The following is a 60657-nucleotide window of genomic DNA, read 5'->3' as shown; positions in this document are numbered from 1 at the left end:
CTGAGTACAGGTTTTTTACCTCCTTGGTTAGGTTTATTCCTAGGTATTTCATTCTCTTTGTTGCAATGGTGAATGGCATTGTTTCCTTCATTTCTCTTTCTGATCTTTCATTGTTAGTGTATAGAAATGCAAGAGATTTCTGTGTGTTAATTTTGTATCCTGCAACTTTACCAAATTCATTGATTAGCTCAAGTAGTTTTCTGGTGGCATCTTTAGGATTTTCTATGTAGAGTATCATGTCATCTGTGAACAGTTACAGTTTGACTTCTTTTCCAATCTGGATTCCATTTATTTCTTTTTCTTCTCTGATTGCTGTGGCAAGGACTTCCAAAACTATGTTGAATAGGAGTGGTGAGAGTGGACATCCTTGTCCTATTCCTGATCTTAGAGGGAATGCTTCCAGTTTTTCACCATTGAGAATGATGTTTGCTGTGGGTTTGTCATATATGGCCTTTATTATGTTGAGGTAGGTTCCCTCTACGCCCACCTTCTGGAGAGTTTTTATCATAAATGGGTGTTGAATTTTGTCAAAAGCTTTTTCTGCATCTCTTGAGATGATCATGTGGTTTTTATCCTACAGTTTGTTAATATGGTGTATCACATTGATTGATTTGTGTATATTGAAGAACTCTTGCATTCCAGGGATAAACCCCACTTGATCATGGTGTATGATCCTTTGAATGTGTTGTTGGATTCTGTTGGCTAGTATTTTGTTGAGGATTTTTGCATCTAAATTCATCAGTGATATTGGTCTGTAGTTTTCTTTTTTTGTAGTATCTTTGTCTGGTTTTGGTATCAGGGTGATGGTGGCTTCATAAAATGAGTTTGGGAGTGTTCCTTCCTCTGCAATGTTTTGGAAGAGTTTGAGAAGGATGGGTGTTAGCTCTTCTCTAAATATTTGATAAAATTCACCTGTGAATCCATCTGGTCCCAGACTTTTGTTTGTTGGGAGATTTTTAATCATGGTTTCAATTTCATTACTCATGATTGGTCTGTTCATATTTTCTATGTCTTCCTGATTCAGTCTTGGAAGGTTATACCTTTCTAAGAATTTGTCCATTTCATCCAGGTTGTCCATTTTATTGGCATATAGTTGCTTGTAGTAATCTCTTATGGTGCTTTTTATTTCTGTGTGTCTGTTGTAACTTCTCCTGCTTCATTTCTATTTTATTGGTTTGAGTCCTCTCCCTCTTTTTCTTGATGAAAAGTCTTGCTAGAGATTTATTGATTTTATTTATCTTCTCAAAGAAACAGCTTTTAGTTTTATTGATTTTTGCTATTGTTTTCTTTGTCTCTATTTCATTTATTTCTGCTCTGATCTTTATGATTTCTCTCCGTCTACTCACTTTGGGTTTTGTTTGCTCTTCTTTCTCTAGTTTCTTTAGGTGTAAGGTTAGGTTGTTTATTTGGGATTTTTCTTGTGTCTTGAGGTAGGATTGTATTGCTATCAACTTCCCTCTTAGAACTGCCTTTGCTGCATCCCATAGGTTTTGGATCATTGTGTTTTCATTGTCATTTGTCTCTAGGTATTTTTGGATTTCCTCTTTGATTTCTTCAGTGACCTCTTGGTTATGTGGTAGTGTATTGTTTAGCCTCCACGTGTTTGCGCTTTTACAGGTTTTTTTCCTGTAATTGATTTCTAATCTCATAGCATTGTGGTCAGAAAAGATGCTTGATATGATTTCAATTTTCTTGAATTTACCAAGGCTTGATTTATGACCCAAAATGTGATCTATCCTGGAAAATGTTCCATGTGCACCTGAGAAGAGTGTGTAATCTGCTGTTTTTGGATGTAATGTCCTATAGATATCTATTAAATCAAGCTGATTTATTGTGTCATTTAAAGCTTGTGTTTCCTTATTAATTTTCTGTCTGGAGGATCTGTCCATTGGTGTAAGTGGGGTGTTAAAGTCCCCCACTATGCTTGTGTTACTGTCGATTTCCTCTTTCATAGTTGTTAGCATTTGCCTTATGTATTGAGGTGCTCCTATAATGGGTGCATATATATTTATAATTGTTATCTCTCCTTCTTGGATTGATCCCTTGATCTTTATGCAATGTCCTTTCTTGTCTCTTGTAACATTTTTTATTTTAAATTCTATTTTATCTGATATGAGTATTGCTACTCCAGCTTTCTTTTGATTTCCATTTGCATGGAATATCTTTTTCCATCCCCTCACTTTCCATCTGTATGTGTCCCTAGGTCTGAAGTGGGTCTCTTGGAGACAGCATATATATGGCTCTTGTTTTTGTATCCATTCAGCCAGTCTGTGTCTTTTGGTTGGTGCATTTAGTCCATTTACATTCAAGGTAATTATCGATATGTATGTTCCTATTACCCTTTTCTTAATTGTTTTATTTTTGTTTCTGTAGGTCCTTTTCTTCTCTTATGTTTCCCGCTTAGAGAAGTTCCTTTAGCATTTGTTGTAGGGCTGGTCTGGTGGTGCTGAATTCTCTTAGCTGTTGCTTGTCTGTAAAGCATTTGATTTCTCCATCAAATCTGAATGAGATCCTTGCTGGGTAGAGTATTCTTGGTTGTAGGTTCTTCCCTGTCATCACTTTAAATATATCATGCCACTCCCCTCTGGCTTGCAGAGTTTCTGCTGAGAAATCAGCTGTTACCCTTATGGGAGTTCCCTTGTATGTTATTTGTCATTTTTCCCTTGTTGCTTTTAATAACTTTTCTCTGTCTTTAATTTTTGTCAGTTTGACTACTATATGTCTTGGCATGTTTCTCCTTGGGTTTATCCTGCCTGGGACTCTCTGTGCTTCCTGGACTTGGGTAGCTATTTCCTTTCCCCTGTTAGGGAAGTTTTCAACTATAATCTCTTCCAATATTTTCTCAGGTCCTTTCTCTCTCTTTTCTCCTTCTGGGACCCCTATAATGAGAATGTTGGTGTGTTTAATGTTGTCCCAGAGGTCTCTTAGGCTGTCTTCAGTTCTTTTCATTCTTTTTCCTTTATTCTTTTCTGCATCAGTGATTATCACCATTCTGTCTTCCAGGTCACTTATTCGCCCTTCTGCCTCAGTTAATCTGCTATTGGTTCCTTCTAGTGTATTTTTCATTTCAGTTATTGTGTTGCAGATCTCTGTTTGTTTGTTCTTTAATTCTTCTAGGTCTTTGATAAACTTTTCTTGCAACTTTTCAATCTTTGCATCCAATCTTTTTTCAAAGTCCTGGATCATCTTCACCATCATTATTCGGAATTCTTTTTCCAGAAGAGTGCCTATCTCCTCTTCATTTAGTTGTTTTTCTGGTGTTTTATCTTGGCCCTTCATCTGGTACAAAGTCTTTTGCCTTTTCATTTTCTCTGTCTTTCTGTGGCTGTGATTTTCATTTCCACAAGATGAAATACTGCTGATACTGCTTGATTCTGCTGTCTGCCCTCTTGTGGAGGAAGCTGTCTAGGAGGCTCCTGGGTGCTTCCTGATGGGAGGGACTGATGGTGGGTTGGGCTGGTGGGTGGAGCTCAGTAAAACTTTAATCCGACTTGGTGGGTGGAGTTCAGTGACACTGTAATCTGCTTGTCTGCCAATGGGTGGGGCTGTGTTCCCACCCTGGTGGTCATTTGGCCTGAGGTGACCCAGCACTGGAGCTTACAGGCTCTTTGTTGGAGCTAATGGTGGACTCTGGAAGGGCTCACGCCAATGAGCACTTCTCAGAACCCCTGCCACCAGTGCCCCATCTCCTCGGTGAGCCACAGCTGCCCCCCACCTCTGCAGGCAACCCTCCAACACCAGCAGGTAGGTCTGATTCAGTCTCCTATGGGGTCACTGCTCCTTCCCCCTGGGTCCTGGTGAGCACACTTTTTTGTGTGTCCTCCAAGAGTGGAGTCTCCGTTTCTCCCAGTCCTGTGGAGGTCCTGCAATCAAATCCCACTGGGTTTTGAAGTCTGATTCTCTGGGGATTCCTCCTCCCGTTGCTGGACTCCCAGGTTAGGAAGCCTGACGTGGGGCTCAGAACCCTCAGGACTTCTGCAGTATAACTGTTCTCCAGCTTGTGAGTCACTCACCAAGCACTTATGAGATTTGATTTTAACGCGATTGCGTCCCTCCTACCATCTCATTGCGGCTTCTCCTTTGTCTCTGGGTGTGGGGTGGTTTTTTTGGTGAATTCCAGTGTCTTTCTGTCAATGGTTGTTCAGCAGTTAGTTGTAATTCTTGTGCTCTTGCAAGAGGGAGTGAGCGCACATCCTCCTACTCCGCCATCTTGCGGTGGCCTTTCTTGTTGCAGTGCACGGGCTCTAGGCGCATGGGCTCAACAGTTGTGGCTCATGGGCTCTAGAGCACGGGCTCAATAGTTGTGGCACACGGGCTTAGTTGTTCCGTGGCATGTGATATATTCCTGGGGAAGGGCTCGAACCCGTGTCCCCTGCATTGGCAGGCGGAGTCTTACCCACTGCGCTACCTAGGAATTCCCCCCAAAGACTCTTAATGGTCATTTTCCCACACCTCATCTACCTTCAGTACCGGAGATGGGCCTCCCCTGTACTGCACCCAGAGAATTATCCCTCTGCACATAAATCTCTGCTTTCTTGGGATTTAAATATATTCTCTTTTCTCCTCCTTTATTGTGACATCTGCTGACCTTCCAGATACCTTCCCTCATTCATTACAGACTTTGGTTTCCTACAGTCCTGCCATTATCCTGGGTGATATCAATGTCATACGAATGAATGACTCATCCAACACCCCAGCCTCACAAGACTGTCATTGGCACCTTAACATCGAAGAATTTCACCTCCATAACACTTCAACCACTCACTTTGTGCCATACCTGGGACTTGCCCTTACCTAGGATTATACCAGACAGCTAAGGCTGAGTCACAGTGTGGTAACAAACCCCCAGATCTTGGTGGCTTCCAATAAAATGTTTGTCTCTCTGCCCACTGCAGGACAGCTGCAGCTCTGCTCCCTGTTCTCACCAATCTTGGGGCCAGGCTGAAGGAGCAGCCCCATTCTGGGGTGCACTAGCCTTGTGCTGAGAGAAAGGAGCAGACTGGCCCCCACAATAGTCCCCAAATCTCTGCTCAGAGGTAACATGCTTCCTTTCCACTCACATTTGACAAGCCTGCTGTGAGAGGGCAGGAAGCAAGTCCTCTCCAAGGCCTGGTGGAGAGAAGAGGCAGCCATCTTTGAAGTCTTACTAGGACATCAGTCTCTCTCAGAACGTGGCGACCTGTCCCTTCTGCTCTCGGTGCACTCCTACTATGCCATTCTTCCAATTTCATTAAGGCCTTCCATTTTGGCCTCCTCCTGAAAATAGTGAGAGTAGATACCCTGAACACTTAGTAAGTGGTGACTTGACATCTGTTATCCTGTGAGATATTTGGGGCTTAAAGAAGTTGCATAACTTATCTTCCATTTCTTCCCATTATTGTCCTCTAGATTAGAACCATCACTTCGACTATTAGGGAAACCGAAGGACCAGGTAGAATTGCACGCCCAGGTCAGGCACATGAAGGTGTAGTAATAGCAGTCTGCAAGTTGTGTGAATTTCTTCCTGAAGCACGCAGCAGCTAGACCTACTTGTTCTCGACTAGGGGTGATTCTCTCAAGTTACATTTGCCAATGTCTGGAGACATTTTTGATTATCATTATTGGGCAGGGAGTGCTACTCGCTGCTGGCATCTAGTGAGTAGAGGCCAAGGATGCTGTTCAACATCCTACAGTGCACAGGATACCGCTCCCCGCAACAACAAATTTTTCAACCCAAAATGTCAACAGTGCTGAGGTTGAGAAACCCAGGTCTAGAGATGGGGTAGTCTCAGGCAACTGTCTTGCAAAAGTTTTCTACCTGTCTTCTCTCCTGTTCTCCAGAGTATCAGTTTCAGACTTTCTCCATTCTCTTCAAACTCTTACCCCAGCTACCTCCTCTGTTATAGTCAACTCTCTCCTTCCATGCTTTCAACTACAGTCCTCCCAGATGCCATTGTTTCCTCACCTAAAGGCCTTTGCATGTCTCCTTTTATCTGTGGCATTCTTCCCCACCTCTTCAAACTCCTAACCTGCCTTTAGATCTGTTTCTCATTTCTTCAAGGAGGTTGTTCCTAAATCCTTGACTAAATGAGGCCCCTCATTTATATTTCTCATAGCAGCATGTATTCTCCTAACATAATTCTCTGCACTAACAGTGTGTGCTTAACTAGTTAGTTTCCCTAAGCCATGAGAGTGGGGTCCACTTCACCACTGTATCCCCAGTACCTAGAAAGTATAAGATACATAACAGAAAATTAATATTTACAGCCCAGGGCTTTCCTGAGCTCCATTTCCATTTGAATATCCTCATATGCACAAAATTAACACATCCACATCCAACTCATGATTTTTTCCTACCTCATCACCACCACCAAAAACCTACACTTTTACCCATATTCTTTTTTTTTTTTTTTTGGCTGCATTGGGTCTTTGTTGCTGCATGCAGGCTTTCCCTAGTTGTGGCGAGTGGAGGCTACTCTTTGTTGTGGTGCATGGGCTTTTCATTGAGTGGCTTCTCTCGTTGCAGAGCACGGGCTCTAGGCTCATGGGCTTCAGTAATTGCAGCATGCAGGCTTAGTAGTTGTGGCTCACGGGCTTTAGAGCACAGGCTCAGTAGTTGTGGCGCATGGGCTTAGTTGCTCTGCAGCATGTGTGATCTTCCCGGACCAGGGACTGAACCCGTGTCCCCTGCATTGGCAGGTGGATTCTTAACCACTGTGCCACCAGGGAAGTCCCTTACCCATATTCTTTATCTCAATGAATGGCACCACCATCCACCAACTGTCCAAGTCATCCTTGACACCTCCCTTTCCCTCACATCCACATTCATTCATGAAGTCTGTCACTTCCACCTTGATTTCTCTTGAATCCATGCACTGCTTTTGGGCTTTTGTCTTAGACACAATGATTTTAACTGCTGACTCTTCAATTCTTAGTTGCCTTGGACAGATTAATTTTGCTAAGCCTTAAATACCTCATGGGATAATAGATGCCAAATCAGCACATAGTAAGTGTTCAGTAAATGTTACCTATTATTATTCTTTCCAGGTCCACTGCCGTTAGCTTAGGAGTGTCATCATTTCCAGCCCAGATTGCTGCCACGTGCTAATTGTTCTCCCTGCCTCTGATTTAGCCAGCACTCCAGTCTTGTATCAACAATGCAGCCAGAATGATCTTTCAAAAATGCAAATGAGATCATGTCATACTCCTGCTTAAAATCCTTTGATGGCTCTCCACTGCTTTCAGGATAAGGTTCAAATTTGTTAGCTTGGCTTATCACACCTTCTTTACCCAGCCCCTCCAACACTCCAGTCCCATCTCGTGTTAACTTCTCCAGTCACATCCTTTGCTCCAGGTAGGTGGAACAACTTTATGTTCCCCAAACAAGCCATTCTCTTACCTGCAGTTCTTTCATTACTACTTCCTTAGCCATGTGGAAACTGTCTATGTCCCTAACTTGACTGGTAGACTGTTAGACAACTTGAGAGAATTTCCTTATTCACTGTGGTATCCCCCATACCAAGCAGGTTCTGGCTTATATTAACACTTAATAATTGTTTATTGAACAAATTTAACACTTATCCTTTATTTTGAAGAGAAGAGAAAGCAAAAGAAAAACATTAATCAAATGAATTTGGGGTTGGGGGTGCACATAGCAATATTATCCCTGTATCCCCAAACCTGAAATCTTTCTAATAGCACTAATACTTTTTATACTTTTAGAGGTTGGATGTGTGCAAATTCTAGCAAACACTTGCTAGGTATTTGTCTCCTAATGACATATTAGCTCAGTTACTAGTTTCAGCTTGCCTTCTTCTAGCCTCAAGACTACATTCAATAAGGATGATAAATTTGCATTACCAGGAATCAAGGTGAGTAGGATGCAAAACCCAGGAAACAAAACATGGTAGGCAATTATTATTAAAAAATAACTTTTCTAAGAGGTCACAAAACATGGGAGTGGTCGTGTGGACACAGAGCTGGTCTCATCCTTGTCTCTAATGCTCCTCTTGCTTTTTTTGTTTTCATTTTTAAAATGCCATTTCCAGTATCTCTCCCACCCCACTCCCAGGGCCTCCTCATACAGGTCTATATTACCTGTCTCTAGGGAATATCATTTGTATGGCAGCCTATGAAAGGTGCTCCCAAAAGCTGTGCAGTGAGCACCAATCTGTGCCAACTATGTGACAGCCATAAGCTCAGGACAACTGACCAGATGCTTTACCTACCTTAATGGTCTAAGCTATCAGGGAATGATCTTTCAAAAAGCGTGTGGGCTCCCTTTTCTTTGATATCCCTCCAAAGAACAGAACCTGGGGGTCACACACCAGCTTCAATGAAGCTCCTGAAAGTGAATGTAAAATGTACTTTTTTAAATAAGAGATTTCATAATTTTCCTTAGCTTTTCAAGGAGGGCTGTAATTCCCAAAAGTTTAGGGTCCACGGCTAGAGACCATAGCACATGCTAGGCATACAAGTGATCGATGTGTACTCTGTGACAAGTCCTCAGTACCTTTCACACTAGCCCCAATTCAAAAACAGAACAAAACAGAACCCTGCACTTGGCATCTCTTCATAAACTCAATAAAGAGGCAAATCCATTATCTCACCATTTGAAATCTCTTCAGTAGCAAAGAGGGTGGTGGACAGGTTGATATATTTGTAGGCTCAGAAGAGTTTGGTAGTCTTGGGCCAAGAAGAGGGCTTGCCTTAAATCGCTCTAGACATGCAGGTGCTATATGTGCTCTAATTCTCAAGGGCTCTAGTGGGGGAAACTCCACAACTCACTACCTTAGCTTGATGTTAAAAAAATACTTCACAAAATTTTGAGGTTTCCCTCAAGATTGGGAGACAAAAAATGAAATACAACAGTTACTCTAATAGTTAACTGTGTGTATGCTGATTACAGGTGGGGGGGGGTTAAAGTTGTAGTTGTTGTTTTTAAGTACAATAACTTCTATTGTAAAAGCTATTCTCTTCATTCCTATCAGACCAAGATTGTATTAAAGACAGAAGATATGATTTTGCTATGTACAAAAACAATTACTTGGGGCTTCCTAGGTGGCGCAGTGGTTAAGAATCTGCCTGCCAATGCAGGGGACACGGGTTCGATCCCTGCTCCAGGAAGATCCCACATGCCACAGAGCAACTAGGCCCGTGTGCCACAACTATTGAGCCCATGTGCTGCAATTACTGAAGCCCACATGCCTAGAGCTTGTGCTCCACAACAAGAGAAGCCACGGCAATGAGGAGCCCATGCACCGCAACGGAGAGTAGCTCCCACTCACTGCAACTAAAAGAAAGCCCATGCACAGCAAAAAAAAAAAAAAAAAAAAAAAAAACAATTACTTATTTCCTCAATAATGACACCACAAAATGGCAAAATGAAAAATCTTTAATACACAAAAAAGCACAACAGAATTGACAGGTATTAAAAGCATTACATAGTGCAAACATCAAAAAGATACAGAGCTACTAACTCAGTGTGGGGCTTATAAAGATTAGGCAAAACTCCATGAAAATATTTCTTTTCCTCATCTGGTGGGCTAGTCACCATTCAAAATTATTTTAAATTATCTTTTTCTTCCCATTTTATGAAACAACATTTGCTACTCCTGTTAATTATGACTACCTAATCAGATACGTTATTGGGAAAATTGTATGTTTTCTGTATACTGACTGCATTTTATGCCACCTACTCAAGTGCCTGTAAGACAGAATTTTTTTTACTATCAAGACCATAGCAAGGCAGTTGTAGCTACTACCCAAATTTACACACACACTTCTCTCAGAACCTAGAGGCAGAACTCTTCTTGACAAGAGCTCATGTCAAGCAAAGAATATCTGAGCTAGAGGCATGGGTAAAAGGAAGCGACATAGGCTCTGCTGGGCAGGCACAAAGGGGAGCTTGTGCTCAGCTTCCAGGATGTGAGGTATTCTGAATATATACCCCAGAGCTTGGTCTACCAAAAGCATAACAACTTCTTTTATTCAAGGCAATTAGAGGCTCTATTGCGCCCTTACACTTAATCCCCGCAACAAACTATGAGGTAGAAAGAGTAGTATGTGAACTGATTTTACAGATGAGAAAAACTGAAGCTTTAAGAAGGTCAAGACGGGGACTCACGATGGTGGAATCATCTTACTCATTTTCTATAACTTCCTAAAGGGGGAAAGAAAAAATCCAAAGGACACATTTTGATTCTTTATGAAAAAGGAAGTGGAAAAAAATGAGGCAAACTGTAGGGGAAAAAATGTACACATTGCTATATTTAAAATGGATAACCAACAAGGATCTACTGTACAGCACAGGGATGTGGCAGCCTGGATGGGAGGGGACTTCGAGGGAGAGTGGGTACATGTATATGTATGACTGAGTCTGCTGTGCACCTGAAACTATCACAATGTTTACTGGCTATACTCCAATATAAAATAAAAAGTTAAAAAAAAATAAAATGGATAACCAACAAGGACCTACTATACAGCACAAGGAACTCTGCTCAATATTATGTAACAACCTAAATGGGAAAAAGACTGAAAAAGAACAGATACATGTATAACTGAATTACTTCGCTGTACACCTGAAACTAACACATTGTTAATCATCTATATACTCCAAAATAAAATACAGTTAAAAAATAACAATAATCTTCCTGTAGGAAGAGGACAGGCTGACCTCAATTTCTAAATGCTGAGACAATAGGGGAACTAAATCCCCCGCTGCCCCACACAAATCCTCAACTACAGTTGTTTTGTACTAGATAGTAGCTCTGATATCACATCTTTCCTTCTTATTGCTAAAATCCACCAACTAATTCTGCAAGAGAAACATTCCCCAGGACTGACTGGAAAAGAGGAACCTTATCTAAAGATACTGTTGTTACAACCATCCACGGGGTGATAGAGAAGGCCTTTGGTATAAAAGCAATATCCAGAAGTAGATAATAACTTTGAACTCCAAGAAAAAAGAGCAACAGAAAGGAAGGGGAAATGTCTGACATCAAAGTACTTACTGTTTAAAAAAAAGAAAAACAGAAACCAAAAACGCTTTGGGACAAGAAATCAGATGCTCTGATAAACTGTTATAATATTGTCAATTTCCAATAAAGCATTTGCCAAATTATAGCAACTCTTCTGAGAAAGGAATTGCTCTGACAGCACTACTTGGCCCTTTTTAGGATCCTAGATACATCCTGCCCCAAGAAATGAGGAGCTGTACTTGCTGTGCTATGCTCCCAGAAGACATTTAATAAAGATCCTGGATGAAGGAAAACAGTCTGTGGAAGCAGCATCTTGGATTTCAGATAAGAAACCAAGAAATACTACCTCCTTCTGCAAATACACTTCTTTCTTTGTAACATTTCAGTCATTTAAAAGGCTCTTGATAGTATAATAAACCCAAGTGTAGGTTTGCTATAATATTTTCTTTAACAATGCCATATTCACCAAAAGTGGCATTATTTGGGATTGCACGTTCATTGCATTAAACTATCTCAAAATGCTAATAGGACATTCTCCCACAGGAGAGAAGAGATCTGGGTGGCTCCTGAAGAAAGAATATAGCAATGGTAAACAAGGAAAACTCAAGGGATATCTCAAGGATCTGGGAAAACTGTCCCAGATTAGGTCTGGGGAACCACTTGAACCACTACCTCAGATAATTCTCATTTCCAGTTTAGCTTTCGGGTCCTGTATTTCTCCTCATACGCTAAACTGCAACTCAGCTAATCACAAATCTGGGAAATTCCAGCAAAGTACCCTCGGCATACCCTGTGGCAGTGCAAAATTCCAGACATTTGTAAACACTGTACATGTTACTTTTGGCACAGGGGAGAGTTCGCCGGTTCCTTTATCTTTGAAGTGCAGATTCTAAACACAACCGGTATATTGCCATTTTTAGCAAAAGCATTAACAGTCTTGATAGTATGTGTGCATACGTGTACACCCATGAACGGGAGAGCCGTCAAAGTGAATTCTTCTCTAGGACGTGAGTCTAAACAATTTAAGCAGATATTTGGCTAAATGGAAAACAACAGATTCACAGTATCTAAAATCATATACTTTCAGAAGTTCATATAACTCTCTGTGGGGGAAAAAAGTCACATAGCTAGTTAACAAGTTTCCTCCTTTCTAAAGAAAACCAAGAGGTAACACTACAATAGCTTTGTAGAATGCAAGATCTAACATTCACCAATTTCTCATTAGTGACTATCAAAGGAGCCAACGTTGCATCGAACTGACATTAAAAAGTTTACAAATGATCCTGACCTTTAAAAATAAATTCTTACAAACAATGTCCCACAAAGCATTACATACACCTAAATATACATAAATTATTATTAAAACACAACTGAATATTTCAAATGCTTGGCAGTGATTCAATCTTATATTAGATAAGTTCATGGCAGTTTGGAAGCTGGCCTGGCTGGACATTGATCCACTGTTCAAGCCTAGGATTGGGAACCTATGATATTCCATTGACAGGCTGTGAAGAAATTCTAATATCAGCTTAAAGTCTTGATCTAAGATTTTCATAAAGTCTGATTTAAGTATAAACACAAAAGCATACGAAATATTGTAAGTACAGTGCAAGTAGAATGAGTTAACAATAAGAGACCGAAGACATTTTTAGCTATCATCTAGAAATTCACTGCTTTTCTAAGGACTTGTCATTTCTGCTCTGAACATTTTGTCTGGGATAACATGGTCATAAATATTAATTTAAATAACTAAAATAAGAAATTTGATGCTAATGTGGGATGATTTCATTAATCACAAGTCTATGGTGGATGCAGCAGAAACAATAAACTCCACTGACACCTACTTTAACAGATTCTTTCCTCGCAATCAAGATTTCAACCCAAGCATGGCTTACCTATAACTAATAACATAATGATTTAATGTCCAAAAGAAGACATTTGAGAGTGAAAGGGGAGAGACAGAGACAAACTGGATAGGATGCTGAAAAATAGGGGTAAACAGGCACTGTCTCCAGAAAACCAGAGCATATAATCACCCTAACTACAAAATAAATGACAGTGTTTGGAAGTCAACAGTTTCATCATCATATAGCAGTAAACTATACAAACCATGTCTTGCTTATCTGTACCTCAGTGACATTGAAAAAAGAACAAAATCAAAAACAGATCAAGAATATGCCTTAAAAGATTCCTGCAGGTAAAGAATTGCTCTGATAGCTCTATTTGGTCCTTTTTAGGATCCCTGACCCATCCTACCCCAAGAAACAAGTAGTTCTACTTGCTGTGCTATGCTCCCAGAGGACATTTAATAAAGATTCTGAATGACAGAAAACAATCTGCAGAAGCAGCATCTTGGATTTTAGATAAGCGACCAAGAAATACTAACTACCTCTTTCTGCAAATACACTTCTTTCTCTTTAATCTTGCGGTCATTCAAAATATTCTTGATAGAAGTACAGTAAACTCAAGTGCACATGTAGTGTAATACTTTCAGCTCAAATGCTCACCTTAAAATCTAAGCAATTGATTGATAATGGGGACAGTAAAAACCCAGGTGACCCAAGGGGAAAAGAAAGTAAGTGGAGTAACATAAAAGGACTCCCTGCTACACAAGGATGCACCAAATTAGCATCAAATATCTACACATACAAATAAAAATTTTAAACTTTTTCTTATTTACGTTTTCTAAAAAATTGCATCTTTATATAAGAGGGATCAGACGGTACAAGTGCAGCTCTCCCTGCTCCTCCTTTGAGTTATCACTTGCAAAAGCAATTAACTGGCAAAAATAAAACAAAATCAAGGGCTATCAAACTATTATCAGGGACTTCTCTGGTGGTCCAGTGGTTAAGATTTCGCCTTCCAATGCAGGGGGCGAGGGTTATATCGCTGGATAGAGGGCTAAAAAAAACCAAACCTCTCATCCAAAAAAACCCAAAGCATAAAACAGAAGCAATACTGTAACAAGTTCAACAAAGACTTTAAAAATGGTCCACTTAAATTTTTTTTTAAAAACTTAAAAACAAAAAAGCCTCATTTCTTTAAAAAAAAACTGTTATGAAAAGAGTAATGGTGGGGGGAAAATGGGGGGGAGAAAGTTATTTAACTTTCTAATTTATAACGCATTTACCATATTCTAACAAAACACTGAACTAGAAGAACTGGTTCTACTTATTGGGGTGGGGCGAGGGTAGCCCTTGTCCCTAATGCCTGGAGAGAGCCAGAGACCTGAGCTTCATTCCCCAAGAAGGAAAAATACTGAAGAAAAGAGTTCAAGTTCCTCTGCCACCTTTACTTTTCTTCCCAGTGTGGAGTAACTTACCTGATCATGTAAGACAACCTGATACTTACTGCGCCTTTTCTCTTTGGGGAGAAAGGGTTAAAAGTCTCTACTATCTCTGAAGTCCTATTTTGGCTGCAACTCATATTCTCCAATAATATTTGAAGATTATTAGTTGTTCCAAATTCAAAAAGCACCATCATTTAAATTTTTACCAAATAATGAGAAGGAAGAAAGTATGGTTTAAAGATTTAGTATGAGAGACTTGGATTCTAGTAATAACTCTATCACTAGCTGTGACTTTCAGCAGCCATTTATCCTTTTAGCCCTCATGTACAAAATATAAGGCACTGAGTACATTAGCACAATCTAGTTTTAAAGCTCTGTGAGTTTGACAACGCATCGCTGGAAATTAAGTATAATGCTAAACAAAGGGATCTTGTTCCACTTACTGTACCTGACAAAACCCTTCCTTCTAGGGCATGGCAGGGCTTCCAAAATTGTGGTCTGTGATCCACCTCCATCAGCTTCCAGAAATACTTGTTCAAATGGAAATGCCTGGCCCAGACATCAGGGATCAGAGTCTGCATGTGCATGCTCCTGTGAGCGTACGCATGTGTCTGTTTGTGGCGGGGGTTGAGTTGGGCTTATAACAAGCAACCCAGCGGATTCTTATGATCCTTAAATTTGATAATTCTAGGCCCTTGGTCTTCAAAATGACTACATTCACACCCCTGGGAATACACCAAGATTTTCTCCATAGGGGAAGCGTACAGGAATATCTATAAGAAAAACAACTTAAAGATCTTCAGTTTTCATATGTATTATCCTAAGATTTATGTGCTCAGATAAGGCCTCTTCAGAGCTGTCATTTCTCTTTACTTTCCTTTTCACACCTGCCATACTCCCTCCCTATTTTCAGAAGAAAGGCTGCCTCTCACTCATCTAGAATCTTACTATGCAGCATTGCCTCAGAATGTGAAAAACCTCTAGAGGCATCAAACAAAAAGACAAAAAAACCCTAGTGGACTCCCAAGGGCCAAGGAGGACAGAGTAAAGCAAAGAGAGCTTTGGTTAAAAACTCTGTGACGGACTTCCCTGGTGGTCCAGTGGCTAAGACGCTGCCCTCCCAACACAGGGGGCCCAGGTTGGATCCCTGGTCAGGGAACTATATCCCACATGCCAAGATGCTGTGTGCCACAACTAAGACCCAGTGCAGCCAAATAAATAAAAAAACACAAACAAACAAAAAAATAATTCCATGCCTTATCTTTCTTAGAATTGTCATTGAGAAGGCTGTGCCACAGACGTATGTAATAACAGTTAACTGAATTAAAAATAAAGTCAAACATTTTGACTGAAAATGAAGTCTGATTTGGCTGACTAGTTTTATAACAAGAAAAGGCTTTTGCCAGTTTATCTGACAGGACTTTTGCTATAAATTCAATCAGCTAAATCTGTAACTCCAAGGTTTTGGCAAAAATATATTTAAAGCACATCTACAATATATGGGTTGATATATCCTCTGTAAGCACTTAAATTTATTTTTAGAATTTAGAAGTCAAATTAAAGATGTGCAAAAGGAAAACTAATTGAGGGTGAGAGCCATGAAATGGTGGACGAACTGCCTGGAAAGGGGCACAAGAGAACATTCTGAGGTGACAGAAATGTTCTATTGCTTGTTTTCGGTGGCTACTCAGATGTCTACAACTCATCAGAATGGAGCACTTTATTGTTTGCTAATTATACCTCAATTTTTAAAAAGTGCAAAAAAGTCATTTATACTTTTTCAAAATTCTTTTTGAGGTACATTAGCAAAAATGTTTGATATCACTGTTCTAGGCACTTTACAAAAATACTGGTTTCTCTGAATCATGCAACAAAAAGTAAGCTACTTTATACACAAATTACTTATGTTTTTTCACTGTCAGCTTTAATATTTTTCTAATAGCCACCTCGGATTCTGATGCCCAAGAACATTCCCTAACAGAAGAGTAAGGAATAAAATTAAAGAAATGATTAATCTTCAAGTAATTTGGTAAATGAAAGAATGAATGTATTTCTACCTGGCTGGTAGTTGCTCCCTCCCAGATCCTCATCTTTGAAGACAGAATGATTAACTTCTCTTTTTAATATTAATGGAGCCTCCAAATTGATAATCTAGTTCTAAAGAACTTATTCTCAAACTCCATATAAGTTTAGAAGCAAAAATGTGCTAGAGCACAAATGTTTACATGAATAAATGAAAGTATGAAATGGGTCAAACTGATTAGACACTCAATACTGACATTTTGATATATGACCAGGCCCTGTTAATATCTGTTTGCAATTCACTGATTCAGCTATGCTATAAAAACCTTAATAACCAACTGAATCTCTTTCTTGCAAATAGGACATGAAGCACCAGCCTTCTTTAATCTTCTGGCACAATGAAAGCAAGTGACAAGATGGCCTGTTCTCCCATGAATAATGTTCCCGTCACGTGGTCTTTTCTCACATAGACTACATGGCTTCAAGAGATTCTGGCAATCCTCCATGTTGTCATTATCTGTTCTCTGTTCAAAAAGGTTATCTGATTGTTCTCCCATGCTTGATATGGTCTCTTGGCTTTCAGAACTGTGAGCCAAATCCAAGAATTCCACCGAGTTGCAGGGATCAAAAAGTTTGGAGTTTTCTTCCTTTACATGTATATCTTTAGGTCTAACAACTGGAGCTGATATGGTTCTTCTGCAGTCAGGGACATCAATTCCTTCATTTTCTTGCTTTTCAGGTATGGCAGTGATATCAGACGTGGAGAGAGAATGGGTTAACTTAGAACAATCTGAATACCAATCTTTCCTCAAGGCCCAGCAACGGAAACAGTACCTCTTGCTTGGAGAGTTAAATTTCTTGCACTCAGTACACTGCCACTCATCCTACAAAGACAAGTGCAGCCAATGAATACTCACTCAGTTGAGAACATGATGCTGAGAAAAACGGAAGAATCCAGACATTTCACACCAGTAGTCTAGCCCAGAACTTGAACAAAGTCTACAGCTACACACAAGAAAGTCTTGAGAAGTTTTACAATGATAGTGACATAATTGCCATTTCAAGCCAAAATTTGATGCAGCTATCTTTAAAAAAGTTACATTATTTTAGCTTTCTATTTAGTCTAGGTGTCATTTACATTGTTTGCTTTTCCCCACTGCTTTCTTTTTAGGTCTTTCTCTTTGTAAAACTTATTCTTTTATTGAGCAAGAGGCTAAAGAATGAAGAAAAGATAATACTCTGTCATTCTTTCCTACTAATTAAGAAATGTTATAAAATTTGTCAAAAAGGAAGCTACAGTTAAAATGAGGTTTGAAAACTACTGCATTTACTCATGCTCTCACTGCTCTCAGGATCATAGGTAGCGAATTGTATGCCTAAATCACATTCTCTGAAAAATGAATGTTCTTGTCCTTGAATGCCAAGTAATTTTTTTCCCTAATTCTCCATATTCAAATTAGGAGATACCAGAGCTCAATGAATTTTAAATGCCTCACTTAATTCAAAGGTAGCTACCTGGAACAAGTCAAGAGTATATTTAATGTGGATAATTGCCTGGCTTTGACAGGATCAATGACTTGACACATGCTGACTAGATTACTTTCAGAACAAAGGCCAAGCACGTCATGCTTAGATGTCATAACTCAACTGCCTATACTGAGAGGCAGGGACACAACCATTTGTTAAACTGGGATGTTCTCCAGAGAGCCTCAGAACATTCTTGCCAGTTTAAGGTCCTCAGATCTCATCTGAAATGCTATACAAATACTCGAAGGAACTTCATAAAGATTTGGAATTCATAATTGATGGTGTGTCAGTTTAATTGGCATTACTTTTCCTTTTTCAGTAGTACATAAAATAATAGGGCTTATTAAATTCCATGGCACTTCTGAATTGATGAAATATAGTCTATTTGCTTAATAGGTTTTCTGGGCCCAAGTAGCCTCAAAAGTCTGATTAAGATGGAAACACTTATCTCTGCTATTTGTATTGTGGTCAAGAACACTCAATGGACCAATATATCCCACCTTATTACTTTAGCTATGCACACACAAATAATCTGCAATGAATTACCACAACAGTCAGCAGTGGTGGGGTGTGAGCTGTGGGGCAGGATCAACACTAGAGGCAACGTAAGATTTTTATATCCCCAAACAGCAAAATGTAAACTCCCCTCCTTATCCTTCCCCCGCCACCCTTCTTCCCACAGTGAGTTAGCTGAGGGAAGTACTAAAAGGGAAATGGGGAATTAGCATGAAAAGACAAAAGCAAGGTATACATTTGAGTCCTAACCTGAGGTGCCAATTGGTGACAAATCCACACCTATTACCTAACAGCTTAATACTCAATATTCACTTATCAGCCCTCCATTAATATAAACCTGTGTGGAAATTAAGCCATTTTCCATTTGTTTCTACTTAAGAAAGCATCAAAAGTATTATACTTGACAAAGAATTTTAGATAGCTTATAGCGCTATCTTTGGGATTACAGAGAGGTGTTTAGTAGGAAAAGTAGTACAAGGACTATTCTGAATAACTGTGTGTGCACTGCATAATGTTCAAAGAGTTTTGATAGCAGGGAGAAAGGCACAAAGAGAGGCATTTAAGTCTTAACCCCTTCTCAAGGTAGGGACAGGATCAGATGAACTCATCTCAAATTCCAATAAAAATCTAAAGATGTAAAGAAACCAACATCTCTTTAACACCTAGGAAAGGCAGATAGAAATGGGGGGATACGACATTCTTCAACACAAGGGAACTGCTGGAACATTAACATCTGAAGACATGGGTGGTATAAAACAGCTCTTTTACTAGAAATTCATACCTCAGAGGTAACCTCTATATCGGTATCATCACTTATGGACTTAGAGTCCTCAAGGTCATCATTTTTTCCCACTTCAATCACCTAAGAAAGCAAAGAAAACTCATTAGCAAGGTTTACCTATTTTAGATGAGGTCATTATCTGAGAGCAAAAAAGACAGAAAAGCTTCACTTTAACATTCTTCTCCCATATCACTAGCACTTAAAAAGGAGACAGCTTAGATGTGAGACCAAAAACATGATTCTGTACAAACCTAGCTGGCATTTCAGTAGAATAAAGCACCCAGAAGGGTTACCAAATATCTTCAGCATTCAGAAGGGAGAGGTTCCCAAATTTATGCATTTAAATAAACAGTATCAGAGTATAAATTATTAAATGTGGAAATTTTTTATCTTGAGAATCTAGGTAGGTATTCACAAGAATAACAGGATTACATGAGAAAATGGAAGTAAAAAAGCACCATATAAAATAAGAAACTTAGATGTGAAGAATGAAAGAGTATTGTAAAATTTTACTTTTCATATTCAAAAGTAAAACTAGTTATGTGATACTCTTGGACTGTCCTACAAAAACATGCCCATGGACCAGGAAAAAAAAAGTCAAGAAATGTGGGAAGTGTCTTCTAAATTTTAAAATTTATAATTCTAAAAATTAAAACCCCAGTTTCGTGATCCAATGAATGGAATAAAAACAATTATGATAGAATTATGAACCACTGGGTAGCAACGTTCTCACACAAGTTCAAGTATTTTAAGTCCCATGTCTCTCTACAGAAGTTTCCAAATGTCACCTCTGTCTTCATTCTAGTCACCTGCACTCCCTCCTAACACTACCAAAAAATAGTTCAACAAAACCCAAACATCTACCTGCCTCTCACAAACATACCAAGATATCCTTCAGGGACCCAAATTATTACAAAAATCCTTTAATTAAAAGAATGCCCCAATTTAGGTTTGGTTTTTGCTGTATTCATTCAATGGATATTTACTGAGAATTTCATCGTGTCAGCACTGGATATGCAGCCCAACATTTTTTTGAGACTTGAGCATGTGCCTTTATGACTCTTCATCGTGGTGTGCTCACATGATGTGTACATGAATTCTAACACTCTTCTTTCCTCCTATTTAAACTCTAAAATATGTAGGAAGAGCCCATCTGTCTAGTACCATTTAGGTATAAAACAGGTACAGAAACTATTGAGAAGTCTAAGAAATAAAGATTTTTTTTTCCCTAGAGGCTGTTGTGGCTATTTAGAACTTTGCCTTGTTAACAAAGCAAGGTCTCCAGAAGAAAAAACTCCACAATGAGAGATCAGACAAGGAGGAAAAGGGTAGCTTATTGCTTCTAACCAACTAGGAGCTTTACCCATGAAGTCTTAACCTATTTTTAAGACAGGCTTGGTTAACTTAATGTAAATCTTAAAACTAGAAAGAGGAAAGTATCAAAAAATAAAAAGGGAGGGATTACATGAGCCATTTGTTGTACAATGCAGCAAAGGGTCAGGTCACCAGATCTGAGAAGATTATACTATATGCAGGTAATACAATCAATGTGAAAATTTTCCACAACATACCTTTTTGTCTCTCACCTTCCCTACTTCTTCACTTGTTTGTTCAGGATCAGCAGCTTCAACTTTTATTCCAACACCAAACTGTTCTGATACTGACTCATTCAAAAACCACAGGTCATCTGTGGTGTCTGAAACAATAGCAGTACCTATATCCTAATAGAAAAAAAAAACAAACAAGAGTTTTTGTAGTCAGAGGTTTTTTAGAGATGCTGAACCAAAGTAAATGAACCCAAAACTCAACATCCTCACACATCTCAAAAGAACACCTAAAAAAAAAAAAAAAAAAAAAAAGAACACCTAGCCTTTCTTCTATCCATTCATTCAACAAATATCTACTTGGCACCTACTATGCATAAACTGATGGGTGGATACAAGAGCACCTGGCAAGGCATCTTCTATTTTAACAGTAAACCAGGCGTAACACCTGAGAAACAGCACTAAAGTGCTTAAAAGCTAAAAACTCGTAGTTGCTCGACTAAATAGAACCCATCCCCTACATTCCTTTCTACAGGCAGCACTCTGAGGACCTAGAAAACTTTCTATTAATTGTGACATATTCTTTCCTATAATAGTCAATGATGTTTATTAAAGAAATATGAGAAATACTGATGGTAACTCAAATCTTCTGTCCTCTTTCTAAATCCTTTTCTTTTATTGAGGTAAAGTTGGCATATAATACTTCTTTCTTAATTCTTAAACAACTTTAAATATAACTTTCTACATTCGTCTATAGACATTTTATGACATGTTTTCCCTACAATATTCATAAGAGACAACCTATTATTTTGCCATTATTGTCTGTCCATTCATTTACTGAATAAATACTCACTACCTACCTATTATGTGTCAGACACTGCCTATTGCTTCTATCTAGGCAATAGAATAGAGTGGTCAATAATACAAAAGCCCTGGACTTGTATTTCAACAGGGTCAAACAGACAATAGATACATAAACAAAATACAATAACAGTTTTACAAAGTGAGAAGTGCAATGAAGAATATAAAATAGAAGAGCAGAACGGTGACAGTCTGAATTAGGCTGTGACAGCAGAAGTAATAAAAAGTGGTTAGTTAGATTTCAGGCATGTTTTAGAAAAAGAATTGATAACCTGAATATGGTGTATGACAGAGAAAGAAATCAAGGATATCCCTTGATACTTGGCTGGAATAACTGGGTAGAAGGCAGACTTATGAAATAGGAAACACTGAATAAAAGTGTTGGTTTAAAAAAAATTGAGAGTTCTGTTTTGAACATGTTAAATGTCAGATCATCTAAGTGTTGAGAGGCAGGTGGACATGGAAACTGGGCATTGAGGAGAGAGTTCAGAACTGAAGATACAGATTTGGGCATCACGTGCATACAGATGGTACTTAAAAGTCATAGCACTGAATGGGAATTCTTTGAGGATGTAATGTATGGTTCGAGAGTAACCAAGAAGGCATTTCCCTGGTGATCCAATGTTTAAGACTCTGCACTCCCAATGCAGAGAGGGCACAGGTTTGACCCCTGGTCAGGGAACTAAGATTCCACATGCTGCACAGCACAGCCAAAAAAAAAAAAAGAGTAACCAAGAATGTTACTCCTTCAGAAGAAAAAAAATTCCTCTTCAAATGTGAGATTTACCTGATTTGTCTGTAAATCAGTTGAGCCATTACTTCTAGGTGTATAGTTATTTCTCAAATTTCCTAAAAACCACCAAGGCAAGCCAGCTACATCCCATTCCTCAAACCCGAGGTCCAGTCTTGATGTCTCATCTTGGGTTAAATTTGTCACCAAGTCTTCATCTACAAAAGTCAAATGAAAAGGATGGTAACTATGTACACAATACTTAAGAATCAAGACTCTCTTTATAATACTTACAATCTCTTGTATAAGACAAGTAAAAAGAAATTCCTCTTCTCAGTAAGAAAGAATCAGAAATCAAATACCTGTCTCAGTTGCAGAGCCCAAATCTCCTTCCTCCCCTTTTAGGCTTCATTAGCACGTAATGACACTACAGATCATTCATCAAGAAATATAAACTCTGAAAGCATCCAAAAAATGACATTGTTCTATCAATAAAAGGATTTCTAAATGGTTATTTTTGTGGCATTTTAAACATCCCTGCCACTGTAATAACTAAAGAATGACTTGCTCCAGTAAATGATACCTGACAATGACTTGATTCAGTGGACTACAAATGGTGATGGTACAGTGGCCAACCCTTGAGACAGAAACAAGGTGGTACAGACCATAACAGGCAATCACAAGGTTGTCAAGGCAGTCTCATTGGTACCACATATTTTTGGACATTTCTCAACAATTCACATGTTTTAACAAGTAACAACCACTATGAAGCACTGAACCCTATCTAGGCTGTCCAAATAAATATATACATATGTCCTTTCTGGATCAATAGTTAAGATATCTAAAGATTTAGAAATATTGCAAATCCAAAACATATTAAGGGCCCATATGTTCTAAGTAAAAGATCTTGTGTTATACATCTAAATGATATTCAAGGGAGTTACGAACGTAAGTTTGTTGCCTCCACGTGAAATCCTTTTCCTTCTTTCCCACTGTTGGTTGGGACAGTTGAAAAAATGTCTGCAATAAATGGATCCCTGCCAGAACACGCGGTTACCCTCTTTATTTACAAATTATCTTGTTCCTGCCTATTAAAAGGCATACCTGTGCTCAGGGAAACTTCAAATATCTTTTACTTACTCGTTGCTGAAATTATGAGAAACCTAATTCCTGAGATGGTGTCACATTAAAGTTATCTTCAACTATTCAAGCTCTGTAACATCTTGTGAAGGGAATGAAAAGAGGCCATTCTTTCCACATATAAAATTTCTGTCCATTCTACCTGTACACCTCCCTAAAAATACTAAGCTATTTATTCTCAAAATTTACATCATAAACTAAGTAAGAGTCTCTTGGATTGGCTCTTCTTATGTTTTAAATAGCCTTTTGAGTAGAAAACAAGCAAAGACCTGTATTTAAAGAAGCAAAATTACACATTTAATATCATCAGACTGGAATAAGCTCCAACACAACTACATAGCCCAAAATTCAGCTTATATTCAAATGCAATTTGAAGAAAACAACCCAGCATGATAAACAGATTAAATTTTAATTTAATCACTTAAAACAATTTCAGCAGCATTATTTTCTGGGATGTTGCTAGAGGTCTAACCTGCTAACTTGGCAAGTGTGAGTCAGGTACCTAATCATACTATACCTAAAATGAATGGCAAAGATCTAATGACTACTATCGAAGGGCAAAGGAACTACTAGGCTTCTTATGTCTCATTCTTGGCTCTGAGATATTAAGCATATTTTACTATCTTTGCAAACCTCAAAAATCTAAGAAAATTACTCTTTGTCTCAAGCAGACAAATAAAAATAAAAACTCTAACCAGATTAAATATATACAGGGGTGCCAAGATTTAAAAGGCCAAGGCATCTGAGTTACCAGGTGGCACACTGATAAATGTGTAGCTATCTTCTATTAGCATACTAGCTAAAAGAAGGGTCTTGCTCCATCCCAGTCATCACATGTTGCTAAAACATAACTACTATCTTCTTCAAAGTTAACAGTGGTGACTAGAGTAAAAGAAAGGTTTTCAGAAAAGAATGAAAAATAAGCATGACACGTACCCCCCACTACTTCACATACAAAGAGACAGCATTATTATTTTTTGAGTTCTCTGTAACAGCCTTAATTACTGCTAGTGCTTAATACGGATAGATACCGTTTCTAAAAGTCACCACCAAAGAAACAAAGAGAGAAAAGGACAGAGAAAAAAAAGAAAGGTTTACATAGCCTTAATCCAAAACGTACCTTCTCTAGAATTTCTGCATTTATGCTGTGAGGTAGGCAGTGTGGGAATATTGCCTTCTTCATCTCTTTTCCTGGAATTGGAACTTTCTTCCATACTTTGCTGAAAGGAAGGGAAAGGTGTCCATCAGTGCAGTAGAAATGACTGCGACCAGGGGATGTAGCAGTTCCATTCTGGCTCACCAGTTAGTGTGCGACACAATGGGTTACGCACAAGAAAGGAAAACTCTGGAGTTCACAACAGTCATCACATAAAGGCAACCTCTCCTCAACTCACTGTGGGGAAAAAATCTGCACAAAAGGCCAAAATCTACTGTTAAAAACAGGCTATCAAGATAAAGCCTCTAGCCTACACAAAATTAGGCATAATTCAGAAAAAAAAAAAACATATACCAAGATGATCATAAAGTTTTCCCAGGTTTGGTGAAGCTTTAAGAAATGGCCTGACATGAACTTAAATGCAACAAGCCTGTTAAAGTCTAATAAAGCGATTTCCTCCAATACCCATGTACATACACCATCACACACACACAGACAAACACAAACCCCAAGAAAATGCAACTGGAAGAACTAAAGATCAGAAGTGCTACATCCCAAAGAGAGATTCAGAGACTGGAACTCTGTTACAGGCAGAACAGAGAAGGTTCACTCTGTCCCTAGTCTGTGAACTCCCAAGAACCTTTCTTATTAAATTCTTACCATATCAGGGAAAGGTCTTGGGAGTCCAAGATCATAGGTACAGAGAAGGGGCCACTCTGTACAACAAAAGAAGTCACCGTGTGGTGATTTTACCTTCAGTTGGTCTTGACTTGGAATATCCATACTGTGATCCTGTGCGAGAGCGAGAGTCTGAGCAGCATCTGGATAGCAAGTAAAACAAAAGGAAAACCTTCCCTGGTAATAACCATTCTTTCCACACCGAAAGGACCTCAGCAAACAACCCTGGAGCCAGGTTTGGCCCCTAAAGATGATTCTGACTGGCCAAGGCTCTCATCCAAAGGAAAGGAAAAATCAAAACTAATAAAAATGGCATAGACTGAGAGAGACTATATTCAAAATATATTACCAAAAAATAACCTGAAGAAAAATGAAAAATGACTAAAAAAATGTTCTTCCGTGGCATGTTTTCAATTTAATATAGAAAGTGATTCCAAGCAGGGAATAATGGAGAGTATTTTATCATCTATTCCTATAGGTGTATTTCCAAATTTGCCTAACTTGTAAACAATAAGAAAAAAAATTTGGGTTTTAAATTTAATTTTTATTTTCAAGTGTTAAAGCTATACAGGATTATGAAATCTAAAAATCTGGGATTTTTCCCACTTGCTTTATGACACAATAGCATCCTCATGTAAACTTACATTCTAAGTATCAATGCTGATTTCATGGTTTAAATTCCCATCACCTGAAAATGGATTAGTTTTTTTAATCAACAAGTCTTATTTTTCCCAGTTTCTATAAACATTTCCTAAGAAGAAAAAGGAAGCAGATAAAGTCTTTCTTAAGGCCAATAAAAAGAAGCAAAGGAAAAAATAACCTGAGAGAATTTCTTAGTCAGAGAAAACTGTATTTCAAGGCCTTGAAAAATTTTCAGGCAGAACAGAAGATGAAAACTTAGCTACAGGAAAAGAAAAGATGCAAAAATTTAATAACCTGGACCACTCATTATATGAGGCTATAGGTAACTATATGCACCCAAATAAGTCTATCATGGATTGGGTTCATCAGCTACTATCAGATCCAGAAAAAGACACTTAAGGAAAATGTCATCCTCATCCAATAAAGACTGACAAAGAAAGAATACACATCCTACAACTGGTCTGACAATTGTTTGGCACAAAGCAAACACTTTCAAAATTGTAATTATAAACACCATTATTTCTAGAAGCATTTTAATAGATAAAATGGAGATAATGAGTGTTTCAAGAGCCAGAATTTTCTGACCACAAAGATCAATTAACATACAATGCAGTGAAGCACTTCTTTAATAAAGTAATTCAATTACTGTCATTTCTAGTTCTAAATACTAACTTAGTTAGGTTAAAACAATTAGAAGCAAAAAGAAATTATCAGAGAAAACTATAATGTACAAGGTAATTTTAAAATAAATACAAAATCTGTCATATATATTTCATTTTATTAGAATACATGTGGAAATTTGGAGAAATGATTTCTAAAGAACCACCTTCATTTCTTTAACCATCAAAATAAAAGGTTTATTTCATTTGCAAAGGTGTAAGATAGTTGATATGGAAAGTGTTTTTCTCATTTATCCTTTCAAGTAAAACCCATGCAACCCAATTTATGAAGATCAACAGAGATGGCCAACCATAAACACTAATGCAAGTTCAAGTCCAGAAGAGACAACCAATTAAAATTACTTTGGGGTAATTTCCTGATTTTGATCATTGTACTATGGTTATGTAAGATGTTACCATTTGGGGACTCTGGGTAAAGAGTATATGGAACTCTTCTTAATACCTTTGTAACATTTTTGTAAGTGAAATTATTTCAAAGTGATAAAGCAAAGAACAAAGAAAATGTTTTAAAAACTTAATGTTCAGATTTTTTTTAATGTGTTAAAAAAATTAATTAGGGCAAATTCTGTTACAAGCAAGGGTTAAAGAGACATCAATGTGTGGCACAAAGGAAAGGGCACATACTAGAGAGTCACAAATATCTGCTCTATCTCTTATCAGTGGCATCTCATCTTGAACAAATTACTCATTCTTTAAAAAAACAAAACAAAACAAAACAAAAAAACCTCAGTTTCTTCATCTCTAGACCTTCCTCACAGGGTTGTTGTGAGGATAAATTGAAATGTTTGTTACAGAAGTGTTCATTTTAATATATGGCATGTTAAATTCTGCTGAGGAAATGCAAGAAAGAAAATGAGAGACAGAAGTGAGAATTATACCCACTCTAGATATTCAGAGAACATATCAATCAAAAAGAAAGAACAGATCAGCAAATATAAAATTATCTGTGTATTTCAAGCCTGTAGTGACTACCCCAGGAAGACCATACTATTTCACAAGTGACTGAATTTCAAAAAAGCACCATATCATTTGTAAGGCCTTCCCTCTCAAACAGAAATTTACAGCTGGGTGTAGTAGGCAAATGGCTCAGTGAAATCAAGAAGCTTCAAAAGTCAATGTAAGTTCAAACATATGGACACCAGTGGGGAAAGCGGGGAGGGTTGGGGGGAATGAATTGGGAGATTGGGATTGCCATATATACATTACTAATAAGAAAAAAATATGAAATTGTACACTTTAAACATATGCAGTTTACTGTATGTCAACTGTATCTCAATAAAAGTTCTTAAAAAGAAAAGTCAATGTGAGTTCAAACACATTTCAAAATGAGAGCAAAGTCTCTTTGCTCTCACTATAAAGAGTAAATTTTTATTAGGAATGGATTTTTTTCAACCTATTTGTTTCAGTAAACTATTGAAAAATAGCCAATCTAAAGGGATTACAAACTTAGGCTTTCTTCAAAGGACAAAGTTACCTAAAATCTAATTTGAAACTTACAAAAGGGCTTCACGTAGGAATGGAGAAAGAAAAAAGTTTCATTATTTGGAAATGAGTGAGAGGGTTAAATTTTAGCTGTATCCAGTTTATTCACTTATCTAATACACCATACTTCAAACCCCAAAGCAGCCAGTTCCTGCACATAACTAATAAACTCAAAGGGCGGTATTTAAAAGATATGGAATCAAGCAAAAGATTAGACAAATTGGCATTCAAAGAACAGAAAGCTAAAACCTTTAGGTGAAAGGTTCTTGGGGGGACCTTTATAATAACAGATGGATCAGGGTGACACCACGTAAGTCCACAGAATCTTAACATCACTGAAAGAGGAATAGGTAGACTTTACATGGCTCTGGTGTGCTGCAAGAGATGCATAAAGCAACAACTATGAAATCTTCTCCGCAAAAAATTTAACCTTGAATCTATCCAAGCTCTATTTGTTTACCAAAAATAGAAGAGACAGAGAAACATGTTAAACAACATTATAAGGCTACAATCTGCAAACTAGAACGTGGGAAATTCTACAAGACAAATGATCCATTTCTTCAACAAATAAATGACATAAGAAAAGGAAGGTTAAGTTTTATAGATCAAAAATACTTAACAGACATATCAACCAAATGCAGAGTGTGGACTTTGTTTGGATCCTGATTTAAATAAGCCAAAAGTAAAAGATATTTCTGAAATAACAGGTCAACCATACATGAACCGGTCATTGGACAGTATTATGGAGTTACTATTTATTTTGTCTATTATTATTAATTTTGTTGGATGTAATAACGGCACTGTAGTTATGTTTGAAGGAAAAAAAGTCCTTATCTGTTAGAGATATTTAAAAGCCTGTGTAGATAAAGCAAACATGGCAAAACATTAACAATTACTAAGTCTAAGAGGTGGGCATTAACTATACTAATCTCTATTTTCAGTATATTTGAAAATTTTCACAATGAAAAGTCAAATAACATAGTGGGAACATTCTGTGTGATAGCTATTCCTCCCAGTCATGCCAAGACAGCATTCAATTTCCATCTTGATCCTTCTTGTTTTCCCATGATTTGCCCCCTTGAACTCAAAACTGTGATAAAGACTGAAGAAATATAATGTGACATACCTGTAGTAGCAGTAGCTAAAGTGACAAGATTCTTTCTTAGCATATCATAGAGAGGGCTGTCAAAGAGATAAAATAATGAATTAATCCCATGGTTTCCCATTAATATGTTAAGTATATTTCTGATAGGCTATCTCCCAACATTCTCTATGATAACATATGAAAAGGCAGGAAATTTTCCCCAGAATAGATTTTATTTCATTTTTTTAAGCTCTTCATTGGAATTTAATTGCTTTACACTGTTGTGCCAGTTTTTACTGTACAACAAAGTGAATCAGTTGTATTTATACATATATCCCCATAACCTCTCCCTCCCGCGACTCCCTCCCACTCTCCCTATCCCACCCAGAATAATTTTATTAAATTATTTAAGTATCAACATGTTAATGCCCAAGCCCTTGTGTTACTTTGCCCCCATTTAAAAAAATGAATTTACATTTTATTTCATAAGCTAACAGTAACCCAAGTGGGGAGATTTCCTTCAAGACTACTCCTTCCTTCTAAGAGTTAAGTTTTGCATTTTATTGGGGAATGGAGGTGGAAGGGAGTTTTAGAAGAAACAGTCATCACAAAGCTATAGAGAGAAAGAGAACACTGGCTTCTCAATTAATAACTAGCTTTTGACTGTGTAAGTTAATAACCATATACTCTGCACAGCTGGAGACTGCCATGCAGCAGGTCAGAATAGCTCTACTGTGATTTTTATGAAGCCCACCATTAACCTCAAGCTGCCAAGCAATTCTACATTTCTCTCATCAGCTCATTCTTCCTCTCTCTATAACAACTGTTTCACAAAATTCTAACCTGGCCACATCAAGCTCCCTCCTACCTAGGCCTTTACACACGATGTTCAATCTGCCAGAAGCTCTCCTTCAACCAGCTCCTTCTAACTGACTCTTTAATTATCCTTCAGCTCTCAACTCAAATAACACTTCCTCAAGGAACCTTTCCTCCATCCCTAAGACCTGAAATCCCATCCCCCAACACAGCCTCATGTACCTCTTTCATGTAACACTTATCATAACATAATTTTACCATGTATTGATGTGAAAATTCAATTATGATAGGGAAGAGTATCTACTGTCTCACTACTCTTTAAGCTCCATAAAGTTAGACACTGTGTTGCTCACTACTATGTTCTCTACCTCAGTCACCCGATATATGCAGGCCCAACAAATATTTTATGGACTATAAGATTAAATAACCATTAATAACCTATGGAGATTAAGTGGTTAAATATAAGCACCCCGAAAGATAAACAAACCTTTTTACCTTGGATCTTTCACAGAGAAGCTCTGACGACCTAGTAGTTCTCCCAAAAGATCTCCACCACAATATACCATATGCTGCTCCTGCTGATCATAAAGCTGCTTCACCATAATATACTGGCCGAGATAGTGCATGACCTACATGGAAATAAAATACCATGAAGAGATCTGTCCAGCTGCTGCCCAAAACACAAATTAAATAAGTTAGTTTGCTACAGAAATAGAGAACATATTATGAACATGACTGTCAGTGCTTGTGTAAGGACACCAGAACAGTTGCCCCCAATTACTAGGTTCATTTACTTATTATCATTCTGGACACTAACAGACCCGTACTTTTTAGAATAGAAATATATCAGTCTGATAATGAGAAAAAGTGGTGAATTTACCTAGTATCCCCTTAAAAATGTTCTCACCAGTCCAAATAAAGGGGTCTCTTCTATTACCAGAAGTAATAAACTTTAAATTTGCCTGGGTCATAATATTTTCCAAGTCCAGGGGCACAAAATTACTATAGGCTTTGACATGTGTTCACTTAAGTCTTTTTGGCAAATGAAGTACAATGGTTAATAAGCCATCAGCACTGTAAGTGCGCACAACAGAATTTAAGTGTTTATCATATAAAAATTTAGTCTATCTGACCTTTCTCACAGAGTTCACAAAATGGAAGGGAATACACACAAGTTCATGATTCAAAATTTTTAAATTATCTAATTTTCCTCCAAATGGTAGATTTTTTTTTAATTGCTTAATAAAGTTCACTTAATGATAGTAAGAATTTTGTCACAGATCACAAACAGACCAAAGTTGCTATCTTTATCTTTAGGCCCTGACTTCCCAAGAAATATTAGATATTTGCACAAAAATTCTCCCAATACTGTTTTCATTACTTTGGAGCAATGATGCTCTTAGGCTCCCTTCCATTCCAGGCAACATGTCCCAATATTAACAGAGCTCTCATATCTAATCAAATATCTAGAGAAAAATAAGATGAGAAAGAATATCTACTGTAAAAAAAAAAAAGGAGGAAGTTTTGTATTTATGTCTGTCCAACTTCCAGAAAAAAATAAATCTCCTCTAAGTATACAAAATATGACCTTCAAAAACACTACTCTGTATCTGTATATACTACTATTCTCATTATACCATACTGCCTCAATGCACATACTGATAACCAATATTTAAAAATAAAAAACTAGGAAATTCCTCTTTATACACCAAGCAATGTCAAGATTCATGATAAAGAGCTTACTGTGTAAACTGACTCTGTCCAACATTTCTCCCATAAAACAATTTCCCTGAACAATATGTAATTAATTCTATCTTAACTCAGGCAAACTCTGCCATGCTGGTGAAGGAGACAGCATAAGGCATTATAACAACTTTATTGATTTAGAAATCCATACTTTAATAACAGTTTGGAAAAAAGTCTTACCAGAATTTTAGATATAAAGTCCAAAATGATACACTTAATTTAAAATGATAAAGGAAATACGAGTATTCTAGAAAATCTGAAATGCCTCCAGATTTGTTTCCTTGAGAGGTAGAATGACTCAGGAGCATAGCATTGCTAATAGGTGTTAAGCTTTTATGAAAAGTCAAAAAAAAACGTGATAATTTTGTTTCCTCTGTTTAAGAAGGATTTGATCTTCACCCTACTAAATCCAAGCAGTTCGAAGAGATTAACATTTTAATACTCTTTTCCACTTAAAGAATTCAATTTGTTTTTGTGTTAAAAAAAAATTTAGAAACTAAATAAGTTATTTAAATGCATAAATGTTTAAAATAACTCATAGTGCTCAGAAGAGAATCTGACACATTTATAACGAAAAACTACTGCATTTAATTCCTGCCTGACAACATATCCTGTATATCATAGACAGTGTCATTTTATTTTTTTTTTGACCATGCCACACGGCTTGCTGGATCTTAATTCTCCAACCAGGAATCAAACCCATGCCCCGTGCAGTGGAAGCACAGAATCCTAACTACTGGAATTAATGAATTAATTAATTGATTCCGCCAGGGAGTTAATTCCCTTGATGGTCTTTAAAACAGAACAAAAGTTACCTCTCAGTACCACAGGAATAGAACTTCCTTTCTTAGGTCTGATTTCAGAACTACATATTTGTAGGCTTCTACTTCTCAGCTTTTCTTTAAACTGAGAATTTTCTTTGATGGCTTACCTCTTTAACAGTGAACATATCACCTTGTGCACCTGCGGCCTGCAAAATCTTCAAAAGCGGCAGTTTTGGTCGTACCTGACATAAACATAAAACAAACTTACTATTTACATTTCAGTTAGATTGGTTTCTGAAACCCAAGGGAAAAACAAACTTCCTTCAACTTTTTTTTAACCAACTCTGGTAGATACTTAGCATCTAATAACTACAGATGATCAAACTATTACTTGTTAACTTCCTGAAAAACCTCATTTTCAAAAGATAGCCCATTCATACCCACTAGAATGGATATAATAAAAGGAGAAAAGAAAAGAAAAAACAAGTGTTGGCGAGGATGTAAAGAAACTGGAACCCTTGTGTACTGCTAGTGGTAATATAAAATGGCGCAGCTACTGTGAAAAACGGTTTGGCAGTTACTCAAAAAGTTAAGCACAGAATTACCACATGAACCAGCAGTTCTACTCTTAGGTATACATCCAAAAAAACTGAAAGCAGGGAATCAAAACAAATATTTGTACACCACTGTTCATAGCAGCATTATTCATAATAGCCAAAAAATGGAAACAATCTAAATACCATTGACAGATGAATGGATAAACAAGATGTGGTATATACATACAAGGAATAGTGACTTTGTTTGCCATCTCTTGACTCTGATTGTAGAGTCTGTCTTTAGTCACACAATTTAATTTCTTTCATTTTATATGATCAGATTTGTCTCTCTCTTCTCTTATAGTCTCCTTGGTTTTGTCTTTTCTCTCTTATTCTAAAGTTTCATAACATATCCTAAGTTTTCTCCTAATATTTTTTATCATTTCATTTTTTACATTTAAATCTTTCTCTGTCTGGAATTTGTTTTTGTACAAGGTTTGAGGTCTTCATTTGTTTCCTTCCAGAGATGGCCAATTAAGTCAAAACCATTTATTACATAAGCCACATTTTCCCCCCTGAAATCAAATTCCACCTTTATCATAAATGAAGGTACATAATACTATACATGGCACAATATTTATGAAACCACAAAACAAAATTATGTATTTTCATGTTAGCGGAAAAGACCTGGAACAAGACACGCCAAATTGATAATAGTGTTATCTTAGGGGAAGGGACTTTGGGGGAAGAAGGGAGGAGATGGTCAAAGCAGTCTCTACAGATAAATACTTTATAGATAAATACATGATAAAGTTTGAGTTTTTTATAAGAAAACACACTTGCTATATTTATAATTTAAAACTGATTTTTAAAGAAAACAAACTAGTTAAATGAAGTGAGAAAGACAGAAAACAAATATATAATTTGGCCCCAAATTTGCCACTAGCCATTCATACCCTAAAACAGGCTAGTGTTTAAAATGTGCCATTTTGAGCAATCTGTAACCTCCAAATATTTATTAAATCAATGATCAATTCAAATTTATGAGCATGGATACTGTTTACTAGCTTGCCTAATATGACATTTAACAAAATAATCTTTTTTTTTTTTTTTTTTTTTATTTTTTGGGGGGGTACACCAGGTTCAATCATCCGTTTTTATACACATATCCCCATCTTCCCTCCCTTCCTTGACGCCCCCCCCCCAAGCCCCCCCCACCCTCCCCGCCCCAGTCCTCAAAGGCATCTTCCATCCTCGAGTTGGACTCCCTTTGTTATACAACAACTTCCCACTGACTATTTTACAGTTGGTAGTATATATATGTCTGTGTTACTCTCTCGCTTCGTCTCAGTTTCCCCTTCACCCCCCGCCCCCTCCCATACCTCGAGTTCTCCAGTCCATTCTCTGTATCTGCATCCTTGTTCTGGTCACTGAGTCCAACAGTACCATTTTTAGATTCCGTATATGTGAGTTAGCATACAATATTTGTCCTTCTCTTTCTGACTTACTTCACTCTGTATGACAGACTGTAGTTCTACCCACCTCATTACATATAGCTCCATCTCATCCCTTTTTATAGCTGAGTAATATTCCATTGTATATATATGCCACATCTTCTGTATCCATTCATTTGTTGATGGGCATTTAGGTTGCTTCCATGTCCTGGCTATTGTAAAGAGTGCTGCAATAAACATTATGGTACAAGTTTCTTTTGGGATTATGGTTTTCTTTGGGTATATGCCCAGTAGTGGGATTACTGGATCATATGGTAGTTCTATTTGTAGTTTTTTAAGGAACCTCCAAATTGTTTTCCATAGTGGCTGTACCAATTTACAGTCCCACCAACAGTGCAGGAGAGTTCCTTTTTCTCCACACCCTCTCCAACATTTGTTGTTTCCAGACTTTGTGATGATGGCCATTCTGACTGGTGTGAGGTGATTAACAAAATAATCTTTCCTGCTCTGCATAAAATCTTAGTCAGTGAAGTCAGCTACATGCCCCGATTTAATTTTTTAAAACTTAAGGAAAAACAGGAATGCCTAAAAATAATTTACCTGATTGGTCTGTTCTGGAGAGATCCTGCAAGCACTGTCAGATGTTGAACACTGGGCAGAGGTGGAAAATGATGTCATTTTGGCAGTGAAGTGAAGTCTGCTGATAAACCTAAAAGGAATAAAAGCATAAAATCTCTTCTGAAGTAGAAAATTCTCTGTTTAGGATTTATTAAAAAAGCAGCCAGCAGAAGTAAAAAAGACACATATATCAGAGCATCCTACACAAGTGCCATATACCCATGCTGAGGTTCTTGTTAACCTTCTGATACTTTCTAGTTCAGATCCTGCAAAAAACTGAAGAGCTTAATTAAGAGTAAGAACTGATCTATACTTCCCTCAAGTGAAGCCTGCAAGAGAAACAAGTTCAGGCATGGCTCCAACCTCTACACTGCTGATAAAGAGAAAACTGCTTTAGCTGAAAGTGAAATTTACAATCATTACCTCCCCAGTGGCTCACATAGTTCTCTGGTATTTCCGCCTCTCTTGGACAGTGCTCAAGAGCACCCCCTAGGAGACAGATGCAGGGCTGGGGGAATTACCAAGATTAAGTAATAGATTGAAGAGTCCAAGAGCATGCCAAGGAAAACCTCTGCAACATGCTGGAACATGTCTTGGCAAGAGACCACAGGAAAATGAGAGTCAAAATATTCAGTATCAGTTAAAGCAGTTTTTATAATGTGCCAAGCCCAAAGAGTAAATACCTAAATACTTATAAAATGGGTTAAACCAAGCTGGACATACATCATCAAAGGAAAGATATAGCATGAATTGAAATGAAAAGTAAGGTTTTAATTAAAGTTTTTCACCTTTTACCTTTTGTTCTAAAAAAAAATGCTAGAGAAGGAAAAAAATTTGAAATAAACTTGACTTTACCTTCAGAACTTTCTCTAGTAAAAAGGTGACAAAAGTCAGTGAAATTTATGAATAAAAAAATCAATAGTCTTGTTACAGCTAACAAGAATCCTCACTCTTCTGAGAAGACTTATTTACGACAACAAAGCATAAATTCAACCGCCTTCTATCAGCTTCCCTTGCTACAAAATGGCAGGTCAAACAGGATACAAGCATAACTTGTAATTTTAAAGCAGCTAGCTTTTAACTAGCATTTCAAACCTTATTTAAAAAAAAAAAAATCCTCATCTCCCTAAACCTGCTAGTCCTGTAGTCTCCCCAATCTCATTAAATGGCAGTTCCATCCTTTCAATTGCTCAGATCAATGACCTTGAAGCTATCCTTGATTCCTTTTTTTCCCTCACACTTCACAGTCTATTGTTCATCCATACATGGCCCACTTTTACTTGATTTTTTAATAATGCAATAAACATCCACAAACTAGGACTCTGACAACAATCTATATTTACCCATCAGATTCCCCACTACCATTCCCCTGCCTCCTTCTGACAATCATCCTGAATCCTGTTTTGATTTTCTTCCCTTCCTCTTTATGCACTTTACTGCATCAAAACGGAATCCTAAAAAGTATATATTGTTCAGCTGCTTTTAACCTACAAAAAAGGAAGCATGTTATATGTAATTTTATGAATTTTTGTTTCATTAAAATAAATTCCTATTGTCATGTCACTTGAGGTTCTTCATATAACGTGAAATTTGCCTTTTTAAAATTTTATTCAAGTATAGTTGATTTACAATGTTGTGTATAATTTCTGCTGTACAGCAAAGTGACTCAGTTATACATATATAAATTCTTTTCCATTATGGTTTATCACAGGATACTGAATATAGTTCCCTGTGCTATACAGTAGGACCCTGTTGTTTTCCATCCTATATATAATAGTTTGCATCTGCTAATCCCAAACTCCCACTCCTTGCCTCCCCCACCCCATTACCATTTTAAAAGGTACAATTCAGTGAATTAAGTACATTCACAATGTTGTACACCAGCACCATTATCCATCTCCAGAACTTCTTCATCACCTCAAACTGAAACTCTGTACTCATTAAACAATAACTTCCCATTATCCCCTCTCCCCAGACCCTGGTAACCACTACCCTACTTTCTGTCTCTATGAATGTGCCCATTCTAGGTACCTCATATAAGTGAAATCATACAATATTTGTCCTTTTGTATCTGGCTTATTTCATTTAGCACAATGTTTTCAAAGTTCATCCATGTTATAGCATACTTTATTTTTCGTTTACTGTGACTGCTGTATATTTTCAGTGTGTGATGGACATTTGAGTTGTTTCTAGGCTTTCACTATTATGAATAGTACTATTAACATTCTTGTACATGTGCCAAAAAAGTATCCTGTGGGCATATCTACAAGCAAAATTGCTGGGTTATAGCATATATGAATATTCAAATTTAGAATCTGACACCAAACTGTCCTCAGAGTGTTTGCACCAATTTATAATCCTATAAGCAATGCATAAGATTATCCTGTGAATCTACCTCCTTTCCAACATCTGATGTCCTGAGATTTTTAAATTTTTCCCAGTCAAATAGGTATCGGCTTGGTTTATAGTTCCCTGATCACTAACGATGCTATCTCTTTACATGCTTATCGGCCATACGTGTTTCCTCTTCTGTGAAATGTGTTCTTGTCTTTTACATACTTTTCTAACTGATTTTGTTATACTTACTGATTTATAATAGTTCTTTATATATTTTTAATATTAACCCTTGGTCAATTGGGTTGTCCTACGAATATCTTCTCCCAGTTTTTAATGTCTTTTCCATTTCCTAGAAGGTGGGAAAACCTTTATGAGCAAAAACTTAATTTCAATGAAGTCATATTCAGATTTATCGATCTTTTTTTTTTTAAAGATTTCTTTTGTTGATTATTTATTTTTGGCTGCGTTGGGTCTTCGTTGCTGCACACGGGCTTTCTCTAGTTGTGGTGAGTGGGGGCTACTCTTTGTTGCAGCGCACATGCTTCTCGTTGCAGTGGTTTCTGCTGTTGTGGAGCACAGGCTTTATGTGCTTGGGCTTCAGTAGCTGCGGTGCACAGGCTCAGTAGTTGTGGCTCGCAGGCTCTAGAGCACAGGCTCAGTAGCTGTGTATGGGCTTAGTTGCTTCACAGCATGTGGGATCTTCCTGGACCAGGGATCAAACCTGTGTCCCCTGCACTGGCAGGTGGATTCCCAACCACTGCGCCACCAGGGCAGCCCCAATCTTCTCTTCTATAGTCAGCGATCTCTGCCTGGCTTAACCAATCCTTTACTTTCCAAGGTCTCATTTTCACCTGTACTTTCTACTAAGGTTTGTGTGCATGTGGGAGGGGGATGTCACTAAAATTTTTAAATTTCTCTTTATGTTATTTAAAACCTTAATCCATCTGGAATTGCCTTTTTTCTTTTTAGAGATCAATTTTATTCTTTTTCCACATGGCCACTTTTTTTCCAGCTCAATTTACTGAACATGACTTTCTTGACTGACAGTCACCTTTGTTGTGTATCAACATGCATGGGTGTTTTTGAGTTCTGTATTCTAGTCCACTGGTGATCTTTCTGTCTATACAATTTGACACTATCTTAATTCTTGTATCTTACCATGAGCCTTGCTAAGGGCAAGTCTTCCCCTCCCGTTCCTTTTTTAGAAGTGACCAGCTATTCTTGGGCCCTCAACTCGTCCATATAAAATTCAGCATCACCAAGTTCTATGAAAATCCCTGTTGGGATCATGAATGAAATTACACTCAACATATAGAACAAACTGTTTTCCAATTCATTAACATAACACATTCCTCTATTTACTAAGATCTTACTTAATATCTCTTAGCAAAGTTGTACAATTTTCCCTTTAGAGGTCTAGCACATTTGTGTTAGACTGACTTCTAACACTGATATTCTGATACTACTGTGATGCCTTCTCTTTCATTGTTTTCTAGTGGTTTTTGCATATGTACAGAAATACAAATGACTTTCAATAATCTTATATCCCATCACCTTGCTAAACTTACATGATTATTTCCAACCATCTGTCTGTGGATCCTTCTGTTTTCTACGTAAATGGACAAATCACCTGCAGATAACATTTTATTCCCTCCTTTCCAATTCTTGTGCCTCTAATTTCCTCTATTCATCTTATGTTACTGCTTAGGACTGTCAATACAATGTTGAATACACACGATATCAGACATCTTTTTCTGATTTTAAAGGTAGTGCTTCTAATGTTTCCCTATATAACATAATGTTTTCGCTAATTTTTTCTAATAGCTATTCTTTATCAGCTTGGAAGGGTTCCCTTTCTTCTTCATTAAGAATATATCCTGGACATACACACTACAATATACAAAGTAGATAACCAACAAGGACCTTCTGAATAGCACAGGGAACTATACTCAGTATTTTGGAATAAACTGTAAGGGAAAAGAATCTGAAAAAGAATATATACGTACACACACACACGTATACATATATGTATGTATATGTATGCATGTATATGTATAACTGAATCACTGTGCTGTACACCTGAAACTAACACAACACTGTAAATCAACTATACTTCAACAAAAGAAAAAGAAAAAGACTTTATCATGGAAGAGAGATTTAGAAAATGCTTTTTCTGTACCTATTGAAATGATCACAATTTTTCTGTCTTTTAATCTATTAATTTGGTAAATTTTTAATTTCATTTATGGATTTTCTAGTGTTAAATCCTTGCACACCTGAGATAAGTCCAACTTGGTTCTGGATATTATCCTTTTTTGCATACTGTTGGTTTTGATCTGCTAACATTTTGTTTAGATTGTAAAGTCTCTACCGGTGAATGAAATAAGTCTGTTATTTTCCACTGTCAAGTTTTTGTCTCATTTGGATGCCAGGGTTAGCTGGCCTAACAGAATAAATTGTTTAGCCCCTGTCTATTGCCTGAAAAAAAAATTCCACAAAATTGAGATGTTCTAGTCTTAGAAAAACTGTCCAATCTCATCTATAAAACTTATAAAATGCAGTGTTTTCTTTGTAGGAAGATTTTTAATCGCTGCTTTAACTTAATAAATATTAGATTATTTAACCTTTTTTCTTCTTCCATTTTGTCTGTCTTCAAAATTGATTGCATATAGTTGATAGCACTCTTTTAACCTCTACTTAGTGTACAGATGCATCCTTCTTTCCATTCATGATATTGTTTATTGTATCTTCTTATCTCTTCCACTCTAAAAAAATTTATTCTGTTGATCATTTCCTGATATTATAAATTAGACACTTAACTTGTTCCTTTTGTAATTGAATATTTAAGACTACAAATTCCTTCCCCCACCCCCTCCAGCACTACTTTTTTTATTCAGCTCACAGGTTTTGATATAGTCTTCATTCTCGTTCAGCTGTAGGTATTTTTAAATTTCCATGATAATTTAATCCATGAATTACATAGCTACACCTATGTATACTGCATTTTTCAAATTGTTCTTGTGATTAACCTCTAACTTAGCAGCACAGTGGGGAGAGATCACTCCCTGCATAAAACCTGATCTTTGAAATTGTTAAGGCTTTCACCATGGTCTAGTTGATGATCAATTCCATACTGCATGACTGCAAAACTCTATGTTCATTAGGTTAAGCTTGTTGGTTTTTTATAGTCTATTTCTGCTAATCTGTCAGCCTGATCTACAATTAATTAACAGATGTAATGAAATCTTCCACCATGATGGTGGATTTATCCATTAATCCTACTGTAGTTCTACCAATTTCACTTCATCTACTGTAAGGATTTTTAATCAGAGGCATTCATGCTTTAAATTGCTGTATCTTCTTGGTGAGCTCTTAGCATATAGTGATTATCATTATGCAGTGATTCTTTCCATCCCAATTAAGACATTCTGTCTTAAAGTATATTTTATCTTATGTTAGTATGGTCATGCCAACTTTCTTTTAGTTAGTATTTCCAGGTATGTATTTCCCCAAACTCTCTTACTTTTAATTTTTGCATGTCCTTAAACTTTTGGTGTGCCCTTGTAAAAAGCATATATCTGGACTTTGAGTTTTTTAATCCAATTTGTCAATTTTTATCTTTAACTGATGATAGTCCATTTATTGTAATTTATATATATATATATCTCTCTGTCTCTACCATCTTAATTTAGCATCTCAGTTTGTCCTACTCTTCCTTTTAATATGTTATTACCTTGCTTAAAATTGTATCTCGGGGGACTTTCCTGGTGGTGCAGTGGTTAGGAAACCGCCTGCCAATGCAGGAGACCCGGGTTCAATCTCTGGTCTGGGAAGATCCCCCATGCCTCGGAGCAACTAAGCCCGTGCACCACAACTACTGATCCTGTGCTCTAGAGTCCGCAAGCCACAACTATTGAGCCCACGTGCCACACAACTACTGAAGCCCACACGCCTAGAGCCCATGCTCCACAACAGAGAAGTCACTGCAATAAGAAGCCTGAGCACTGCAACGAAGAGCAGCCCCCGCTCGCCACAACTAGAGGAAAGCCTGCGTGCAGCAACAAAGACCCAACACAGCCAATAAAATAAATAAATAAAAATTTAAATAAATAAATAAATAAATAAGGTTAGGTATAAAACTCTAAGTTTCCCTACAAAACCCTGAAAACACTCTTCTGTGTTCTTGAATTTAGTGATGCTGTTCAACTCTTGACGTCAATTCAATTTTTGCTCCTTTGTGTGCTATCTGTTCTTTGTCTCTGGGGCTCCTATAACCTTCCTTTGCTGTGATACACTTAAATGTTACTATAATGTGCCAGATGTGAGTTTTTCCTGACCTCCCATGTTAAGAAACCTTTCCATCTGGGGAGTTTCTTTTTCCTTTTTAATTCTAAAAGAGAACTATTTTTCCATTATTTCTTCAATACTTCCTCATTTTTATTTCTCTAAGATACCTATTATTCAAATGTGAGTACCTCTACATCTTTTCTTCTTATCTTTTAGCTTTTCATTTATATGTTTTTTCTTTGTCCTTTTCTCCTTTGTTCTGGGAGATTTCCCCAATCTAGGATTCTAATTCATTCAATTGTATCCATTCTGTTATTTCACCCATCTGATGTGATGTTCTTGATTTCAATCCTTGTATTTTTCAAGCCTACTGTTTCTGCTTGGTTCTCTCAGCCTCTGCTTATTCTTGTTTCAAGTTGTTAATATCGTCCCTGTTTCTTCTAGGGTGATTATCAGTCCAACTTTAAACTCTTGATCCATCTGTTCTATCCAATGAAGCCTATATATTGGTCTCCTCTTGAAATACCTGTGTTCTTCAACACTGTTATTTTTCCCTAGAGGAACAGCAGCTATTCTGATAGGCAAGGCATAGGGAAGAAGACCAAATTCCAATCAGCATCAGCCACAGTAAGCTGGAGTAAGGTAGGAAGTGAGCACTAAAGTAGAAAATCTCAAGCACCAAATAACCACAATCACTCTCCACCCCATACAATCACTGCTCAGACCAAAGATTCACCTTCTGTTCCAATAGTTCCCTTCTCCTATGCTTTTATTCTCCTATAGCCATGCCTGGCTTACTCCTGTCCTAGGCCAAACACCCACCCTCCCCCGACTTCCACCACACAGCAGTTCAAAAAAGCCTGCATCACCGGTTTGTTTCTCGCAGTATTTTCCTTTAATAGTCCCTCTAGGGATGATTTGGGAGAAAGGAGTCAGCAATCATGCTAGTTCAGCATCTTAGTAGGAACAGGACTTGACCACTTAGCAGCTCTGAAGAATTTAAAACTCAATAAAGGTTTAACATCTGGTAGAAAGTGTTGTGCCATTAAAAAGAGACCGATTTAAGGGCCATAGCAGTTCAGAGCAGGACAAATTACTTTTGACTGCAAGGTAGAGGAGGAATGAGAGGGAATGGAGATAGCAGTGGGAGGATTTTAAAACTAGAAAGAACAGGAGAGAAAAATATGAGTAAAGGCATTGTTCAAGGATGTGAGAAATGAAGGCAGTTGATGGATGTTGAATCCAGAGCAAGATCTTATCCCTCCTCCACCTGGAATCTCTTTTGAGTGCAACAGGGTTAGGTACTGTTAGTCGCTCCTTAATAGAGAAAACTTAACTGTCTCTTAGAGACTCTTAACTGTCTCTCTAACCTCACTTCAATCCAAACTTCACACTAAAGCCAGAAGGATTAAAAAAAGCAAAATAAAATAAACAATCTGACCCTGCCAGGTCCGGCTGCATTGCTTGCTACTCTTCTAAAAATAAAGAGTCTAGGCCCTTAGCACCTTGCCAGTCTTTCCAACTTGCACTGCTCTTCCCCATACTGCACCTCATCCACACTATCTTTTAGTTTCTCAAACAGGGCCTTTGCACACACTGTTCCTTCATTTTGAAAACTGAGTTCTGCACAAGACTGACTCATCCTAAACCTTCCAGTCTTGGGTTAAATGTCATCTCCTCAACAATCATTAATAGATGCCAAAACCATTTAAGTGAAAGGTTGGGGGAAAGGGGGACTTTAAAACACTGAGCAGGCTTACAGCATTTGACCCACTGACCAAATTTATCTCTAAAAAGAGGGGCATTCACACATCGTGTACTTCCTGTGTGAAGCAACAGGAAGCACCCAGTACCTCCTATGAAGTATTCTTGACACCGCCCCCCCATTCAAATCTAATCAAGCTTCTAGATCTAACTACTAGGTGGAAAAAATGGAGGGTGGAGAAATAAGTAAACAAAAATACTAAAAGCAGGCAATTAGCCAAATCCAGAATGTAGGAATTCTACAGGGCCTTGGGTGCAGGGTTATTGTTGAAGTGGACAGAGTGCTATAGAGACTTAAAAAACATTACCCCAATACAATGTGTGGACCTTGTTCAAGTCCTGATTCAAACAACCATCTGCAAAAAGTCATTTTTTCCTAAACAAGCAGGAAATTTTGAATTATGTACTAGGCATTAGATACTATTAAGAATCTGTTAATGGTAGTAGAAAGGCACTGTGGTACCTTTTTAAAAACTCCTAAACTTATAAGAGCTACATCCTGACATTTTTAAAGGTAAAAAAAATGACACATCTGTGAAACTTTAAAATATTTCATTAAAAAGGTGGGAAAATAGAAAAAACAGTATTGAATTAAAACAAAAGATTTTGATTACCTTACTGAATGGTACACAGCAAATGTGTAAGAAATCACAAAAATTCCATGTGTTCATCTACTGTATCTTGAAAAAACTAGTAATCTTGGAAATACTATTCTAGTCACCTCCTTGGTCAAGGCTTTTCTGACTCCCCAAAGGAAGCCGATGACACCAGAGCATCTCTATTAAAACACTCACAACATTATATTTATGTTTTTATGTGTGTCCCCTACCGGACTGAAATCATAAGAGACCAGAAACAGTCTTATACATCTCTCAATGATAACAGAAGAGTGGTTTTTACCCTACACTTAGTCCAAGAGACTCCTACATCTCATCTTTGAATCTCTACCTTTGAAGACAATGGTGATTTAAAGACTAATTAAAATAAAAGCTTCTTGTCAGAAGTTAGAACTAATCATTCTTATCAATTCTTTAAAGCCCTAAGGACCTCTGCTAAACACCACTGTCTGATTGTCTTTCAACTAGATAGGTAAAAGTATCTTTTTTCTTGTAAAAAAAGAAACTATGGTTCAGATGTTGTTTTAGTTCTTACCAGGTCTGTTGTACACCTAAAAAAGTGAAGTGTGGGCTTCCCTGGTGGCACAGTGGTTAAGAATCCGCCTGCCAATGCAGGGGACACAGGTTTGATCCCTGGTCCAGGAAGATCCCACATGCTGTGGAGCAACTAAGCCCGTGCGCCACAACTACTGAGCCTGTGCTCTAGAGCCCACAAGCCACAACTACTGAGCCCATGTGCCACAGCTACTGAAGCCCATGCGCCTAGAGCCCATGCTCCACAACAAGAGAAGCCCCGGCAATGAGGAGTCTGCACACCACAACGAAGAGTAGCCCCCACTCATTGCAACTAAAAGAAAGCCCGCGCACAGCAAAAAAGACCCAACACAGCCAATAACATTAAATAAATAAATAAATAAATAAATTTATTTTAAAAAAACGTGAGGGTGTGGAAAAAGTCAGGAAGGACATAATATCAAGCAGTTAAGGGTAGCTAGCTTGAGGAGGGGACAGGTTAGGGACAGGTTAAAGGACAGTTAACTTTACACACTTCTGTATATGTGCTTTCTTTTTAACAACAGGCAAGTACTACGAGGGTGAGTCAAAAATTATCTGCACCCTGGCTGTAGAATTTAAGTAACTTTTAGAAAAGATAAGTACATCATTTTTCGACATAATCTCCTTGCTTTTTAATACACTTTGTCCATCTGTCAACAAGCTTTCGTACTCCCTCATTAAAAACTGTTTTAGGCTGAGCTGTGAGCCACGAATGCACCACCGTCTTCACTTCTTCATCAGAAGTGAATCTTTGTCCTTGTAGGACTGCTTTCAGGGGACCAAACAGGTGAAAGTCCAATGAAGCAAGATCAGGACTATAGGAGGATGCTTTAACGCCTCAAAACAAGTAATCCACGACAGGCTTAGGTTTCGAAAAGTTTGTGTGAGATGGGTACCAAAAAAACTCATGGAAGAGCATAAACAGAAGCATTTGGATATCTGCAGACAAAATTTGGACTGATACCTAAGGAAGGTGAAAGTTTATTAAAGAGAATCATTACTGGTGATGAAACATGGATTAATCACTATAAGCCTAAGAGTAAACAGCAGAGTATGGAATGGAAACATCCTTAATCACCAACCAAGAAAAAGTTCAAAAGTCAACCATCAGCTGAAAAATTGATGCTTACAGTTTTCTGGGATTCTCAAGGGCCAGTATTGGAACATTATCAGGAAAAGCGTTCAATAATCAACAGTGCTCGTTATAGTGAGATGCTTCTTGAGAAGCTGAAGCCTAAACTTCAGATTAAACACAGAGGACTGCTATCCAAGGGCGTTGTGATCTTGCATGACAATGCACATCTGCACACGTCTACCCACACTGTCAACACTCTGCAAAAACTTCATTTTGAGGTGTTAAAGCATCATCTTCCTATAGTCCTGATCTTGCTTCATTGGACTTTCACCTGTTTGGTCCCCTGAAAGCAGTCCTACAAGGACAAAGATTCACTTCTGATGAAGTGAAGACAGTGGTGCATTCGTGGCTCACAGCTCAGCCTAAAACAGTTTTTATGAGGGAATACGAAAGCTTGTTGACAAGATGGACAAAATGTATTAAAAAGCAAGGAGATTATGTCGAAAAATGATGTACTTATCTTTTCTAAAAGTTACTTAAATTCTACAGCCAGGGTGCAGATAATTTTTGACTGATCCTCATATTTTGTTTTTGTTAACCTTTAAAATAAAAAATTGTGATCCCAACCATACTGTGAAATAAAGTATTCTGAAATAAATACTTCTAAACTAAATTAATTTTGCATAGCAAGAATGTATGAGGGAGACTAACCCAAACTGAGATGCAGTAATACTTAATACCAAAAGGTACCAAGTATCTTGTTCCCCATGCCAACACCCCAAAGCATGGAGGAGCTTCCTAACTAATAGAATTTCCCAGATGAAGGAAAAGAGCAGCAGCATTTCCTCCCCGTGTTGCTTTAAAACAGTGGCTTCCCAACTTGAGGGGGTACAAGGATCAACTGGGAAATGTGCTGATTAAAATAAATATTCCCAAGCCCCAGCTCCCGATATTCTGTTAGGGGAAGTCTGGGTGTGGCCTCCAAATAAGCATTCTTCAAACAAGCACTCAAGTGCCTCTGAGACCGATGGTCCGCAACCCCGAAAATTACTACCTTAAAATCTTCAAGACACCTCAACGTCACTCTCTCCGCCTGCCTCTTTCCCGTCTTTTCCCCAAAGTGCCTCAGTCCTCTCCATACTTTGCGTCCAATTAAGCATCGTCAATCTATTTCGATTTCAGGTTTGTCACCTGCTGGCCGACCTGCATCACGTCACTCCATCTCCATTTTTGTCCTCTGCGGGTTCTCATCTTATAACCCTTCCCCCACCAGCCCTTCTTCCGCCCTGTGCGACCGTCCCCACGCCGCCACCCACGTCTGTAGCTCCTCCCGCCAGCTACCCGAGCTCCGGGGCCTGCAAAACTGGCCGCGCCGCGCCCGCTCCCCACTCGCCACTTGCCACCCCCCGCCTCCCGGCACCCCGCCGGTGAAACCGAAAAGCCACACCTTATGGCCGCTCCATGAGTCGCTCCCCCGCCGAGCCGGGGGGAGGGGGCGTCAGTCACAGGCCCTGAAGCCCCAGCAGCATTTTGAAACGGCGGGTAGTGAAGGCACAACTTCCGGCCCCGCCAACCCATCTCGCATAAGAGCTTCCGGCGAGGCCTCCAGAAACCATAGATGGGCCAACTGGAGGGCTAGAGAGCTAAAAGGCTGAGGAGTCGCTACCATAGAGTAGACCCCAGTCCGGGGAAAGAGAGTCGCAGGACCTGGAGGACTGAGAGTTGTGAGGTTTAAAGAGAGAGCATTTGAGGAAATAGCAGGGTCTTGTGATAATTAAAAATACATCCTGGGAGATCAAAAAAACGGGGAGGGGAGAAAGCTAAAAGCATAATCAAAGGCCACTTTTTCAGCTCTTCAGAAAGCTGAAAAACCACTCCCTGTGTTTCTCAGTGTTAACTTTTCACTGCTACTCCCCAGAGGTGGCTGGAGCGGAGAAACAGAATCCTCGAGTTGTCGCTTAATGGGTAAGGATGAGACTAGTGTATACACAAATTACTATAAGATATGTGGTAAATGCTAAAAAAGAGATGCAAAAGGACAACGAGGTGGAGCTTATTTGGATCACACAACCAGGTCATCTATAGAGCCTACTCCCTCCCAAAAGTACCTTCAACAAACCTCTCAGGCCGACTGTCTTCAACCTCTGCCAGTGCCGAATGGCATGACCTCCCCCAAATACCTCATTTTGTTTATTTTAAGATGATTCTAGATGTTAGAGGAATTTCCGAGTCGAAGTACGTTATTTTGCCATTTCTGTTGGTTTCAGTTATGCAATCTGGAGAAGAGTAAGGCTTCATTCTTTCCAGTGTGAGTACTATTGGTTTTTTGTTTGTTTGTTTTGTTTTTGCAGACAGCTACCATGTCCCATCTCTAACCCTCTCTTTTGTTTTTCTGCAGGCTGAAAATATCCTCAGTCTTCAACTATTTTTTTGCCATGGTTTCAAGCCCTCTTGCCACGCTTCTAAACAAGCACCTCTTTGTCCTATTTAAAATGTGACTCCCAGAACCAGATACAGACCCATGCAACATAAAATGGGGCAATGACCTCTCTTAATTTGCACATTGCATCTTGCTCTATTTCTGGCATGACCTCCGACTTAGGTGGAGATCCAGAGTTCTGTAAACGAGCTGAAGAGGTAATTCCTTTTCCACAGTTGCTCCAAGAGAGCTTTTTTAGGTGAAACATTGTCAACTATTTCTCCTCTCTTTTTCTGCAATTAATTTTAATTTTTTAAAAAATCCCAAACAGGAGTTTGTTTTTTGTCTTTTAAATAGTACCTGGTTAGTTTAGGTCCTTTCCTACTGTGTCCTGTGTCATGGTCCCAGCGCGGGTTGGAAAAGAATTTCCAGACACAAGGCAGAATGCAAAGAAGATAGAGTTTATTAGAGAAAAGGGTCGCTGCAGGAACAGCGGGTCGACTTCCTGGTAGCCGGGGAAAGTCGACCATGAGCATGGATTGCCTGCCTGTTTTTATAGCCAGGGAACCTGCGGTTATCTGCTGACTGGGCAGAATATGTATACTTTTAGTGTGCTGAGCAGGAAAAAAATGGGGTAAATATCTTGCCTTGTGTGGGATGGGCAAGGGACATGGCATGCTGCTTGGGAGGGCTCTGGGAGATTGCAATTGTTGTATTGTACAGGGTGATAAGAGTCCTGTAACTCTTTGTTCTGGCAATATTGGCCCTTTGGGTCTGTCTTGTTCTTTGTCCTTGGAGCACACCACATCCTGGACTCTTGGAATTATCATCTTTTCATGCAATACAGTTTGTTTAAGGTCCACAAGTACTTGTTGTACACCTACTGTGTGTCAAGTACCAACCTAGAGGATTCTAAAACAAGTGACACCTAGAATCTGTCTAGAGGAGGCATCAGACTGTCCCGATAAATAGAATGTGGTAAGTGTAGTGAGCTGCAGTGAGCCTTGCCTGGAGAGTCGGGAGAGATGAGCTCTTTCACTTCTGCATTTTGCAAATTGTTGATTAACAAATCTAACTTATTTTCATTTTTTTAAATAAATTTATTTATTTATTTTATTTATTGGCTGCGTTGGGTCTTCGTTGCTGCACACAGGCTTTCTCTAGTTGCTGAGAGCGGGGGCTACTCTTCATTGTGGTGCACAGGCTCTAGAGCACAGGCTCAATAGTTGTGGCACATAGGCTTAGTTGCTCTGTGGCATGTGGAATCTTCCCAGGGCAGGGCTCAAACCCATATCCCCTGCATTGGGAGGCGGATTCTTTACCACTGCGCCACCTAGGAAGTCCTTATTTCCGTTTAAAGCCTTGATAAATATGTTGACTAGGGCATGATTAAGAATAGAGCTTTTCCCCTCATGGTTGACTCTGATTCACGATTAATTGTTTCTCTCCCAGGGTTGTTCTTAAACCAATTATCCCACCTAATAGAGGTCAACATTTGGCAACATTTCTCTGACCTTTCCCAAGGAGGAAAACTTCATAAAACTTCATCAAATGACTTGCTATAATGAAAACAAATCATAGCTATAGTATTTCTTCTGCCAGTCAAGTAATCTTGCCAAAAAAGAAAATCAAATTGGCTTAACCTGCTCATAACTGACTCAGTGATCACCGCTTCCTTCTCTAAGAACTGTGCTCACAAACCATTTATTTAATAAAGAAACAGGAAATCTGGGTTTAGTCTAACTATTCTAGAAACCAGAAAGTTACACAGGTCTGCAGTTTCCCAATCTGTAACATAAAACGGCTGAATCAGATTACTTTTCTAAGGCCCATTGCAGCTTTAAAGGGCTTAGAAGCCAATGTTATTGGCCTATAGCCTTTCTTAGAAGTTATAAGGAGCTACTTCAGACATACAAAAAGGTATAATGAAGAATTGATCTCCTTTTTCCCCACCATTCATCCTATAGAACAATACTTTACGTATACAGAAAAGTTCCCCGCAGTCCCTTCTCCTGTGGCATCTCCCTGCTTCAACTGCAGAGGGAACCATTATCCTGAGTTTGGTATTTACCCCTGCCTTGTGTTTCTTTAGATTTTTAGGATTTACACCTGTATATATTCCTTTCAAATATTTTATGTTTTAAAATTTTTAAAAATTTGTCTTCATGTTTGCCCCTGTCTGTGCATATGGTCTGTGTCCTATGCTCCTTCTCTCATAATGATGTCAGCCATATTGGATTAGGGCCCACCTCTATGACCTCACTTTCCCTAACCACCTCTATAAAGGGCCTATTTGCAAACAGAGTCATATTCTGAGGTACTGGGGCTTAGAACTTCAACATATGAATTTTGAGAGGAGACACAATTCAGCCCATAAAGTAATGAATGCGCCCAAACTTTTTTATCCCATCTCTTCCTTTGACAAATATTTAGGTGTTTCCAATTGTTTGCTCTACAAACAATGCTGCTGTCAACATTCTTGTACTTGTCTCCGTGTATACTTTAGGGAGTAGAATTATTGGGTCATATACATATTATCAACTCTCTTAGATCGTGATAAAGTGCTTTCTAAAGTGATTGTAAAGTATACACTCCTGAAAGAAGTGTATAAAGATTCTGTTGCTTCACATTTTTGCCAACACTTGTTATTATCAGGTTTTTAAAAAATAGATGTGAAATGATTTTTCGTGGTGGTTTAACTTATGTGTCCATGATTATTAGTAAGATTGAGTATTTTTTTGCATTTATTGACTATGGTTACTCATCTGTGAATTGTCCATATCTTTTGCCCATTTTTCTATTGGTTTGTCTTTTTCTTACTGATTTATGAGTTCCCTATATAATCTGGATATTAATCCTTCTTAATTATATGTATTACAAATAACATGTTCAAATCTATAGCTTGTTTTCACTTTTTGAATGTTGTCCTTTGAACAGAAGTTTTTTAAAGACAAATTTATTAATTATTTTTTGATAGCTTTTTATTGTATATTATTCAAGAAGTTATTTCCTCTTATGTCATAAAGACACTTCATTTTTTTTTCTAAAAGTTCTAAATATTTGCTTTTCACATTTAAGCCTTTAACTCATTTATAATGAATTTTTGTGCATGTTGTAATGCAGAGATCCAATTTTACTTTTTCAGTTACAAATTGAACAACAAATGTATGGCTCTATTATTGAATCTATAAACTGTGAGTCTATACATTCTTGAATTAATCTTTCCTTCCCATTTAACATAATCATTGAAGATTTTGTAGAAGAGTGGAGCCTTTAAGAATGAGTAGGAGTTCAAGAGGCAGAGGTGGGAGAAGTAATTTGAAGAAATATGGCATAAATAATGAGGAGAGGGAGGAAGAATTAGAAGACTGTCTGAAAAGCAGAGAAAGAGTCTCCTTTGATTGAAGTCTTGATTACTGTATAGAAGATTGGCATTGTATTGAATTATACTGTCCAGTGTAATAGCCAGCAGCCACATGTGGTTTGAAATGTGGCTAGTCCAAATGGAGACATGTAAAATACACATCAGATTTCAAAGATTTAGTAGGAAAAAAATGTAAAATATCTTATCAATAATATTTTGTATTTATTACATGTCAAAATAATATTTTGCTATATTGAGTTGAATAAAAATATACCATTACAATTAATTTTACCTGCTCCTTTTTTACTTTTTTAATGTGGCTACTAGAAAATTTTTAATGGCATATGTGGTTTGCATTATATTTCTATTAAATGGCACTGGCATGAGATGCTAGCAAAGTAGGCTAGATTTTGGATTTTGAATACTGCTATAAAAAGTTCCATGTGTTATTCAATAAGTGGCAGGGAAGAATCAAAACATTTTGAGCAAAGAAAGGAAAATCTAATGTTCCTAATTTGATGACTCAGCATCCCATCTGCACGCAGCCACTTTTAGAAAGCATTCAACCATTAGCCCTATGTAGATGATTAGCTCTGGTCATGTGATTCTTATAGAGAATACTTAATATGATAGTCCTTGTTATTATTTTTAATGTAACATGAATGGAACAAATCTAATGTGTGTTCCTTTGAGTAAGAAATTGGGACATTAATGAGCTAAAATTTTAATAGTTCCCTATTGCTTAGGGGATAAAGTTATTCTTTTGCCGAAATTATTAATAACTCAATATTGTCAGCTTTCCAAATTCTCTACATCTCCCTCCACTCCAGTCAAATATATGTTAAGCCTCTACATCTCCCTCCACTCCAGTCAAATATGTGTGTAGCAATGTTTTCTTAGGTCAGTCTCCCAAGGCAATAGAAATAAAAGCAAAAATAAATAAATGGGACCTAATCAAACTTACAAGCTTTTGCACAGCAAAGGAAACAATGAACAAAATGAAAAGACAGCCTGTGGACTAGGAGAAAATATTTGCAAACGATGTGACTGACAAGGGATTAATTTCCAAAACATGCAAACAGCTCATATAACTCAATAACAACAGCAGCAAAAAAACCCCAAACAACCCAATCAAAAAATGGGCAGAAGAGGGGCTTCCTAGGTGGCGCAGTGGTTGAGAGTCCCCCTGCCAATGCAGGGGACACAGGTTCGATCCCTGCTCCAGGAAGATCCCACATGCCATGGAGCAACTAAGCCCGTGTGCCCAAAAAAACAAACAAAAAATGGGCAAAAGACCTAAACAGACATTTCTCCAAAGAAGACATACAGATGGCCAACAGGCATGTGAAAAGATACTCAACATCACTGATTATTATTAGAGAGAAACGCAAATCAAAACTACAATGAGGTATCACCTCACGCCATTCAGAGTGGCCATTATCAAATAAACCTCTTCCATTGTTGGTGGGAATGTAAATTGGTGCAGCACTATGGAAAACAGCATGGAGGTTCCTTAGAAAACTGAAAATAAAGTTGCCCTATGATTCAGGCAATTCCATTTCTGGGCATATATCCAGAGAAAACTGTAATTCAAAAAGATACATGCACCCCAATGTTCATAGCAGCACTGTTTATGGTAGCCAAGACATGAAAGCAACCTAAATGTCCACCAACATGAATGGATAAAGATGGAATACTACTCAGCCACAAAAAGAGTGAAATAATGCCATTTGCAGCAACATGGATTGACCTAGAGATTATCATACTAAGTGAAGTAAGTCAGAAAGAGAAAGACAAATATCCTATGATATCATTTACATGTAGAATCTAAAATATGATAGAATGAACTTATTTACAAAACAGAAACAGACTTACAGACATAGTAAACAAACTATGGTTACCAAAGGGGAAGAAGAAGGGAAGGGATAAATTAGGAGTTTGGGATTAGCAGATAAAAAGTACTATATGTAAAACAGATAAACAACAAGGTCATACTGTATAGCACAGGGAACTATATTCAATATCCTGTAATAAACCATAATGGAAAAGAATATGAAAAAGAATGTGTGTGTATATTTTATATATATATATATATCTGAATCACTATACCAAAAACTAACACAATGTTGTAAATCAAGTATACTTCAATAAAAAAACAAATGTGTTAAGCCTTATATACAGTATGACTATAGTTAATAATACTGTCCTACATATTTGTATTGCTAACAGAGTAGATCTTGAAAGTTCTATCACAAGAAAAAAAAATTTTTTGTAACTATGTGTGGTGACAGATGTTAACTAGACTTATTATGGTGATCATTTTGCAGTGTATACACATACCGAATCATGAGGTTGTACACCTGAAACATAATGTTAAATGTCAATTTTACCTCAATAAAAATTAATTTTTAAAAATATGATAAGCGTTTGTTGAAGGTTGGATAGCGTCAGAGAATGACAGAAAGAACAGAATCCCAGGAGTCTGATCTTGTTGTATCTTTGCTATTAAGTCTTTATGTAACTTCATGAATGCTTATTATGTCAGACACTATTCTAAGCAATTTATATAAACTGTCTTATTTAATTCCTGCATCATTTTATTGTCCTGAGACAGAGAAATATCTTACTCAAGATCACACAGTGGTAATAAGGATTCAAAAAGGGGCACCTAACTTCAGAACCCAGGCTTTATGTAGAGAATTTATCCTTTCAGTTTTTCAGTGTACATATATGCACACTAAATTTTTTTAAATTGAAGTATAGTTGATATACAATTTTAGTTTCAGGTGGACAACCTAGTGATTCAGTGTTTTTAGAGATTATACTCTGTTAAAAGTTATTACAGAATAATGGCTGTAATTTCTTGTGCTGTGCAATATATCTTTGTTGCTTAAATATTTTTATTTGAAATATTTCCTAACTTAACAATATTTTACAATTATCCCCAGGTTGTGTTATTTTATAACATGATTATTAATGGCTACATATTCCTTATTAAGTCTGTGCCATAATTTATATAGCTATTTATGTCATTTACAATTTTTTCCGATTAAAATGCCTTGACATTCTCTCTTGTGATCAGGTCTTTTTGCACATCCCTGATTATTTCTTTAGGACAAATTCCTAAAAGTGGAATTGCTGGACCAGAGCAATCACTCCTAAAGCAGTTGGAATTAAGGGAAAAAAGCATCAGCTAACAAAAACACTGTAATGTCCCACTCTGAGCCCCACGGAGGGTAATTCTCCAGGCCAACCCTATAGCAGAGGGCCGTGTTCAGATTACTGGTGGCTGTGGAACAGAAGAGCCTCCAATGCCAAGATCAATAAAATGTCTTTCTGCTAGCACATTCAGCTTTCCGCTCTGGCTTAGTAAGATTTCTGCCCTCAAGGTCATTGGGGGTGACCTACTCCAGGGTTTGCATCATGTAAAATTACTTGGGCTCCGTTAAGGGACCTACAGGACAATCACTCTGCAGGGTCCTTTCTCCCACTTTATACTGCACAGCTCAATGCAGTAGCTTCAGAACAGCATTATCTGTAATCTCTCGTAGAGAGATTCATTTTTTGTTGTTATTGTTGGGTACATTTTAGAACTGATATCCACTCTATTATCAACAGTATAATAGATCTGATGTCACCACAGTTCTTCAAAAGTGACATGCCTCGCCGTTCTGTTAATCTTGGACGTGTTAGCGAGATTACAAATCAGTCTACCTAATAATTGTTGTTGGGCACATAAGTGTCTCCCAATTTTGAGTTAACTGGTAAGGCTGGTGAAGGTGCATGATTTAGGTCTTCTTGTTTTTCTTGGCGCATGAATCCTGAGCTTTATTGGGTTTAAAACAGCTTCACAGAATGCTGGCGGAAGGAAGCGATTGCACAAGGTTCCTCCTTCTTAAATAAGAAATTGTAGGGCAAGCGGCAGTTTGCGAGAGCCCGGATAGCTCAGTCGGTAGAGCATCAGACTTTTAATCTGAGGGTCCAGGGTTCAAGTCCCTGTTCGGGCGTTCGAATTTCACTTGTGTTTTCGTTTTCTTTCTTAAATACTAAAAACCTGAAAGAAAAATCGCTTCCCGCTGGGAAGCCGCCAAGCGAAACGTCCATACTCGCCAAGAAGCTGAGTGATTTTGCGTAGCCACTTTTTTTTTCTTCCCCGAGAATGTTTATCTAGCATACTCTGAAATATTGAAGTTGATTAGATTTAAGGTAGAAGGAAGCTGTAGAATTGGAATTTTCGTATATGTAGTAACCTAAGGAAGGGACAAGAAAAGGGAAACACGCCCGAACAGGGACTTGAACCCTGGACCCTCAGATTAAAAGTCTGATGCTCTACCGACTGAGCTATCCGGGCGCTCTGTTGACACTGCTCTCTTCTGTTTACTTGATTATATTCTAATAAATTGCTTCTCACGTGGATTACATTTAGATCTTAATTAATATTAAAGTATTTTTTTCAGCAAGATGAAGAAAAACAAACATTCATCTTTCCGTATTTTTCTCCATTTACTTAATACATGTTATTTTCAAGTTATTTCATATCTTGTGTTTGATAAATTTCCAATATTTACTAAGCTCTCTAAAATTAAGCGGTAGTAAATTACAGAAAAATGGGCAACCAAGACGAACATTAAAAATTCAGACAGCTGCAACCTCTTTTTATTACAATTCTTCTGTCTTCCATATATTACTTCCCATATAGGACCTCTTGATTTTAGTTACATTCTACTAAACCAGAAGTACAGTGTTTTCCCCATATTTTTAGTGAACAATATATTTCCGTTCACTAGATGCTGTAGCTGTGAAATAAGCATTCCTTAGCACAAAAGAAGGAAAGATACATTTGATTCATGAATAGAGGAGCTAATATAGGAAAATAGAAGTGACTGTGGAAAGGTGGGTCTGAATTTACATTGAGAGAGAGGGAGTTTAGACATTTAATTTAGATTTTGATTGAGTTTTTGCCTTTCTCCCTCTTCCAGGCAAGCTGCAGTTTTCAAGTCAGAGTCACAAGGTGAATCCTTCTAAAGCAGTATTAGTGTGTACCAGTGGAAGCAACGTGGCAAATTAAGGCTAAAAACCTCAAGATCAGCCTAGTTTTCCCTAAAATCAACTTCATCAACTCTGGCCCATAGGGTGTGGAACACGGGATTATGAAATTTCAAGACTGATAAGGGAATTCATTTTTGTTTCTCAGAACTTGAGCCTTCCGGACGCAATGAACAAAATTGCCCAGCCTCAGTTGTAGGAGTTTGTTTCCTACAATTGTCTGATTCTTTTAGAACAAAGACTAGCAAACTGTGTGATCCTAAACAGGCCTGGGTTTCCACACCCATAAAATGGGGGGAATTGATTAGATTACCTGTAAGATGCTGTCTAAATCTAAAATTTAACCACTCTGTTACTTTTCCCCCTGTGAATCAGATTAGAAGGAATAGACTCAAAATGCAACAGGAAGGAATAATTTAACTGAACAAACATTTATTGATCATCTATTATGGCTTAGGTTCTGTGCTGGCTCTAGAGTCAGAGATATATACGACATGGATCCTGTTCACAGCCTAGGAAAGAAGGCAGACATTGAAGCAATTAATTTTAACAAAGTAATAAATGCAGTCATAAGAATTCAAGTACAAGAAGTGGCAAGAGGTGAGAATGGACAGAAAGGCAGGGGGTATAAAATGAGGGCTAGGGTCTTTCTTTTCAGCAAGGAAAGTACAGGATCAGAGCTGTTTCAACAAGTCACTGTCAGAGGTATGCTGAGGAAATTGTAATGAGCCAGACAGACAATTATCTATTCAGACATTTATTTAGCACTCCTGTTCGATGAGGAAAACCTTTTTGCTGTTAGTTTGAATAAGATGTAGAAATGTATTTTACCTTTTTTTTTTAAAGAAAGGGAAATGATGTCTGTCCCGTGTCCCTAAAGGAGCAAAAATAAAGGTTTTTTTCCCCTGCCCAATGGCCTTTGTTACATATTCCCTTTCCTCTAGGATAATAAACCAGCTGTTTAAATAGACTGAGACTAACTCGGGAATTGCTTACTGCGTACCTATTTCCACAGCAGTAAGCCAGGCACAGTGGGAAGGAAAACAGTAAGTGTGGAAGAAAAATGAGGAATAAAAATTGTGTTTAGGGTCTGCTGAATAAGTTAGTCTGGCTGGAACAGAGGAAGGTAGAGAGAGGAAGTGTGGGGTTGGAGACAGCTGACAGGGTTTATTTCAGGCTAAGGAGAATAATTTTATCATATAGGTGACGGCAAAGTTTGAAAGTCAAATGGAAAGTTTGGCTTGTTAACATTGTGAAGTCCCACCTGAGGAAGCATGAACGGAATCTGCTTTTTCCATGCCGCGTTACAAAACACCACCAGTAGTGCTCTCTTGTTCCTTTTTAGCAGGAAAGCTTCCTGGAGTGCTTTATCAAGCTTCTCACTCACATTGACTGTTGAACTTAATTCTCCCACTAGAGGGCGGTCTAAACTCACAGATTCTATAATTGGCGCCTCCCGCCCCCTCCCCCCACCAAGCTGAATGTCCTCCGCTAATTTTTAAAGGGATGCTCTTTGCTCTCCTACTCATCAGACTCATCGGTCTTTGAAAATTACCATCAGCTCTATATCAGATCTGGGAAAGTTGTGGAGGAAGAAAGGGGTCCCCAAACCAATGCCTAATGTAACTGCCTACTCAGAGACCCAATAGTTCACCATCACTGTACAGAATCTTTGAAGTTGAGACCATTACAAGGTACTGGGAAGATGCATGGTACAGAGGAGTTGTTCTAAAAAGTCTCCTTGTGTTATTTGGTCTAATAACTCCAAACTGAGAGCAGCCTGGGTTTCTGGTGGGCTCTCTAGGCTCTCTCCCTCCATCCTCCTCTCTAAGAACACAGCAAGGCTAGCAACTCAGGAATCTCACACAGCATCTAGAGCTCGACACTGACTTCCTTGTCAATCCAAAGGGCATTTTCAGCTCTGCTCTCCTGGATGCCTCTGCTGCACTTGTGTTCCCATCCCTCTTTCCTGACACGTTCTCCCGTCCTCCTTTCTGACGCTCTAGGGTCTCAGTTCTTCCTGCTGTCAGCCTGGCTGTTTCCTCTCTATGATTTCTTTTGCAGGCCTCTTCCTTCCTCTATAGGCCCACCTGGTGATCTCATATATGCCCATAACTTTGTTGATCATCTATGAACTGAAGAGTCCAAAACTGATATCACTTGGTAACACCTCTACTTTCAATTTAGTTTCATAAATCCAAAGTCTACTAGACATCCCCACCTAAACATCCCGGAGACACTGCAAATCCAACATGTCCAAAATTACAGTCACGATTGCACCCCAACCTCTGGGCCCTGTCTTATATCAGCCTCTCAAGTCCCTCACTTAGTAAATGACACCATCTGCCACCAATTCCTGAGGCATCAAGTGGGGAGGAATTCTACATTCTTCCCCCTCCCTGATGACCCCCAATTCAATACATTATCAAATAGTATTGATGTAACTTCCTGACTCTCGTATCTGTCCTTTCCGTTTCACCCCAACTGCCCCAGCTTTGAGATTCTCTGATCTTACACTCTGAATGTAGCCATGGCCTCCGTGTTGAACTCCCAGCCAGTACTCCTAGCCTAGCAGGATACAAATGGCACACTCCAATTGAAGAAACAATTTACAAAGGTCTGGCAGGGTATAGGAAAACCACAAGAAACAGTGTGCGAACCCCAGGGCCAGCAGGAAAGGGAGTTTCCATTCCCTGGCTTGAAAGTCAAAGGAAGGGAGTGAGTGATTATCTAAATTAAGAGAGAAGAGGGAAAGGAAGAGGGAGGGAGAGGGAGGGAGAGGGACTGAGAGGGAGGGGGAAGCACCTGGAGGGAAGCTGTGATCTTTGGTTAAGGGTGGCAGCCAGCCCACAGTGATCCCAAAGAGAAGGATCCCAAGGAAAAAATATCCAGACCTCCTTGACCTCCCTCCTCCCACTCTCCCATGGTGGCTCCCCATTAACCCACCCCTTCCAGGAAGCCAGAAGGCTGAGAGTGGATCTACAGGGGCAAAGGGAAGGCAGGCAGTGTGTCTTCCAAATTCTCCTGTGTAATATACCACATCACTGATCACATCACTCCCAGTGTGTACCCCGGTTCTCTGTCACCTACATGACAGAATCTAAACTTTTTGACATGCCCTGGTTTCTCTTATAACACAAAATTTTCTCCCTGCCAAAATGCATGATAAATGATGATGCATTTATATGATTTTTTAATATGATCCCCCCGTGACCCAGGCAGGCCTATTTCCTGTTAGCTCTTCACTGAAGACTTTTCACTTCAGCAACACTGGACCACTGATGGCCCCTATGCTACTCTGTTCTCTCAGGCTTCCAAACTTAACCAGATGACAGGCACACAGTAAGCTGTCACAAATATTTGTATTGTGATCAAGCAGTGAATGAGTGAGTGAATGAATGCATGTTTTTATCCCCTGTGGCTCTTGAGGATCAGGAATAGCCTCATGTATACATCATGATATGTGTGGAGCACACTGCCTGTGGTCATCAAAATGGTCCAGTCCATTCTCTCCTAATCTTCACAACAGCCCTGAGGGGTAAGCAAAGCTAATAGGACTATTGATGCTCAGAGGGTGAAGTGGACTACCCAAGGTCACAGTGCAGTGAGTAGAAAAGAAACACAAGCCTCTGTCACATCTCCTTTCATGAGCTTCTCCTCCCACTGTCTTACTCAAGGTCGCCTGCAATTAAGGGTCCTTCGCATTTGCCCAGATTTCACCTTATATGAGAACAAAACAATATCCCAAGAGATACTTCTGCCTCATGAACTCACTTTTTATATTGCTTTCTCCCCCTACATAGGACTTCCTCTGGTTTTTCAAATTTCCTTGCCAGCAAATAGTTATCCTCCTTTGAGCTCTGGAGTCTCTTCCAATTCTATAAGCCTATGAATCTAAGACTTGTATTGGGTTTGTTGAGGTTTCATATTAATGAGGAAAGCTTAAAAGGCCCCTTTATATCGTTAAAAAGGCCTCTCTGACACCCTTAATATAAAACCCACAAAACTCCAGTGAACCCAAAATAGACTGGAATAGTAGCATTTTAACAAATATTTCCTTGAGACCAGAGAAGGGGCAAGTTTGCAGATATTTCCCTGGGAAGCCTGGCTGGAGAGTCCTGGGCATCCGACGGGAGGCTGGGAGTCCTGAGCTCTAGACACCTGAAGGG

At 38.2% G+C, this 60657-nt stretch overlaps 1 protein-coding gene and 2 non-coding genes across 7 annotated transcripts; 1 reads left to right on the top strand and 2 right to left on the bottom strand.

The window, feature by feature from the left end:
- Positions 1 to 16277: 16277 nt before the first annotated feature.
- On the bottom strand, positions 16278 to 47217 carry MDM4 (MDM4 regulator of p53). 5 transcript variants are annotated; one of them, XM_057726418.1, is made up of 11 exons: positions 47107 to 47217; positions 35007 to 35115; positions 32584 to 32658; positions 30402 to 30535; positions 29133 to 29188; positions 25278 to 25345; positions 24489 to 24588; positions 22286 to 22446; positions 20665 to 20814; positions 19094 to 19174; positions 16278 to 17153 (listed from the first exon to the last, which is right to left on the bottom strand). In XM_057726418.1, exons 2-11 carry the CDS (start codon positions 35082 to 35084, stop codon positions 16581 to 16583), a joined length of 1476 nt encoding a protein of 491 aa, XP_057582401.1. In that variant the 5' UTR covers positions 35085 to 35115; positions 47107 to 47217; the 3' UTR covers positions 16278 to 16580. The 5 variants fall into 5 exon arrangements, 4 of the variants coding, with proteins under 4 accessions (XP_057582401.1, XP_057582402.1, XP_057582404.1 ...); XM_057726419.1 differs by lacking the exon at positions 47107 to 47217 and adding an exon at positions 46714 to 46848; XR_009052566.1 differs by lacking the exons at positions 16278 to 17153; positions 19094 to 19174; positions 20665 to 20814; positions 25278 to 25345 and having other exon boundaries at positions 22310 to 22446.
- An 8159-nt stretch (positions 47218 to 55376) lies between these two features.
- On the top strand, positions 55377 to 55449 carry TRNAK-UUU (transfer RNA lysine (anticodon UUU)). Its single transcript has one exon. It is a non-coding gene; the product is annotated as a tRNA-Lys (tRNA).
- Positions 55450 to 55720: 271 nt separating this feature from the next.
- Positions 55721 to 55793, bottom strand: TRNAK-UUU (transfer RNA lysine (anticodon UUU)). The gene has a single exon. It is a non-coding gene; the product is annotated as a tRNA-Lys (tRNA).
- Between the last annotated feature and the right edge of the window lie 4864 nt (positions 55794 to 60657).

Source organism: Hippopotamus amphibius, chromosome 3 (genome assembly GCF_030028045.1).
Source record: "Hippopotamus amphibius kiboko isolate mHipAmp2 chromosome 3, mHipAmp2.hap2, whole genome shotgun sequence".
Classification (NCBI taxonomy): Eukaryota; Metazoa; Chordata; class Mammalia; order Artiodactyla; family Hippopotamidae; genus Hippopotamus; species Hippopotamus amphibius.
The sequence above is the reverse complement of the archived record's forward strand: the minus strand, read 5'-3'. Positions and strand labels throughout refer to the sequence as shown.

Coding starts and splice junctions, on each gene's coding strand:
- MDM4 (XM_057726418.1), bottom strand. CDS start 35,084: ATGACATCATTTTCCACCTCTGCCCAGTGTTCAACATCTGACAGTGCT. Junction 24,589..25,277: donor CAAGTCAAGACCAACTGAAG/GTAAAATCACCA, acceptor CCTTCCTTTCAG/CAAAGTATGGAAGAAAGTTC. Junction 22,447..24,488: donor ATGCAGAAATTCTAGAGAAG/GTACGTTTTGGA, acceptor TGACTTTTGTAG/ATGAAGACTTGGTGACAAAT.